This window comes from Harpia harpyja, chromosome 9 (assembly GCF_026419915.1).
Source record: "Harpia harpyja isolate bHarHar1 chromosome 9, bHarHar1 primary haplotype, whole genome shotgun sequence".
Taxonomy (NCBI): domain Eukaryota; kingdom Metazoa; phylum Chordata; class Aves; order Accipitriformes; family Accipitridae; genus Harpia; species Harpia harpyja.
In genome coordinates, this window is record NC_068948.1 from 3,932,334 (window position 1) to 3,993,281 (window position 60,948).

A 60,948-nucleotide genomic window follows, 5' to 3' on the forward strand; every position below is an offset into this window, starting at 1 on the left:
CCTCCATATGGACATAAGCCTCTTTCTAATATGTTTTCCATTTATTCCTTTTTTGACTCAGCGAGGCTGGATATAGCTGGAGGGTGCAGGGGAAAGGGGAGAAGGGAGGAAAAAAAACGAGTTATGTTTAATAAAAATAGTATGAATGTTCAAAGATAGTGCTCTGGGAATGAATCAATATGGTTTCTCATATGTGCTGCAGAGAGGACAGAGGGCAGGCTCTGATGAACACATGGTCCCAATAAGACGACACGCTTATTCCTAGAAATAAAATTCAGATGCTTTGGGGAATGCTTGTTAGATAAGATGAAGTGCAGAAAAGGTAAGAACTCTTTGATTAATTAGGAGAGAACACAAAGTATCGCAAGCAAACCATCAGAAACAACATTTTTTTGGAGAGGTAAGTGGTGGGAGAAGATGTTTGCAAGCTATGGCAGCTGCACATCGATCCCTGGAGGCTGGCTTTTAAAGGAAAGTAACTCTATGCTGCACATAGGGAGAGGTCTCTGAGACTCTAAAACCTAATGAAAGACTTGTTGCTATGCAAAATGATGAGCCAGACTTAAGCCACTGACTGTATTTTTGGCACAGAAGTTTTCTTTTTTTATTCTTGGAAGCACATTTAAAAGCCCTGCCACTGTTTTGAAGATTTTCTCCATCTGAAATGCAGCAACAATTGCACTCTTGCCTGAACTTGCAGGGATCCACCAACGTTCAGGTGGTTCTCAGGTACCAGAAGCAATGGTAGCCATAAAATTACCTACCTGGAGAGGGGGTGTCTGGATAAAAACAATAATTGAAAGACAGAAGCCAGTAAGGCCTTTTTTTCTGGGTAATGTATAATTAGAAACAGTATGCTTCTGAGATTATAAGCAGTGTGAAATCATACCATTAGCATATAATTACAATGGCAGATGTGACAAATTTATCTAGACCAGATGTCTATTAAATCAGTTCCCTCGTTTCATGGGTGCAGTTTCTTATGGTATATATCACTGAATGATATTTATGATACAGTTAGCAGCAAAATCTCTTTACATTTTCAGGTATTTATTACAATGAACCTTACATCTCCACAGTGCTGTGACTTTCACAGTATAGTGAGGAGCTGCTTGTTCTTCCAGCTGTATCTTCCAAAAACATTTTGTCAGTGTAGTGATTATTCATAAAATAAAAACAGTTTAAGAAATTTCTTGGGTAGTGTCTTTCTATTTTTCCAAAAAGCATCAGGCCAATTCATTTACTGCGTTTTAAACTTGCTGTACATTTAAAAAGCAGGACGGTCACGCAGGTACCTATTAGGAGCATCCATGTCATGGCAGCCTAAGCTGAAGGTCACAGGACCGCTCATGGAGGATGCTGATGAGGATTAAGGCTGACATTCAGCATCCTGTGGTGCTGGGCACAGCCATATGGACCACCATCGGTTCCAGCCTCATCCACTCTCTGAATAGGTGGAAACCCAACGAAGGCAAATTACTCCATTAGTGATGTCAAAGCTGAACAATTTATTTCTTCCAGTGCTGTGGAAGAGCTATGTGAACAAGGGAGGGGAAATGAGATGTGGCTCCAGTCTTACCACTTGCTCATTTCTCTACAGTTCCCAAAAGGCCCCTCAATCCCCGGCTAATACCATTCCCATTAAAGCTAATGGCAACTGACCAAGAAACAACATGTCCCCCCCCAAAAAAATTTAGCCAAAACCCTCAACACATGTTGGGTTTGGCTTGGTGGCGGTTTTGCATTAGCTCTCATTTCATCCCCTGCTGGAAACCTATCATCGTCAGTAGCTGTGCCTCAAAGCCCTCCAGGCATGACAGAGATCCTTTAGAGTCCAAACCCACCAAATCTGGGGTTGTTTAGACATACCAAATTTCTGGACTAGTCATGAGTCACACCCTGAGGTGATGAACAAAATCTGAGCAAGGACATAAGCTTTTCTCCACGATGACTTGACAGCATCTCCAGCAGGGATGACATTAACCATACAGACTTCTTCAAGTCCCCATGATGGACATGACATGATGGACAATGATGTGATGGACAAGGGATAACATCACCCGTCATACAGGATGATGGAGAGGAGAAAAGCCAAAGACATGAGGATCAGGACTTTCACCTCCTTTCCCTCCAGACAAACTTATTTTGCTTTACTGCTGCCAAACACGTTCATTTAGCATGTACTCATTTTGCTTTTAGATCAATTAGATTCAATTTTCCATAGCAACTCTTTGGGGAAAATAGAAAGTTAAGCAAGCTCCAATCAGTATGCTGAAAAAATTCCTTTAGGATGATTTTTAAAAAACAAAAAAACAAACAACAAAAGAAACCCACCAAAACACACCAAAAAACTTATTCCAACAGGTTTGAATGATGGATTCTGGTCTTTCCAAATGATCAAGCACAAATTGCACAGAGACCCTACTGCCAGCAGTGATTTCAGGTTGGTTAGTTGATGAAATTCCCAGTTATTTCACTGACTGTTCAGCGCAGATGAAAACTGAATTGGACTTGGGGAATAAATCTAAGAGTTTTCACATTCTTCTGATGACCAAAGGTTAACCTGATGGCTTATTCTTTCTGAGTTCATATAACTTTCATTCTTGGCTACAGTGTGTTTGGCCAAGGCCAGAATTTCAGAAGCGCTAAGTGCTCATTTAGGTTTCTAAAAATGAAACAGCCTGAATTTCAGATCTGTTGAGAAACAGGAGCTCCCACTGGGACTAACAACTGGATTTGCAAAGATACCTTCATGTAGCCACAGGTCACTGGTATTTCAGAAATAAATCCCCTTTTTTTGGACACCTGAGTAAAATCTGAGCAAAACCTCATTTCCCAGTCTACATGGGGTCTCCTGGAGCCTGATGCCCTTTGCAAACCTGTCCCGTGCTGGCAAACACTTCATGGAAAACACCTGATGCCTGCATGCACCAGTTTGAACTTCTCTGTTTTCCATAAGGAGGAGTAAGTTCTCAGAAAGAGGAAATGCCTGCAATATTTTTGAAACGGCGTATTTTTCCTCACATCAACAAATACCTCTATCAGTGGGTATTCCTTGGGGATATTTCAGAGGACTCCTTGGTTTTTTTCCTTTCTGGAAAGAGATCAGTTGATCAACATTTGAAATAATTATGAAAAAAGGGAACAAGCTTCATTAAATACTTTTTGGGGAAAAGAATATTTGTTGGTTTTAAACTGATTTCTCATTTGTAATTGAACTTTGAAATTCACAGAAGAAGAGAGGGAAGTTAAAACATTTAGTAATGAATAAAATGAAAAGTACTAAAAGGACAGAAACAAAACATTTTAGTTCTTATTTCTGTTTGCAAATGTCAGTCATTGTACCAGCTTCTGACTTGAATTTGAGACCCTTAGAAACTTGCTTTCTGCTCAGTGCATATGGCTGAGATTTCAAAAGTCATAATCAGCTTTATTTTACATTCTATAACTAAGAGGAAAGTCATGGCCCAGGTAGCAAAACCGACAAATTTGGGGGAACAACACATTTTGTCTTAAAAGATAAGAAATTCAGAATAGATCGTATCTGACACCATCAACTCATGAAAGCATTAACACGTTTGTCAAACTCAAGCTCACTCACCAAAAATTAACGTGTAACTTATTTCAATGAAGTTATTTTAGTGTCTCACAGGTGAGACTTTTCACAGTGTTTCACACTCTGGCAGGGAAATGCTCTGTTTCCCCTTACTTCCTACGAAGATGATATCCCACTTCTTTTCCATGGGACTCTTTCCTAGGCTGGGCTTACATGAGAAAATCCATACTCGGATAAACGTAGGAGTTTGGGCCGAGCTCTGCTCTGTCTTAGACCAACCCAGCCCAAACTCCTCCAAACTGTCAACGTATTCAACACTGAACAGAAAGCAGAAAACATACATTGGAGCATGCTATCCAGAGAGCAAAAACATATGAAGAAAACCAAAGGAGAAGCACCCAACCTTCCAGTCCTTCCCTCATTCACCCACTTTGCCCTTGGGATGAGCTGTTCCCTACACACTAGTCCAGATTTATGCCAGTCAGAGAAATACGGGGTGGCAGCAGGCCACCTCCTCCAGATCATCGTCTACCACACCGAGCAACTCGGTTCTCCTAATTTTCACCATCCCAGACTAAAGCTTCATATCTGGACTGGAAATATCAGTATCTCTACAGCCACTGAAGAAAAACTGGCATGTCATAGAATCATAGAATCATTTAGGTTGAAAAAGACCTTTAAGATCATGGAGTCCAACCATAAACCTAACACTGCCAAAGTGCCACGTGTACATGTCTTTTTTAATACCTCCAGGGATGGTGACTCAACCGCTTGATAACCCTTTCAGTGAAGAAATTTTTCTGAATATCCAATTTAAACCTCCCCTGGCAAAACTTGAGGCTGTTTCCTCTCGTCCTGTGTCCAGAGGGTGATTCATCCCAGACCAAGACAGGTCTCCAAGGGACCAGGGATGAATTGCATAGCGATGCCAATCTCTCTAAACAGAGCACGTGGAGAACGTAGGTGACTTACACTCAACCTGCAATTGTTTGGGGAAGGTGAAGTCACAGAAGATGAATTCCCCCTGCCAACAGAGAAAACGACATACAGAGCTGTCAGGAATTAGGCTGGATTCCTCAGCTGCAGGTGACATCAACTTCTGACTAAAGCAAATACCCCAGCCTGAACCGGGGCTGGCAGCGGGAGAGGGAAGAGGAGCCAGGGAGAGGGGAGCAGCATTACCTCACCCGCTGCTCCTTGGAGTAGGCATGGGACTCGTCTGGAGCACTCCGCTGCCTGTGGGCAAGTTTTTGGCTTTTCTTGCTGAAGACGACATGCCATTAGTCAGGAGTAACCAACCTTGAAAAGAGTGTTTGCTATGACTCCCATCTCCCCTGCGAACGACATTCCTGCCGCTTCGAGCTTTTTCGGCTGCAGTGTTGACACTTCTTCAGATCTGTCATTAGCTCAGCTGAAGAGAAAACAGTAACGCTATTCAGGACCCAGATCCAATGTGGGAGGTTAGGAGTGCAAATTCTCACTTCACATTGAAATCACGATGAGTGGTTTATGTTGCTGTTGTTCTTTCTATTTTAGGGGATGCCTTTATTATTTTATAAGCCCTTTTCTATCGTATAAAGCACCCTTTTTAAGGTATTCTTCTGTCAAAGTCATGCTTATATATGTTAAAATGTAATCTCCAACGTTCCCCAAAATTAACCCAGGACTTAGGGTTTGGCTTGTATCTTACAAATTCCTAGTTCTGGGTCTAAAAACATTTACCTTGTTCCTTGGTTTTCTTTTGTATTTTAAGACTTCTGTGGTGGAATCTAGGTCCAGCTTTACCACTATGAGGACCAAAATTTCACCAAAGTCCAGCTTTTCCAGTTGTAACCTTTTTGTAAATCATTCTCCTCTGTATCTTCACACTATATTTTTGTTACATGAGAGAAACCAACAGATTTTGGCTCTGTTCCAGAGAAGCATCAAGAATGAGTTGACCTTTGGCTGTGATCATATGAATCGTCATCTGTGTTACAGTAAACAGCGAAGCTGAAAGCAAGGTTCCTAGCAGGGAAATCGTGCAGCATTTTGTTGAGTAGTTTTGGTTTCTGTTCTTGTCCCCTAGGTTTTCAAGCTTTGCCATTCTTCAGATAAATTAATATCTCAGGACAAATATGGAGTTCCTCCAAACTACTCCTTTCAGTGTTGTCCTCTATGTAAACCAAGTGCAAATATAAAAAGCTCAGAAAGGACAAAAGACATACCACTTCAAAAAAAACCCCAAACAGGTCAAGTCCTCTTTAGCTGCAGTAATCCATTATATATTTTCAAGTCTGATCTTGCAGCTCTTGCACACACACAAAGATCTTGTTGGAGCTCGGCATCAGGGTAAGAAGGAAAGATCTTCCACCAACATGTGTTGAGTGCTCTGGAGAAAAAAAACTTCCAGTTATGCAGGGGACTGGAAAGCTGAAGCAGGCACAAACCTAAAGGAATATTAATTTTTTTTTCAATGATGGATTATCTGAAATGGTTATCGCATAGAAATTAATGAGCCTTTGGGGACAATATCTATGAGTCTTAATGGATAACATCAAAGGGATAAGGCAAAAAGAAAAATGAGAAAATCAACAGGAAAAGAGAGTTTAGTCTAGAGAACTGAGGCACAGAGGAGCAGCCCCCATTTTATCTGTTTTTAAAACAGGAGATGAGAAAACCCAGTAGTTCCTAGGAATCACTGCATGTCTCTGTTCTACAGCTATGCATGCAGAAGCAGTCATTATAAAACATCCATCGCAGCTAGACATTGAAAGATAGAAAATAAGAATCATCAGCAAATATTTAATCCAGCACTGTCATTCAGTAGCTTATGTTGTGGTTCCTTCACAAACCAAAGCTCTGAGTAACATTAACGGCACTCCAGTCTCTGTGAATGCGGGAAAGAAATGCTGGTACTGGTTGGGGTGCATATTTGTACCCTTACAGTCTTTATCTATCATCTCTAACAAGCTATTAGTTCTACATCCCATAGGGACTTTTCCTTTTTTCTTATTTCTAGTAGACATATCTTTTAAAAATGCCTTAGTGACCATGAAGAAATCTGATATAACAGAGTTAGTCAACAACATCCATAAACCAAGAAGTGGTGGTTCATCAGAATCAATGCATACCAGATGCCTCTTACTCAACTCCTGGAGTTTCAGGATTACTGCATTCATCTATAGGAGGATATATTCTGCCTTCTTCATCCAAAATGAGAAGCTATTTTAAAAGTATTTGGGGCAAATTCAGACAGATTTTTCTTTCTAAAAGATTCTCCCACAAAAAAGTGGTAAGTAGACATATTGACATGTTGGAAAGATGCTTTTTATGACTTTAAATTGGAGAAATTATTGTAAACATCAAGCTATATTTTCCCCATAATATCCATTTTTGAACACTTCAGTCTCTTCCGGACTGCCTTATTCATAATTGCTGCTCTCTTAGACTAGTGGGTATAGTAAAAGAAAGTGGCTGTTTACTGAGTGACAAATACACACATATACAAAACTCCTAGTTTCACAGATGTTTTCAGGAAGCTATAACCCCTCATAAATCTTTGCAGACCACTGAGATGAATAATATTTGTGGATGCATTTTTGAGGCTACCAGACTGGAGAGGTATTTGTGGCTGCGGGCTTTGCCACTCACATGGAAAAGTATGTTTTCCTTATATCACCATATAGGCTATATTTTGCACATCTGTCTTTAATTAGACCGATTTCATATCTTAAAGAGTACATGACATCAAATGAATCATTTAGAAATTGGAGTTAATCAGCAAATGACACAGTCCTCTTTTTTTCATTCATGAGTAGCCACAGTGTCAAAATTCCCTCAAAGCAGAGTTTTTAGCAAATCTTCTGAACCCAAATATGTAGTACATGTCACAGGCTCAAGGACAGATCTGACATGCATTTTTATGCCATAAACCAATTTACATGACCAGTGATCACACTGAACTAGTCCTTTTATTAGGGAATAGCACTGAAATGAGGAGGGTTTCGCAAATCATAATCTGACCCACTTAGTTCAGTAAGACCATACGGGTGCAAAAAGTATTGGGCTCCAGTCTAAATCTAATCGAAAGGGACACACTAGCTGGCAAATTGCACAAAAATCTTCATTTTATCAAAATGACCTCATGGATCTGAACCAAGTTTCTCCATCATCTACTTCTCAGCCCTGCGCCCAGTCCTGTGACAAGCAAGATCCTTCCTAACCTGGAGAACCGAGCCCGTTCAGAGGTACATCCTTACCGTAACGATACCTTTGGGATGCGGTTTGAGAAAAGTGCGACAGAGGAGGAAGATCATCTCTGTTCTTCACAGAGCTATTTGAAAGGGATTTTTTTATTATTGGAATGAATATGACCACAATGATTTAGGCTGAATGAAATATGGAACATCCCGCAGCACCCTCCAGATGGTTCTCTGACTCAAAAGTGCCCATCTGCAAGCTTCCAGATGCCAAAGTCGTTCTCAACCTGAATCATTGCATGATCATTTGCCTTTGCCTGAGAGTAACAGGGGGGCGAAAAATTACGTCTCACACCAAACTTCAATTTCTGAACGCTAACGATGTTTTGGAAAATGTCTCTGACAAAGCTGAGTCTGTGCTGCTAAACAGTGAAGAGCAGGAAACAAAAAAACCCCAATTTTTCTTCTTTCCTTTTTTCCTCCTCCCCAGCTCGGTTGTGTGCTTGCCCACTTCAACAAAAATTTCCTAGAAAGCTCGGGGCTTGCCTACCTTGACAGTCAGGGCAGTTACACTTTAGCTGTTGGTAGTTCTGCTTGTGCAACAATAATCCCAGGGGAAAAAATCCCACCAGTCTCACAGAAACAGTGTCACTGGTTTACCTACTGCAAATAGAGGAAAAAGGGGAGAGGGGGAAGAAAAAGCACAGTGGTATTTACAACACATATTGAGAGAGAGAATACATACCATGTTACAGAAATAGGATTTTGCAATATTTTGAGAATTAGCTACTAGTTTATATATATGTGTGTGTATATATTGTATATAATATATATAATGTGTATATATAGTGTAGAATATATAACACATGTATATTATATATGTATCTAAGTACATACATGGGATATGAAAGTTATCTGTCCCATCCTTGCTTTGCCTACTGGCTTATCTGATGGCCCAGAGCAGAAGGGACAGAGAAGTCCCTCCTTGCCCTGTCCTGGGTTTACCCTGTGGCTGCCAAACTCAGCGACAAGCTGGCACAGCTCTCGTTTTCTTTTCTGCCTAACCTGCATCGATCCTGCCTCCTCACATTACACAAAATTTTGAAAGAGTGAAGGAAAGATTTAACAGAGGAATAAGTGATGAAAGATAAGTGGAAGGTCTTTACCAGCTCTAATAATAATTACTTTCAGGAGCCCATGCATAGGGAGAAAGAGGGGCAGCATCCGCACTAACGGGATGATCTGGGGGGGGACAGCTAAAGTGCAGTACCAGATAATGCGCTCAAACTCCCAGTACTACAACTATTTTTCCACTGCCGTGTGGAATAACCTCATCCCTGTCCTTCTGTTTGTTTGGGTTTCTTTCCCCCAAATATTTCAGGGGGAGAAGGGGGAAACCAGCCTTAAATCCTGGAGGAGCTCTCAAACCCAAGCTTCATTTCTGATTTCAGTTATGTTTAGAGCATAACATGGGTTTGTTATTTTGTGGTCCCTTGATGAAATAGGTCAGTGTGGCCTCCCCAGTTAAAAGCTGCCTGCCAATTATACTTTGCTCCAGGCCAAAATTCTGCATAAAAACACCAATGAAATATTAGCACAGGGAAAAGGCTTTTTATTGCTTTTATTTATATTCCAGCAGCACTTCGGGGATGGATGCTTCTAGACCAGGTGCTGTTCAGAAATGCAGTAAGAAACAGTCTCTGCTTATAATAAATGAAGTAGATAAGACATGGGAAGGAAAACTGAAGAGTGAAGCAAGTTGTCCAGGCTGAAAACAGAGGCCAGATCTGCTCAGTCCCAGATGCATGTCTTTCCCACTGGAAATTTAAAAAATTTTAAAACTGCAGCATTATGAGATGTACCTGAATCCGGATCTCACAGTGTGGGAGGGAGTTTAATCATGCATCTAATTATTTTAATTTAAAGAGGCACCAAGGAGCTGATCCACAGTAGTGATTCCTTTATGCAAAAGAAGAGAGACCGGGGCAATTACTGAAAATTGTTTAGCAGCGTCTTACGAGCCAAGAGACTATCCATGAACTTTGAGTGAAACACCATCACCGTGGACTGAAATCAGTCCATTTGGGCCAGAATTTAATTGATGTGTATAGAAGTTACCTACAAAAGAAGACAACTATCACTACCAGGACTCTCTTTTCCCAATTTTATAGAACAGGTCATCTCACATTTCTCCAGGACATCTCCAGCACCTCTGCATGCTTCCAGTTAGGACTTTCTAACTTACATTGGCCCTCACGAATAAACAGCCTGACAGTAGTAAGCAATTTACACTCCATACTTGCAATATTCTGTTTATACAAGTAGGTTTTGGGCCCATTTTTCTACTTAGAAGAATATGCAACACTAATTACATTGCTTTTTTTTCCAGGACAGTTGATAGAAACACATCCAAAAGGCATATTTCCCTAGGCAATAGCGTGCTTTAATGAATTCTTATTGCACTGGAAATATTTGTATTTTAATCTGTAAAACAGAGATTAGGCGAAAAGAGTTCTAATGTTGCTTAAGCACTTCACGCTAAGCAACAATTTAACTGTACTTTAAATTAAAGAAAGAGTGCAATTTGTTACTCTTTGTTATACTAAAGGGAGTTGGATACATTTCTTCACCAAATTGAGTTTTTCCAGTTTTATACTGGCATAACTGATAGATGAGTTTAGTTCAAGATACTAAGAAACCAACCAACGTTTGCTGTACACACAGTAGATGACACTCCGATATGCACTGCTAAACCTCACATTTCTGCTCAAGTATATTTAATCTTTTTACAGAAATTTAACCTAATCCCCGCTTGAAAAATAAATCCCAAAGTGTAATAATGATAAGGGGCTTTCAGAGAAAGCAATGCTTACTCAGCCAAGACCACAAGTTGGATAAATTAAAGCACGAAGTCCACACCTTCAAAAATTATTTTTATGTCTATGTTCTGTTAGCAGTCAGATGCCTACGCATTATGATAATCTATAGACAACTAGATTCAGGCTGCTGGCTAACTTACCCCAGTGAGAAATTACCAAAACTAGGGGGAAAACCATTCTCTTAACTATACGCATGTAGATCTACACCAGCGCTATTGAAACCGGCTGGCCTAAAGCAGGGTTATTCTGGATTTACCATAATTTTGAACAGAAAACAACCCAATTAAATCCATTCAGAGCATAAAGAAATCACGCTTGTAATAATTCCTGAGGTGGGCACAAAAAAGCATGCAAAGTGCAGCATTTACATTTCATTTGCTATTAGTTTTCACTAGCAAAAGGACACTCAGCCTCAGCCACGGATACCCTGAAGCACTGCTGAACACGGTAACGTTTCCTGGTGCAGAGACTTCACAACACATTGCACACCGGGTATCAGTTTGGCCTGGCTAATTTAACAAAATCCACTTTAAGCAACTTGATCAAACAGGAAAAGTTTGATCCGATGCTCAGGCTTTCCTCTTACTCAAGATGGCAGCAGAGATATTATGAGACACTTAGCAGAGCCGGCTCCTGGATTTATTTTCTGCACCTCGAATAGGTCTGTTCTCAAGTCGTTGGAAACAGATCTGGTTTGGATTGGAACAAGGCAGAATCCAATAGAAAATAAAACAAGAGAGTCAGGAGATGTTTCCGGATGTTACTTACTGTGTCCTGTTGCTCCTGGCCATCTCCACTTCTTTCCACAGAGGAACACATGATGTTTGCACAGGCTTATTAGAGAAATGACTTGTCTCCAGGTTGCAATATCAGAGAGACAAACTGGAGGAGTATCCTGGAAAAGAAGAAACGGATGATGTGAAACAGATGTTCCCCTTTAATTGCTTATTGCAGATGCAGCCCAGTAAGTAATCCACCTGCTATCTTCCCATAGGGATAATTACTCACCCCATGATCCCCGCCAACTGAATTTATGTTTTCCATGCCTCATTATACCCATCTCCACTTTGCCCAACAATACACACCAAAGTGCTGCACAAGTGCAACACTTTTATAAACAGCTATATCTTTCTGCGCTTCTATGTACAGTTAGGAAGCTTTTCCTAGCTTTCCTCATGTCAAAAGTAAAGCCTCTCATACAGCTCTTCCCCCAAGGCATTGCGCCTGATTGGACCTTCTGGGTTCATGAAGCTTTCAAAAAACCAAAAAGGTCTCTAATCATAAAGGAAGTATCAGTAAATACAGCATTTTCGATGTGGTTACTTATGTGCATAGATTCAGATGGCAAGTAGCGTTTTCCAGAGAACCTAGAGATGTTAATTAAAAATGATAGTTGCATCAGGATGGTATATGTGAGAGCAGAGCTTACATGTCACAGCAGTAAATAGTTCATGTCTAAAATCCCTGTTCCTTCTAAGACCACTTTTGTCATAAGAACTGACCAGGAAGACACAGTGAAGGTTTCTGAATATCCAGGTTAAGTTAAGGCTCGTTTTTAATTTGCTCATATGTTGCTATTCTAAAACACATTTAGCATAGAGCAATGGCCAATGTTTACCTATCACTTTCCCCATACATTTCAAGACTTGCACTTAATGATGCTGGTCAGTGAGGACAGAAGCACTTGGTAGCAAGTTCTGATTGTACTTAACACATAATTAACAGTTAAACCCAGCTAATTGAATCAAGAACAACATAAGCTTCAAGGGATCCCTGCTTGCCACCTATACTAAGCCACCCCTGGAAGCAGGAGCAGCTCATGTCTCTGATGCTCCAACGGTGGGACTGGCTGTCCTCCTCACTGCCAAGGAAATTTGGCTTTGGTGGAGTGGCTGGCGAGCAAGTGATGGGAGCCGAGAAATTGTCATTGACTGAACTTGATAGGACTGGAAAAAGAACGTGACCCGAGGTACAAGCTTTGTTATGGTCCTTGTTAATGCAGCCTTCATCTTTTCTTCTTTTCAATGGAGCTACTTATTTCTGTGCCTCAGGCAAGAGTCAGAGCCAGCTGGAGATAATTTAGTCCTACTTCACTAATGTTGATGTCTCTGGATTTAATATTGGCTTTTCTGGAACCCTACTAGGACTCTTTGGCTTGGCGAGGTGGCTCAGGTAGTTATCCTGAGCATAATATTTTGTTAACCAACTGGCTGCAGATCTATTTCAAATATGAAACAGGAGTCTGGTCGTCCAGGACTAACAAACCTCCTCAAGCTCTTCCACTACTTGATGCTCAGCAGCCCCCAGCTCTGGGGAGCATCTTCAAAAGCCTTTCAGCGAGCAGCTTAACTAATGCCTGCTGGAGAAACACACAAAAGCAAAACCAAGTCTTCAGAGAGAAAATCCAGTGGCTGGAGAGGCGGGTGGATGCTGCTGGGAACGGTGGAGAAGGAGCTGCAGAGAGCAGGGACGTGTGTTGAGCTCCATCAACGGAGGTCACCATGGACTTTGCTCAGCAGAAACAACATCCAGATTCAGCCAGCCCAAACCCCATGGCTGTCCCCATGCCTCATGTTTCCCAGCACCCCTGGGGGCCTGTGAATACCTGATTCAAAGGAGCTAAGCAATGGCCTAAGGAGAAGCTGGCAGAGAGCCCAGATACAGCAAGTTTTAAGAAGAACAGACAACAAAAAGCCGAGGCACGTCACGACAGCCTTTGTTCACGCTGTCGTGCCTGGGGACGGGCATGAAACCATGAGCTGAAATCCCTGCCAAACCAGAAAGCCAGAGTGGGATTAAAAAAATGTCCCATGCAAGACTACTCAGGTAATATTTACCTGTGCTGTTGCTTATCGGCACTATCCGGGGATGGTATCAGCCTTGTGTTGCCCGTTGTTGTTCCTCACGTGCAGGATAATTTGGTACAGAAGGACATCAGTGATGGAAAAGAGATACAAAGTGTGTCCTCATCAGTGTTACTCAGACCACTGGTGTTATCAGAGGAGCATACAGAGACATGGTGATTTAGACCCTGTAGAAACCAAGTCCCTGTAAGCTTACAGTAACTTTAGCTTGACCTAACAGCATCTAGACTTCCCTCAAATGTGTTCAGCAGAAGAACAAAGCCAAATTTAAAACATCTTTTTGATTTCATTTCAAAGAGTTCAGCTCCAGTTTCGTGCCTGACTTACATACAGGTCTGGTGAGAAATGTTGGTGTGGTATATATCACAAATGGAGATTTTTTTATTCAAGCTCCTCAAAATCTCATCTGTTGTATCAATGGCTATTATTACACCCACTTACTTACGCAGTTAACTGTGGTCCCATTACTTGCCAGTTGTGTGGAAATGCCCTGGACATAACCCAGCAGTTTTGATGTCTTCAGTAACTGTACTCTACCTTCTCTTTCACGATGAAAAATTAGCTACAATGCTTAAGATAAAAGAAATAAAACCGATATGAAAACCTATCTAATTGAATGAAATGAAAGTAGCTTTTCAGACTGCCCGTTCTGTGAATAACCTTATCTTCATGTTTACTGATTACTTGACAGAAGTCTAAATTTTCCCAAATTTTATCAGAATAAATCAACTAAACAAAAAAAATCCCTTCTAAAAAGGACAGATATTTTTAATAGCCATCTGGAATACATTATTCCTTTCCAAGTAGCATTGTTGATACTGAAAGTGTTGTAACAATATCCATTTCTAATGTGGCTCTGCTGTGGCTCTGTCCATAATAAAACTCATTGATGCCAAAGAATCCATTTAGCATGACAAGATCCCCAAAACCTGGATTATTTGTGTAAGACTCTAATTTAACCTTCTGAGTTTCATGGTCTGATGAAATTTCTTATAATATTTTTAAAGGAGACCAAAAAATGAGCATCATCTAATCTGGGGAAATGCTTTTGCTGAACCATGCACCCTCCAAATTCTTGTAAATCCTAAACCCCACTAAGGAGAGATGGAGATTGAAAACTGAGTATTTGGTCAGCTCTGCAGTATGGCTGCATTCAAAGTTTACCTGGATACTGCAGAAAAAGCATAATATACATTACTCTCATGGATGAGTGCCACCCAAAGCACACCACCTTTACACCAAGATACTCAGAAAAGTCTAATAATTCAAAGGCTCAAACAGAGGCAGCAGAAACAAAACTACCCAGCAGAAAGAACTGAACTTTCATCATTTTTTAGCTCAAGTAAATCAGAGTGGCCTGCCAGGTTCCCAAATAAAGGTATTTCTACCATACTAATGGTGGGCAGTGCTGGGAAGGTGGCTTTTTTCCTAAAAAACATCTCTACTTCTGCCACCCTGCAGATATTTATTTGTAGCTATGTCTCATTTCCCAACATTGTTCCATCTCAATCCTTAAAGAAGTGATCAGGGCTAGAGAGATGGGTACTGTAAAACTAATTTCCCTAGGAAATTAGACTTAAAATTATAGAAGTTCCATGGACTTTGTTGCAGCCAGGTTTTTACCTTATGTTTTCACTCTCCCTTTGCCCACTTGGTGATGCACTATCTGATTCTATCCTACTTATATAACCTCAGTTTATCTAGCTGTACGCATTCACAATTATACAAAAAATAGTTATTCTTTATACAGGCTTTTCAGAGCTTCATGGGGAAAAACAAGGAGTGATTGCAAAAAAAAAAAAAAGATCATCATAACAGAGCCTGTTAGATGCTGGAGATTACCAGTTCCAGCTGTTCTATCAGCCAAATACTTCCAAGCAATTTAGCCCACAGCAGCAAATCTCAATGAAAAGCTGCTCAAAAAAGAGGATGAGAAGAGTCAGAGCCATTTCAGAACCTCTTTGAAGTCTCAGTCTTTACCATCAGTCTTCTCTTCCCTGAGGTCCCTTTGCTGTGCTTCAGCCCAAATGCCATCCCCTCGCAGAGAATTAAAGAGCCCTGGGTGCAACTTTGCATTGTTGTTTGCCCACACTGAGAAACGAAGCCCGTGATTTGCAAGAAGACACAATACCAGAAAGAAAATTTTGTCCGTGTGGTTGTTGGCAACCACTGGGACAAAATATGGCTTGAAGTCATAACAGGACCTGGGGTCCCCTTCCTCCACCCCTGCCACCCTTGCTGAGATCCAGCTGTGAGCCTTTCTTCTTGTTCTCTTTATTCTTTGCATTGCCCGATAGTAGAGGTCCTGCCAATCTACAATTAGAAACAAGAGAACTGAGGCTTTGTGCGCTGACTGCCCAGAGATAGGGCAGTAATTTATATAGCCGACACGCCAAGGACTTGCCAACAACGTCAAAAGCAAGTACGTAATAAATGATTCTTCTTGGGATATTTCCTTCACTTGCCGATGGAGGAAAAGCAAAGAAAAATGACAAAGAGCCCTGCTCCTTTTCTTCAGACAACTGTGATTTATTATAGGCGAACCGAGGAGGATTCTAAAAACATTACTCCTATAAGGGAAGGTAACTCAATCTCCAGCAAAAATAAACAGCCATGTTTAAATAAACCTTCTGAGAACTGTTACTGCTCTTTTCCCCAGAAGTTAGGGGAGCATTTCTTTCCTCTGATATTGCGGTACTGCGCAAGATGCTGCTAAGTGACTGGTCTGAAGACCCAGGGATCTCCTCTGGTTTGGGTGGCCTGGTAAGTCATCAAAGGATAAAAGGCAGAGAACAAAGGGAAAAATTAAAGTATTATGAGCTGCAGTTGAAGTGCCTGACAGATGTTGGTTTGCTGCTTATGGGAACTGCCTTTCTGCATCGGAGCAGAGGTTCACCCAGCTCGGTGCCCAGGCTCCTACCCCGGCTAACAGTGGGGTAGGGAAGGGTAGATGTGCAAGGTCTTTCCCCGATATACCCTCCTAGAGGCCAATGGTCAGTGGTTTAGGGACTTCCCACAGCTCTTCCATGAGTAGTGAAGTCAATAAATCGCAGTAACATTGAGGCCACGCACCCTGCCAGCATCTGAGGACTTCACAGCAGTGAATGACATCCCTCATGGAAGCCTTGGGAGAAAAGCTCAAGGCAGTGAAATAGAAATGGCAATACAAGTCTCTCACTTCACTGATGCAGAGGACTTAGACCCACTTTCAAATTGCACATAACAGAGGTAACAGCAAGCCCTACACAATAACCCTCCTGACTCGCTTAGGAAGCTGGGCACTTTCTTTTAGCTCTCTCCACAACCAAGAGGCAAGCACTTCTTTCTGCCCACGGCAGCATCACATCATTTTCTGGGCTCTGGGCTCTTCTGGTTGGCACCACGAAGGAAAAAAATCAAGCTTCACTAGGCCAGAAAAAGAGCATTAACAAGAGCACAACAGCATATTATTAACTGAGGCACTCACTGGGGGGATAGGTGCCCTAATTTCAGGCACCACCCCCCATACTATGTGTTTCATATAGCTCCTGAGTCAAAATTCACCAAAGGAAAGGAAATATCCACATTTTCCTTTCTCTATAGAAGGATAGTACTTCAAGCACTGCTGCAGAGACACATCTCACAGTTTGGGCCCCAGTACCCTTAATGTCAGTCCCTTCAAAGACCCTTTTCAGGGTCCACACAGACTTTAAAGCTTTCAGCAATGCTAAGAAACCTGGAGGGGGACAACCTTCCCGTGGCTCAGAGGACAGGATCCAACCCCTCTGCCCTAAGGCCTCCAGACCTTCTTCTCTCCCCTGTGAGAAACTGAGAGGGAGAAAGTTACATGCCACCTTCTTTCTTCCTCCTCTCCTGCTTTGGCACCACGGGGACAAATTGCTCAACATGACCAATAGCAAATGGATTAATAAGAGTTTGAAAATAAATGCAGACGTTCAAGAAAAGTCAGGGCATGGGCATCCAGCCCAGTGAAGCATACAGAGAAATGGCATCTACCTGTCAGTAAGGACTGCCCACTGGTATGTAGGTCACGCTTTTCCTTCTTATCACACACACATAACCCCAACCTCTGATCCCATGAGGTGTGGACAGCCCCAGCAAATTGCCATGTTCCTCAATGCCCCTTGAACAGCCCACTGTGATTTATTGCCTTGACTGAGTGTGATCTGCTTTGCAAGGCATGCCTTGTGAATACTCTCTTACTGGGCTCGCTCTTTGCTTGGCTTTCTTTTTTCTGAACTGTTTTTTCATTAGCGAGCGATTAGGAAAACACACTGCAGTGATGTGAATCCCATTCTCCCCGCCAAGATAAGACATAATTAATGACACGGGGAAAATTAGTCATATAGTTGCTTGGGATTGTCATTGTTCTTTTACATGATAAGAACACATCACCTAGGCTCAGGGCAGATTTTTTCTCATTAAGCTTATGGTGCTTTATGAAGCTTATTCCTTCACAGTTCATCAGCAAGAGAAAGGTAATTACAGCAGCCCTTTTTACTGCACTTAAAAAACTAATAGGATAAAGGAGCGGGGAGAAAAACAAGTCCTCTTGTTACGGATTTCTGTGACGACGAAAAGGTTGGCAAGAATAATTTACTCATGAATTAATAGTGAGCTGAGCTCCTCTAGTCAGCTGAGAACCAGGCTAAAGACCAGAGCTCACACATAGCTTCAGGCAAATCAGGCAGGGTTAAATCCCCTGACGAGCTGAGGCAGTCAGGACATCCTATGGTGCAAAGCAGACTGCTGCTGCCAAGGCTCCTTTTCCAGTCTGTGGAGACAGCAAGACACCTTGGCCCAGGCTCCGAAATAGCTGGCATGGGAAGCAGGGAGCTGCTGGCCAAGGGAAAATGCCGAGGGAAGAAGTACGCCTTCAGCCACAGCCCTCGCGGGGAATTGGGTGCTCCAGTTGCTGGCTCCCAGTCTCACTGTGACAACCTCCATGGCTGGATAAATGCCCCGAGGCAGACTCCTCACCCGCGTAACCGCCCTCACCTACGCATTCACTGAGCTACGTTGTTAGAGGACGCACCTTTGAGGCATGAGACATCTCTCTCATCCCTGGGCCAAGAATTACTTCAGTATCTTACATCAACTGTGTGCTGGATCCCAGACGACAGCCCTTGTCTCCACATTGGCAGGGCAGTGCAGTCATGCTGACGGTCATTCTCTGGCTCAGCACACAATAAACTTTCCACGACTGAGCTTGATGACTGGAAAAGCCTTGGGAACACCCTCCCCTCGTAGCCAGATCCCTCTGGAGGAGAGAGTCAAATGGAGGAGGACCCAAATGCGTCATGGAGGAATGTCCATGGCTCGAGGAGGGGAATGAGGAGAGACAGACATCTGTATCTCTGGACAGGCTGGATCGATGGGCTGAGGCCAGTTGTATGAGGTTCAACAAGGCCAAGTGCCAGGTCCTGCACTTGGGTCACAACAACCCCACACAGCGCTACAGGCTTGGGGAAGAGGGGCTGGAAAGCTGCCCGGCAGAGAAAGACCTGGGGGTGCTGGTCGACAGCCGGCTGAATATGAGCCAGCAGTGTGCCCAGGTGGCCAAGAAGGCCAACGGCATCCTGGCCTGTATCAGAAATAGCGTGGCGAGCAGGGCAGTGGCTGTCCCCCTGTACTTGGCACTGCTGAGGCCGCACCTCAAATACCATGTTCAGTTTTGGGCCCCTCACTACAAGAAAGACATTGAGGTTCTGGGGCATGTCCAGAGAAGGGCAACGAAGCTGGTGAAGGGCCTGGAGAACAAGGAGAAGGGTCTAGAGAACTTGTGAGGAGCAGCTGAGGGAACTGAGGTTGTTTAGTCTGGAAAAGAGGAGGCTGAGGGGAGACCTTATCGCTCTCTACAACTACCTGAAAGGAGGTTGTAGCGAGGTGGGTGCTGGTCTCTTCTGTCAAGTAACTAGTGATAGGACGAGAGGAAACGGCCTCAAGTTGCACCAGAGGAGGTTTAGATTGGATATTAAGAAAAATTTCTTCACCAGAAGGGTTGTCAGGCATTGGAACAGTCTGCCCAGGGAAGTGGTGGAGTCACCATCCCTGGAGGTGTTCAAAAAACACGTAGATGTGGCACTTCAGGACATGGTTTAGTGGGCATGGTGGTGTTGGGTTGACGGTTGGACTCAATGATCTTAAAGGTCTTTTCCGACCTAAACGATTCTATGATTCTATGATTTCTGCTTCCACGTTTCTTGAGGCCAGTGACAGTCAGTTTTTCCAGAGACTTCAACAGCCAGGGTCCCAGAAGGGGATATCCTGATACCTCAAGGCCTTCACTGAGGAAATAGAGGTGCCAATGGGCTTTCAGGGGCTTTCTAACTGGGCAGAGGCCAAACAGGGGGAGATTAAGGATCTATACTGTGGACTGAGACATGCTGAGCTAAGCCATAATCAAGCAACCATTTCCTTTTGTGGCTTCAGCCCTAAGCGCTTAAATTGTCTGCTTAGGTGATTCAGCCTATCACCCCAAGCCTCTGTGAGGCAGGGAGGTAACACCTGAAACCCTCTGCAGTGCTCCTAAACCACACAGGCTGGATAAATAACTCTGCAGGAAAGCTCCGTTTCAAAATATTTTGCAGTGAAAGTAAAATACTTCAGCATGAAAGTACAACGTGTTCTTCGAAGTACGTTCTTGTAAGCACATGTTGTAATCTTTTTGTATCATTTTCCAGATTGATTAAGAACGTATTTATTTTTTAAAAAATAAGATCTGCACAGTGTGTAGAAAAGCCCCTTCTGAGTTATGTCCTCTTGCTTCTCAGTCTGGGCTCACTTGGTGGCTTCTAAGACCCATGTGAATTGTCTCATACTATCTAATACAGCTTCAAAAAAACCACTTGAAAGAACTCAGAAATCATCACCATAAACTGACTAAGGGAGTCTTTTAAGAACTCAACTCAAATATCTTTCAGAGACAGATATATCATTGAGCTACAGGGCTTTTTTTTTTTTTTCCGGAGGATAGGTAGCTTTATTTCCCCAAAAATGGAATGCTAATGCTTTTGATCCCAGTTCTCTCTGGCAGTCTTTCAAGTTTCCATCATTTGGCAACCTAGCAAGGACTAAGAGACTTCCTCATGTCCTCCTCCTCTCTGAAAAGGAACACATGGCTGATGTACCCTTTTTTGCTTGTAATATCTGAGCACACAATCAATGGGGATGTCTTACCTGCTTTCCAGTTGGTGTTACTTCTTGCACTTCGCCTGCTGCACTAATCTGATAAAATACAGTGCCAATGGAACAGATTAATATCAGGGAGGACTTTAGCCTGGCAATTAGTGTCCTCTCCCCATATCAATTCCCTTCTCCTAAGCCATTCTTAGCCTGTGAACATACAGCATGGAGCTCCTAGTACGGAAAAAAAAGCAGAGGAAAGAAAACAAACATCTACATGGTAAGAGATTTATGACTTTGCTGGATTGGTTAAAACATGGAGCACATCCAGATTATTGTGAAGAGTCGGAACCTCCTTAACAGTTCTGGTTCAGAAAGTACCACTTAGCCTGGGCCTTTTTGGACAGATCACCCCAGAAAAAGTGAATGGAAATCCACTGAGTAAAGAGTGTACGTCTGCAACAGTAGAAGATACCAGCCAGCCATAAAACTGCTGTAAATCATCATTTCATACCTGATCACCCTAGTAGCCGTAATCTGTTTGTGGCACTCTCGCACCTCTGATCCTTGGCATCTTTTATGACTTTATCTGCAGTTATTCCCAGTATCTGAATAAACAGGGAGTTTTCCAATGACGTCAGGAAACCTAGGCCCAACACCATTTTGCCTGAAGCAACCTGCACCTCCCACCAGCCAGGCTTTGCAGCATCACGGTAAAAGCACCCACCATGGGAAAGACAGAGGTGTGGGTTTCATCCCCCTGCCAATAAATGTGTCATACAAAGTATCTGAGCGCTAATTTGAGCCAAGACTCAAATGGGGTCTTCCTCCACAAGTGCCCTTACCTCTATGTTCCCACCTCCTATAGGTCATCCTTTGGGACTCTTCTGAGGTGGTCTACCGAGTAATCCCTGCAGATGAGACAGCCTTCTTTTATGATCCTATTACTAAGTTTAAAACTTCCAGCTCCTCAACACTGCCATATTTTAAGCAATTTTAAGGTCCCAAGCACAGGTATTTAGCTGTTTAAGAACTTTTACTGGTAGAAAGTTAGACTTCTTTGGCAGCTGAGCATGGGGTTTGAAGCTGTAAAGTTCAATTAAGCCACTTTAGGAGTGGTAAGATAGGACTAATTCTTCTGCCCCAGCTTAAAGTAACTTGGCTGACATCACCCGGGCAGCGGACAGAAAAACAGGGATCTCGACGTACCTCCCACACGTGGCTGAAGACGTTGATGCAAGGAAAGACAAACTCCCCATTGACCTCATTGAGTCTGTGCACTCTCCACATCATCAACAAGAACATTAAAGTCTCTCAGAAAACTACAGACCTACCTGCCCTCGAGGATGATTTTTCCTGTTTAATTTGACTGCCCTAGAAGTTGGAAGTATAATTGCAGTTTCAAACTGGTAATTACTTGGCAACTAAATAAACTACAGCGCTGCTGGACCCTGAAAAGCTAGACTACCATGTAAGCTTTCATTATATACTTTATTCCTACTTACTTTCTAGAGAAAGCCCCCAAACTTGAAATAAAACAGAAGGGAGAGTCAGCATGAGGAGAAAGTGCAAGCTAAGTGCATGCTATTTTTTCCTTTTAGTTGCTGCATTATGGGCAAGAAGCCAGGAGCAAATTATTCAATAAACATTAAGCAATGTTATGCTTTTGGTGTCTCACTACAATGGTTTTCAGATGGATAGACGTAAAATAATCCCACATCAAACTATAATCAGGAAACGTGACATGCTGGTTTTAACCGTTTATGACATGCCTGCCATCAGGTATGGTCCAAGAGAGGCAGATATGGAGGAAGTGGTGGAAAGGAGGAGAAGTCATCTAGCCAAAACCCACTCCCGATTCATCCAGTTCATTCCAGTGAGCAGGGAAGGTTATTAACATCTACACCTTGCCACTCAGTGATACTTTTCAGGATAGTCTTCAAGCAATATTCCTGAAAGGTCGCTACTGACAGAAGCATCCTGTTGTAAAGCCTGCCATCAAAGAGCTGTGAAACAAACTGGTTTTCCAACCAGATCAGAAGCTGTGTTGGGCAGGAAGATGCTGCAGATGAGACCTGCTGTGCTGAAGATAAGACCCCCAGAAGGAATTGCTCTTGCTCAGAAGCACAGGGAGGTAAACTGCACTTAGATGCAACTAACAGAGATTGACGCTGCCATTGCTCCTCTCGTTGAAGGAACATCAGACAAGAGTATTCCTGCAGGTCCCATCAGGCCTTTGGCCAATCCAAAATTCAGGTAGCCAGGGTCTGACAGAGTGGCAACAGGGAGAGAACAACACTTAATTGCAAGACAAGCCTCTATCCACTTCACGGTGAAAAAGCAACAGACACTTTAAGCTCTTAGGTGGTCATGACTAACACTTTGTGAAGTTAAAAATCAGCTTTCATGCTCCCCATTACAGAGACACCAGTGGTCTTCTGTTTGTACTAGCTTTTTCTGTAATGATATAAACAAGAAAGACTGGCTGGAAGTGCTAGGCCCCAGAACACTATGTTTAGAAACAACAACAAAAATGACTCACCCCCAAAATACTGTGGAGTCTCTTTTTCTCTTGTTGGATTTCCAAACATATTGTGGACAATGAACATGGCTGATGGAATTGCTACATCTGCTTCTTGACCTGTTTTTACTGAAAGGCTACTTAAAAAAAATCTGAGTCTCTTTAATCCCACTCATTCTTTCCCAATATTAACAAAGACATATAAATTACAGATGACCAATTTTCAGCTGGAGCACAGAATATGAAAAGAACATCTTCATCCAATGGCATGTTGCAGGTCAGATCTTTAGGGCGGGGTAAATGTCTCCAAATCCCTCCACTTCCAAAGTCAGATTTCTGTATTTGCAAAGGATTTTTTTGTCCCTTTAGCCATGACGAGTAAAGTGACCTGGACCTGGACCTCCTGACCTGGAGGTACTGAATCAGAAGAGGGGTGTGAATTCCAGTAAATATCAATGGAAAAGAAAAATTCCTGTCCCTCCCAGCTGCAGGAGGCAAAAGCCAAGCTCTGTCTATTCCAGATCATCCTTTTCAACACTTCTAGGAAACAAGTTACCCATAAAGTTAGGCAGGACACTCAGACACTCACTTCCATCCTGAAAAACAAACAGTAAGGAGAAGGAATTTCTTGCCTTGCCTTTCCTGAAATCTGAATCACTGTTAACAGACCCTGTTGAACAACAAAACCATGGTCACATCGCACACAATATCTCTGGCTTCAGCACAAGGGAGAAGGAAACCTGTGATTTCTGCCTTCAGAGAGGTGCCCACTTCTGACATTCTTGCCAGCCACAGGATACACCATAATTCATGTTCTCCACCACGGTCATTTTAGGAGCAAAGGAAGATGTTTCTCTAAGACTTTTGTCTTCTAGGAATGAAAACAGGAGATCAGATTCATTCAGGAGTTTCTTCCAGGGATGGCAAAAAGAAGGAGAGTTGGAAAGGAGTGAGCATTCCCAGTAGGTGAGGTCCCTTCCAAAAGGTCCAGCATAACACATGTCAGTATTATACTAGTAGCATAGCTTGCATTGAATATTTCCTTCTAGCAATGAAATTGAAGGCTCAAATCTGAGCTTTTACATCCCTGCTAGCTTGAATGCCAGAATAAAAACTCAGCTCTGTACCTGCTCTTTATTTTTTCAGATATGAATATAAAATATGAAAATTTGAAATCGCAACCAAAATGCCGCCCTTGCTCTGTAGGTAGTCTTTCCTTTTTGGGGTGCAGAAGATAAAAAGTCTCCCTGAAAACCTTCCATTGTCTTAAGTGTGCTTGAAGATTATCTAGTGGACCACTTAATCCCTTATTCTGGAATTTTGTCCTATGCGGTTGTTGAGCATGTCCTAGGGCATGTCTAAGGGTTGTTCTGCTCCAGCTGACGTGGAGGACAGCTGGAGCTGGTCTCATTGTAGTTTCATCCCTTGCATGCTGCATAGGGAACCGTGCCCTCCTTGGTTAGTCCCATGTCCTCTGGCTGGTGGGTCTCCACCTCGTGACACAAGATAGAGTCATCAGCGGCAGGGGGGGCATCTTCTAGCCTGAGCATTTCTCTACCGGGAAAAACCACTTAGTAGAGGTGCTCCTTTGGGTTAAGGAGCTTTTGGAGCACATAACTGCCTCTTCTTACTGTCCTATGGACAAAATGAGTCCTAGGTCTCAGCAATCTTCTGGCCACTACAGGCATGCAACACGGTACATCCTTCATGTTTATTTAACCTCCTCTGTGAATGGCAGGAGGCAGGGAACAGGAAGACCACAGTGGGTGTGCAGGAAGAACGAAGTGACCTCCAGCTCTTCTAATATGGGTGTTTATTACTTTCCCAATCCGATAAAGCTGAGATCAGTCCCTTTCATGCCAGCACTACTGAACTATTATTGTTTCCTGCGTGTGGAGGTGGAAATGTCATATTTTAGCCCTGATTTGGTTTTTTCTTATTTTGTGGTTTCCATGTGCTAAAACTGACTAAGAGGAGCAATGTGTCCTCTGTAATGGTGAGCAGCAGCTGCTTTCATGTGATCTCACAGCCCATTAAGCAATGCCAGTCTTGAAGGTGTTATTGGAGGAAGCATTTTTATTGCCAGGATTTCTTGTGTCTCTGAGGTTGAGGCACCACAGCAGACTTTTACCACTGCTAAGAGCAACAGCAAAAACCTCCTCACAGCTATTTAGGCCAAAACTGGCAGCGTTTCATGTTAAAATGGATTTGTGCACATTTATGAGCTGCATGGGATTTTATCACAGCATGCAAGTCTTGGTTTTCTGCCTTGGTGCAGAGAATTCAAACCCAAACACACATCTCTTTCTGTCTACTTCATCGTTCTGGAGCCAACATTGGCACAAACAACTCTCTTCCAGTACTTTCCTTACCACACCAGCAACTTATACCCTTTTTCTTGAAACCAACTGGCTTTGGTTTTCATTACAGTAAGGGCTGATTAACCTGGCACTCACTGCTCTTCACTTCATAAGGGCATGAGGCCAGCAATGACATACAGTAATAGCGAGAGTCACCAAAGAAGGTCCATGCAGAAACCACCTGCCCAAGATAAGATTTTAAGTCTCAGTTATTCTCCTGTAACACATGGGAGTAGTTTAACGAATCTGAGAAATACCGTGTAAGGGAGAGATGGAAGACAAGGGCCCTGATCCAGTAAAAAAACTTGAGCAAGTGTGACATTATAATGACATTAGTAGTTACTTGTCATGGTTTAACCCCAGCCAACAACTAGGCACCATACAGCCACTCTATCACTCCTCCCCTCAACTGGACATGGGGGAGAAAATATAACAAAAGGCTCGTGGGTCAAGATAAGGACAGGGAGAGATCACTCAACCAATTATCGTCACAGGAAAAACAGACTCGACTTGGGGAAAATTAACTTAATTTATTGCCAATCACACTAGAGTAGGGTAATGAGAAATAAAACCAAATCTTAAAAAAACTTCCCCCAACCCCTCCCTTCTTCCCAGGCACAGCTTCACTCCTGAATTCCCTACATACCCCCCCCCCCAGCAGCACAGGGGGACAGGGAATGGGGATTGGGGTCAGTTCATCACACCTTGTCTCTGCTGCTCCTTCCTTCTCAGGGGGAAGAATCCTCACACTCTTCCCCTGCTCCAGCATGGGGTCCCTCCCACGGGTGACAGTCCTCCATGAACTTCTCCACCGTGGGTCCTTCCCACGGGCTGCAGTTCTTCATGAACTGCTCCAGCGTGGGTCCCTTCCACGGGCTGCAGTCCTTCAGGCACAGACTGCTCCAGCGTGGGTCCCCCACGGGGTCACAAGTCCTGCCAGAAAACCTGCTCCAGCGTGGGCATCCCACAGGGTCACAGCCTCCTTCAGGCACCCACCTGCTCCAGCGTGGGGTCCTCCGTGGGCTGCAGGTGGATATCTGCTCCACCGTGGACCTCCCTGGGCTGCAGGGGGACAGCCTGCCTCACCATGGTCTTCCCCACTGGCTGCAGGGGAATCTCTGCTCCAGTGCCTGGAGCACCTCCTCCCCCTCCTTCTTCACTGACCTGGGGGTCTGCAGGGCTGTTTCTCTTACATGTTCTCACTCCTCTCTCTGGCTGCAGTTTCTGTGCCCCAGCAAGGTTTTTTTCCCTTCTTAAATCTGTTATCCCAGCGGCACTACCACCATCACTGATGGGCTTGGCCTTGGCCAGCGGCAGGTCCACCTTGGAGCCGGCTGGCATTGGCTCCGTCAGACGTAGGAGAAGCTCCTAGCAGCTTCTCACAGAAGCCACCCCTGTAGCCCACCCCGCTACCAAAACCTTGCCACGCAAACCCAATACAGTGATATAATGACATCAGTAATTTTACTTAGGGAGACAATTTCTACTTATCATGGCAGATGGAAGAAGTAGACTTCAATTCTTCCGCTTTTAGTTACAAACATCTCTAAAATGGCAACAACTTCAAGGATGCAATAGATACCCTATTTACACATATAATTTGCCTAGAGAATGATCTACATAAGCAATTACACAGTATCTGGCCAGCCATACATCAGCTAGCCTGTTATCAGCACACCTTTACTCTCGGTGAATCCCCTGTGAGCCTAATGGTGCTATGGAAAGAATGAATTGGCCCAAATAATTTCACTCTTTCTTAACTGAGGCCATGTTTGACAAAACAATTGTCATAATGACTTCAGATTTCCTAAAAACGAAACAACTCATTGAACTACTGGGTTGAGAAAAGATCGGATAAAAAAAGATGAGTCTGACAGTATGATTTAAGATGCCAGTTAAACTTGAACTGGGGACCAGCCTGCACAGCAACAACAGGAGAAGAACCAAGGGCTCCACAATGCAGCCGCTGTTGCCCTGATATAAAGTGAAATCATCTGATGGAGCAGAAAAACTTGAGCGGCTAAAGTCCTTTCTTGCAAACTTACAGCCCTGTTAGAGGAACTCCAGGGAGACGAGACAGCTCTTCTTGACAGAAAACCTAGGAACTAGTAAACTCCCAGCAGAAATTACCAGACTTTCAAAGTCATATCATGTAATTTAAAACATCTGTTCAGATGCTGAATGGGGGGAAATCTTCCATAAAAAATAGATCAGGAATTTCTTTTTATTCCCTGCTTTTTAGAACTTTCCAAGGAAGGGATTTTCCTATTATTCTTAATTTTTAAAGTATGATATCCTCATCAAAAGCTAGAGTATTTTATCTAGAAGCTTATTTTTCTCCAAATAATTATAAAAAAAAAATTAAGGGAAAAATTTTATATACCTGATTTCTGGCTTCTTTAGTTCCTTTAGTCTTCCTGGGATGATATTGCAGAGTGGTTTATGTGTCCTTTAGCGTCTTCTTCTAGAAATACAAGAAAATAAATAAATAAATTGCCTTTCAGGGTTTTTTTTAAACAAAACCAGAAATAACTTCACTTTTCCCTCTACTTTTGCCAAAGTACTTCAAAAACGTAAGGCTTCCTACAAACTGAGATGAGGTGCTAACAGCAGAAATAAATAGAGGTGCGTTTATTACATCGTAAACATAAATCAAATAACGACTCAGCGGTTGCCAAAGTGGCATTAGTGATGGGCAAACCTCATGACAGCAGCAGCATCAATCGGTTGATGTACAGCACTCAGCACGGCATACATGGCACGACACGAGGGCCTGAAGCTGTGACCAGCGTGGTGTTGCATGGTGTAGCCTTGAGCTGTGGCACGAGCATTTTGAAGAACACTCATGCAACCCTTCCAGGAGGCTCTAAAAAGTCTTAGTGCAATGGATGCATCCCCCATCCCTTCTTAAACTGGGCCTTCTGCCAGCACATAGCTGAAGTCTAACCGTTTAAACCACAAGGAATTTCTCTCGGTCCAGTCAGGAGAACTCAAATGTTCCTTTTTTTTTTTATTTTTGGTCTGGAATTTCTCAAGAAAACCTTTGCAATGACAGAATGTCTATGGGAAAAAAAGTTGTGCCTGTCCCTGCCAGGACTGAGGGAGACCTGAGCAGCTACCATGGTTCTGAGGTTTTCTGCATCTTCTCACTCCCCTATATCTCTGTACATCCCCGTTTGGGTCCCCTCCTGCCACAGGGGGGACATATGTAATTCCTTTCCCCCTGGGCTGGAATTGCCTATGGCAACTGTCCATCACTTTCCAGAACCAGCAGGTTTAGGGGGGTATGGATGCCATTTTTTCAGGAGCCAGAGGTCAGGGATACAAAAATCTAAGATCACTTTTAATCAAAGGAGTTTTAAATGAAAGTCTCATTTCTGCAACTAGATAAATCAGAAGTTCTTAGGGAACAGGAGAAGGCATCGCTACGGTCCCTTTTGGAAGCCAGGCTAGAGACATTATGGCTGTTTGCTGAGGCACAGCCTCTTCCCATCCTCTGCAGTTTCCCTGAAATAACTCCAACCAAGCAGTAATTCATGGTTCTTGCCTAAGCTATAGAAAATCTCATGGGAATCTAGGAGATAAAGGGCCTTTGGTTTTCCATAAATAGAAGCGATGGAAACAGAGCATTTATGTTGCCTTAGACACTGCCAGAAGGCTTTGCAGCTTCTCTGCAAATCTGTAGGATTATATTGCTCTGTGCCTAAAAACATATTTACACTGGGAACAACAGCCTGTGTGGAAATGGCATCTTTTTATACTGACAAACCACTGGAAAATTAAGCCACAGTCCTTGATAGACTTTTGGACCACACTAAAAAACAGAATTTAGGAAAACATGAAGAAACTTGAATTGACATCAGTAACGGTGAAAATCTCTGGCTTCGTTAGCAAGTGTCTTTCAAAAGCAGCTCCTAATTGTGTCCACCCTCCTGCAGCCCATCGCTTCGGTCTCCTCCATTTGCTCCCTGTGGCAATCTGGTGCTGAAAGGACAGATATCAGCTATGACCCACCTCTTCTCTGGTCATTTTTATCTTTCTGGGTAGCATTCAGATTCTTCCAGCTAGGTAGGCTGTTGAAGCAAGGTTAAGTCTATTAAATACAACTGCCTCTGTAGTCGCTTGCAAGATGAAACTGCTATTGCATGAGCAACACTTTGGCCTTGTTGCTACAGCCTTATGCTTCCTTTTAAATCCCCTATTTGGGTTAGACATAAAGGGTGGTTTTCCTTGAATTGCAACATAATTTCTGTGTGCAGAGTAAGTATTGGGGTGTGATTAATATTTGGTCTTGCAGACCGTGGGAAGGTGAAGGTGTGTACGCCGTAACAGTAGCAATACTCCCTTTTGATTTGGTCCTCATGCTGTTTCATAGTCCAACCACACTAGATGAGCGAATGCTGCATCAGACTGAAAACTGACTTCAGGTGACACCTTCTATGGCTTCTGGTGGTGACATGCAAAGGAGAACCCTGTGTAGGCAGCAGCAGACCTATGGTTGAGCCTTTCTCAGCAGTTGCAGTAATGCAAAGGATACGAGAGGTAACAAATCGGGTCCTTCCAGTCCAGAAGCTAAAATAGAGAGCTCTAGAAGTAAAAAGTGAAGAGTTGCAGTTTGTTGATTCTCAGCACTGATTCATGCATGCAGCCTGGATGTACATCAAATACTCCACTGAAAAAGCTGTATTACTCATTGTTTCCAGAAAAACAGATCTTGCAGCAGACACCACAATGTACCTCCTTCCTTCTGCAGTTACTCATGCAATCATGACTTACAGTCTTCATTGGCTGATTTGAAAAATTCAAACATGAGATTAATTATATCAGTCATTAATTACCCTGATCCTGGACAAAACTCCCATATACAAAGCAAAGGCTACAGAATCTCATCTGACATGACTGAGGGGTCTATTGCTTCTTTATGGGGTTGCACAGCTCTCCCCAAGGAAAGGGGTCAATCTTTCTCCGGGAGAGAAAAAAAAAACTTGGCATGAGGGCAGGAAACACTCTGGGTTTTCTTTTTATGTCATATCCCTCTCCCTGAGAACATTTCCCCTCTTCCAAGGGCAGGGCTGACAGTGTTTTCCTTCCAGGTTTCAGCTGTAATCCCTCTTTGAACAAGCTGCCATTGCCCTTCACCAGGACTAATCTTCCTGACACTGGTAACATTTATTTGTCATGGCTGAGGAAAAGAAGTGAACTGAATCACACATATATCCATTTCTAAGAAAGGCTTTTAAAACACTCCAAGATGCTTTCCTCTAAGTGTTCCTATGTATCATCTGAACAGCTGCCAGACCACCAGCCATGAGGCACTATCAAGTGTAACAACTCTTTTGTTATTTTATATATTCCTCCAGTTGGAAATAATCAAATATTGCTAGCTTTCTGTGGAAAAGCAGTCTTGAAACATTAGTGATGTTTTAAGAAAAAAATAGGCCTTTCATCACATAATAATAGGCAAGATCTTCTTTACATCTGTCATTTCTGCCACTTTTCCTGGAACACCACTGAAAGGAAACAAATTCAAATTTATCTTAGCTGAACTAGATATCAACACCACCTTAGCTTCCATTACTGCTGGACTTGAGTAACTGTTTTTCTGTAAGTATAGCTAACAGAAAAGCTGAAAAATGTAAAGATTTTCACAAATTCTAAATGTTTTTGATCATGTGAGCTCTTGGACCTTGATAAATGTGCACAGAGCTACTATTACCATGACAAAAGCATGACCAAACCTCCATCTCTGCAGGGAAGTAGTCACTGCAAAGACCATTATTTTATAAATACCTGCCTATTTCCGTAACTCTTGATTTGCTTCCACTTGCACACATTTTGCACACATACTTTACCATTTCCTCCGCATACTTCAGAGGCTGCAGTCATAACAGCTCTTTCTAGAGCATCTGCTTTCAGATAACAAGCTGTGACAGGCTCAGTGAAATCAGTAGAAAAAGAGGTAAGTCTGTTATGAAGATCTCGTCCTTGTCCAGTGGAGGTGACTGCCAATTCAACACTGCAATTGCATTTTCAAGTCCCTCAAGTGCTCTGGAAAGACTTCTCGAATAAGGGACAAACCACAGGAGTCTCAATACATTCAAGCATTTAATTGGTTCTAGCCAGTTGGGGAGATGACCATTATTTATTGCAAAGGAATGATGCCAAGAAAACATCTGACAGTGATGGACAGCTGCATAACAGAGGGCTGAGGAATGTCAGATTCTTCTGTCCTTAAGCCATCTTCTTCTATAAAATGCAAAATATTAAAAGCCACAATTTCTCTAAATGTGAACTTGCATTGAGTGGACAGTACCACCTGCTGCTTTCATTGTTGGTGATCTAACCCAGAATAAGTCAATGATATCAAAGACAGACTGCCAAAATGTAGCCCTCTTCTTCACCCTGAAGAATTTACAGCTTAAACTAGATTAGGCAAAAAAATACAAGAAAATGAACAAGACAGATAGGATATGCAACCCTTCCCAGGGAGAACATGAGAAGGAAGATTTCTAGAGATAGTATTAAGAGAGGATTTGAAGGAAAAGAGAACGTACAAGGTGTAACAGCTGTTAGTGAAATGAACTGAAAGCATTTCTTCCTGCTGTGGAAAAGGTTGGACCTTTGTTGAAAAAAAAAAAAGAAATGAGAACAAAGAACCTTTTGTTTTCAAGCCGTGTCAAAAGCACTTTCACTGGTTTTGACAACCTTTTGAGAAAAGGTTTTGACAAATCCCATGCTCAGCCTTATGAAGAGAGATGAGAGGGCAAAGGAGAGCAGAGGTGCTGGGGTCCAGCAAAGCCATTGCTGGGGGGGCAACAGCAGAGAGACACACCAGGAGAAGCGAGGTCAATGATATTTGTGACCCACAGTCTGGTTTTCCCCAAGATTTTTTTCTTTGGAGTTTGGAACTCAGCTTAAAACCTCTCTTTTTTGCATTTTCATAGGTGAGTGGTAGAAGGGTCCCCACAGCAACTTTTCCAGCCACTCCAACAACCTGCAGAGCAAAAAAAGCCCCTTTGGTACAACGGCTTAAACTCGCACACACAAAGATGCAACGTGCCACAGGAAAACAAAAAGCAGAAAGGGAATGGCCAAGTGCTTGGTTCTTTGCAACATGGAGCCATGAAGGTCCCCCCCCAGTTTTGAGGGAAGCTGACCGGGCTTCTCTTTGCTGCTGAAAGCCCCCTCACCAAAGCAACATCAGGATCACAGGAGACAATAACTGGTCCTAACTGCAGTGATTCTCACGAGTTTGATGCAAAGTAGTGAGAGGATGGACAGGCAGCGTTTTGCCTGCTATAAAGAACACTTTGGAAAGACCAGGTTTAAAAAAATAAAAACCAGAAGATAGACTGTTTCTGGGTGTGGACGGTAGGTGCGAGCTAAATCAGTGCTGCCTGAAGAAAATCCGTAAGCTGCTCCGTGTGCTGCTTTTCAGGTCATAAAAAGAAAGATGCTGCACATGAGGAATGTGTTCTTAGCTCTGCTTCATGAATGGGCAGAAAACAGCCTTAAAGAAGTCACTGTCATTTTTACAGAAAGAAAATATTTTAACAAGATGTTCTGTCCTTGAACAGGGGTTATTCCCTGCGTCCCTGGGCACCTGATCCCCAGAGCCAAACCAAAGCGTGTGGGACTGGAAAACAAGCAGACAAACGGCTGCCTCCTCCCTGCAGCATGCCAGCTGCGAACAGGAGCTGCTGAAATGGACTTTCTTCTTGTCAAACACAGCGTAAATCTCTGCTCCTGAAACAGCTCCCTGAAAACCGGCCGTTCCTGCCCCTGCCTGCCGGGCTCTGCAGCGAGGCGGGCTGGCGAGCGGCTCCGTGGGAGCAGGGAGCATCACCGCTATGAACCAGGGCTGCCAGTTTCAGGCGTGCTGGGCATTTGATGCATCTGCCAACCCATTTACAACGTCCCTCCAATGCCGCGACCTCCAAGCACGCTGTCGGCTTGGAAAACAAGAACAGCCCCTAGGATAAACTAGGTGCTTTCCCATGCCAGGAACATTTTCTGACTCACTGACCACATCAGGTAAAATTTTGCCGGAGTCTAGGCAGTCTCCCTCGGCCACCATCTTCTGAAGGGTTGATGGACCCATCAGGGGATTAATTATCCCAACGGGTCTCAGCAATATGCCTGTCTCTCCCCTTGCGTGAAGGACGGGAGATGGAATATTCTGCTACCGGGCTATAACACATCCCTGCCTGGATGATCCAGGCATCATCCCTTCCTCCCTCTGCTTCAGCCACTCATTTCCTTGTGCTGTGGGTACAGCCACCAGCCTTGCAACACCCCACAGAGATGTTTATTCCCCTTTAGGGATTAATAGCCTAAATTTCCACACTCAAGGGCAAGCTGGCAAAAAAAGCCACATCCTGCGTGAGTCAGGTGCAACAGTGCATGTAAAACGTACAGTGGCCTTGTGGTTACATCAAGCTGTGATGTGATATCCTGGGCAGATTCCTCCTGCTTCTGCGTGTCCCGTGTTTATGAATATGCCAAAGGGTAACCCTGCCCTAGCAGCCTTAGTCAGGCCATGTAAGCTCCTAAGGGGTTTGGAAATGAATATAAATACACTTGTGTTTATTCAGAAATAAATATAAATAAACATGGTGTTTTGCTTGCTGTTTCTGGCTTTGACATGTGTAAGACTTTTGGGTGGTACAGTGTGATGCAGGGATGGTGATGGGACCATCCTATGGGACCTATCAAGGGCAAAGCATCAGCCAGAACATTGGGGCAAAATCTGTACTTGTCTCCAAGCTGCAGCATTTATTCAAAGCCCAGTGTAAAGGTATTTTTCTTTCCAACAGCTCATGATTTGTGCTAGGTTGTTGTCGGCTACCTGTATTTGTAGATATTTTCACATCTGTTAGCCTGTAAAGAGTGTCATTGTTGTCTCCTCTCTCTGTTTCTGTAGATGAGATTATTTTGGAAAGGACACCTTGTAGATTAGATAGGCTTCACCTTGCGCTTTAATCATGTCAAAACTCAGGTGGTCAACACAACTTATATACATATAAAAGAAAGACCCAGTTTCAGTTTTGGAATTTCTAGGGATACCAGCCCCTGTTTATTGCCATCCACCTGTAGAGTCAAAACACTCTTGGCCATTTTCACCAAATTCTCTGGCATGACCAAGAGCAGTTCAAAAATGACAAGAGCCAATGCGCTTTGACTGCAATATGGCTTAATTTTAACCAGCAGGAGTTTCAGGATAAAAAAGAAAAAGAACTTGTTGACATGAAGCATGTGGAGTCACTCATCTAGCGTTGTGTAAGGGCTATAAATCTGCCTGGAAATGAGGCATGAAATGCATCATAAAAAGTATATAATCAAAACTATAAGATCAGTTTAAAATTTATGGTAGGTAATTTATGAAGAGCATTACATGTCTGAACTTTAAATCAAATGCTCTTCAGCTGTGTATTTCTGCAAGCTTTCGTATAAAACTCCTTTCTCTTATTTCCCTTTACTTGAAAAAAGTCTAAGCATTAAAAAACCCATACTATTTTCTATAAATTCAGCAGTGAAAACTATGTAATCTGAAAGACAATACAAACCTGCCACAGAAAGTGAGTTACAGTAGAAAGCATCGCTGGTTTAAACTTTGGGGGAAAATGTTGTCCAATAACGTAAAAGAGAATTCAACCTTCCCGCAAAGATTTTGTAGACTCAACTAATGCATCTCTCCGTTTTACTTATTACTTTAGGGTGTTCTTCTGACCTCCATACCCCCACTATAATTATCTTGTTGGTGTTAGTTTCTCTCTCTTCCTTTCCGAAAAGATTACTATTGTCTTTCTGTGAACAGATGAAAACCAGATGGGGAGGGTAAGGAGAAGACACCAAGATTTGGGCTATCTACCTGAATTTTGCTGTGCCTGGTGAGTATGGGTAAACATTATCAAAATTAAATCATTAAATTACTCTCTAAAACTAACGGAAATCTTTCTTTTGGTGTTAATATGGTGCCAAGAGAGTGGGAGTCGTGATCCTTCCAAATTCCATGGGGCCAGAGTTTCATCTCATCCAAATTTCTCTGCACCACAAACCAGCCAACAAATTGCCCAGCACAAAAATACAGGAGCTCTGTTAGTCTGCAATGATTTGTCAAGAAAAGGCTACAGCAAGCAACGCAGGAAAGATTCTCCCACCCATAGAAGAAACACAATATAAGAGCAATTTCTAAAACAAACCAAGGGCTCATCTTTTTCTGCTGATATGTCAAGAAGCTGGACTTCTTGACATTTGTCTAGTAATTCTTGAAAGATTGAAGTGAACCACAGTCCTTACACCCAGTACATGGAGACATTCATGGCAGGTGTATATATATATATATTTATATAGTTATGAAACTGTTTCATCTAAATGCTAGTTGTAAACTATCTGGGATGCTCTTTGCCTTTTCCCTGTTGTTTGGCACACTGGGAGACAGCATTGTGCAATCTTTCATGTGCAGTTACAGTTCTGCCAGTTATAGTGGAAAAGATTTAGAAAGGAAAAGTTCCAGAAAGGAAAAGTTCCTTGGCTAGACACGAAACACACACTTAAAAATTAATTTCAGGGTTTTGCTAAGGCTCAGCATTCGTGGCTAGAAAGAGCTGATGTGCCCTAGATTTCAGTGCACCGAAGCAGACTGCTGACACCTTCATCCGTTCTTCCTGGGACTGTCTCACCGTGTTTCTTTGCAGGGCTTACCCTCCGTTTGCCTCTGTTCCCCTGGTTTTGGTTGAGTATGAGTATTTCCTTACTTTGACAGCTAATTTGTAGCTTGCAGCCTGATGTTATCTTAGCAATGAGTTTATGGTCCCATTAGCATCATAAGGTAGCATCTTCGAAGCAAACAAAGTGCTTTCTGTCATCTAATCTTCATGTCAAAGTCAGGTTTGCAAGCCAAAGAGCAATACAGAAACCTCCACCAGAAAACATAAAAACTTTGTGACCAAGCTAATTCTTTGGCCGAAAATAAATAGCTGTGTTTGAGTTAGACAACCCCAAAACTGCTAAAGCCTGACCTGTTATGAACATGTGACATCACATGAAATAAATTCTGCTGAGTATCTCCAGATTTAGCCGGACACTGCTGCCACTGGACAGTCCAGATGACACTTAGGATTAATGAGCGATCCAATAACTAGATAAAAAATTTGGAATTTATAGATGGGTAGTAAGTCCTTTGCAACCCCTGAGTAAGCAGGTAGTGTGTAGTTGTGGTGGCTCAGGAACTGTGTGACCCCAAGACTCACAGGCTGGTGCTGAAGGTCTCTCCTGGACAAGGGGAAGAGGACCAGATGCTACCTTCATCCCTTGCTCAGCTGCACTCATGGGCTTCTCAGTCTGGATACAGAGGCAAAGACTTGCCAGCCTTCATCCACCTCCAGCTACACATGGGAGAAAGCAAAGCAGTTTCCCAGCGACTCTTCTTCCCACAGCAATGGAAAAACCTGGGTAGAGGAGAGACAAACAACGGCCCCGTGACCCCTTGCTTCGTACAAAAGGTTACCCTCAGCCAGGCCCTAGAAAGAAGCTGGCATGATCACCCAGAGCGATAACAACTTTTCCTTGCAAGGACTAGGAAATACGAGCATAAAGTGAGGGTGAAACATGGAAGAAAAGCACAGGAGCACAGACAGAAGGCAGAGTCGGGGCGGGGAAATATCCAGCCACCAAATAGCCAAGTATATGGTCTATTTATCTTCTTTTACAGGCTTAATACATTATCCCCTGCTATCTGCACATCACACCCTACCGCTCACCCTCCACAAATTTACACAATGGATTTTCTCCCCCTTGGTGACACAGTGTTTTGGCACTTGGACCGGCCGGGCAACAAATATTGATCTCTCTGGAGTGACTCCTGATTCCAGCACACAATGTCCCGCGCTGCAGTCCAAGGCTCCGGCTGTCTCTTCTGCTCCACTTTATCACTGATGTCTTGGCTACATCTTCTGCTTTTTTTTTTTTGTACTTTTGCCTATTTCTTTTTTTTTCCGTCAAGCTTTCCTCTAGAAATCTATGAAATGAATAACCGCTCTGCCGTACGTCAGCTGGAATAGCGTTGAACATGGAGCTGAGATTTATATGAGCTGAATGTTCAGACAGTTGTTCGGGACGGAAAATATTAACCTTCAGAGCCTGACCGTTGATTTTAAGCAAACCTCTCTATCTAATCTATTTATATGAACCTCCTCACTGCAACACTTTTACATGTAAATCTTGTAGGTACATTCACCAGCAGATAGAGCACTAGGAGCTGCAGGGACTAGCAGCTAGAGTAGGGAGCTAGGGCTTGAGCCCTTTGCTCTTCTGGCATCACTGCCCATACCCTCCCAATGCCTCAGTTTCCCTACAAGGTCCCTGAATGCGCTTGAGGCTGGATTTGGCTGGATTCAGGACTGCCCACCACTTCTACAAGCATTTGATCTGCTCAGGAGGAAACCTAGCTAAAAGGTGTGAGGTATTTCAGCACTTTACATCCAGATCTTGAAATGGCTCAAGATCCAAAATATTTTTGAAGTGCCCCAATGAAAGCAAAGTCTTTTCAGTCCAGCCCATCCTCACCCTTCACATTATATGTGACCCAATGGCTGTGGCACAGGGACTGTTCCCCAGGCCCTTCATCTGCAGGGAAGACAAGGGCAAAAACCCACTGGACAAAAAGGGGTGGAAGAGCCTCCCACTGGCATCACTTCTCATGTCATTTCCAGGTACTTTGGGACCTCTGGCATGTCAGTGTAGTCCCAGGTTCTGGGAACAAATTAGCTGACACTTGGTGTTTTGATTTTTTTTTTTTTTTTTAATTTACAAAGGATCTTCCTTGGCTTTAAAAGGAAAGTGTGAAAGAAGGGGAACTAGTAGTTCCCCAGGGAGGAGATACTGTCTAGTAAGAACATAAAAGTTATTGGATTTTAAAAATGCATTACTTTTTAAACCATTCATTTGGGGACTGGTACTGTTCTTGTTACCCTTAAAGGTGGAAACGGCAGGTTCAGAAAATTCAGAGTAGAGGCAGGAGGATTAATGATTTCAGCTCCCTTCTCCCAGAGGGGCATTGCAAAGCTTGGTTACCTTTTTCCTCCTTCTTTCTCAACCCAGAGCACCTGAGGTCACTTCAGCAAGTCTGAGTCAGGTCGGATAGGAGGACATTTGCAGGGGAAGAGCCCTGCACCGGTCACAGAGGAGAAAAGTTTAAGTAAACAGAAGTTACGGCTTTGCTGGGGCTGCAACGATGTGGCCCAAGGTCTGGAGGGGCTGTCACTGAGTGCTGCAGAGCACCGGGAACAGGAGGCATCCCAATTTCGGGTGAGGAATGCCTCAGGGGAGCTCGTTGAGCGGCTTTGAAGTAAAGTCTCATGTTTGTGATTCCCTTTGCATGAAATAAAAGGCATCAAGACTGACTCTGGCCCGAGCTTGGCTCTTTGCCTGTGGAAAACATAACAGTATGTAATGTTCCTCATGCCAGTGGATAGCCCAATAACTATTTTAATTACTGTTTATGGTAACTGAATCGCAATAGAGAATTCAATAGCATATTTTTAGGTTCTTAACTCACAGTCAATACATTCCTCCTCTATATCCTGGGCAGGATGCTGTATTCAGGACTGTACTGGTTCAGAGGCACTTTAAAGAGTTATATCTAAGGGTAGTCATGGCACACTTGCCCAGTCCCAAGCAAATTCTGCCCAAGATTCTCCCAAACAGTTTTGGTTAGTTTGAAGGGCTGATGGGACCAAAAGTACCTTGCAGCTCTGAGCTTGTTTGACGAGCCCACAAAAAGCAACCACAATGTTCTAACAACCAGTTGAAGAGCAGCATAAAAATGATTTTAGAAGGATCACGGAAAGCATGACAGCTCTACAAAACTAAGGCAATTATGTGAAGCTCTGGTGGAGCTGGTGAAAAGGAGCTGTGAGGCAGAACTACTGCACTGTCCTACTGCAATCGACTGCCAAAGCCTGCACAGACATAACCATGATTGACAGGTTGGTGTTTGACATGCAGCAAACAGAGGACTCAGGATTAACCCACTCATCCTACTGACTGTATTCACGCTTTCTGGTTTTAATGTTGTCACTTCATTTTAATTAATCAGAGCCAGCTATAGTGGAAGCTGTCCACCTGTTCCCCTCAAACCGCAGTAGAAGTCCATTAATAACCAAAACCCAGGACACACGTAAGCTTTCCAGTAATGAAACGAAAGCCTAGGAAATACCTTGACACCGTTGTCCCAGGGAACGCTGACTTTCATTTCTGTTAATGTCTCTAACATCTGGTACGAGTTGCTGGGCAGTGATGCTCCGTTCAGCCTTGGACTCCTTCCACCCTGCGGCTTCAGTAACAGAGTCAAGACACCTGTACCTAAAAGCAAAGCCATCCAAGTCTGATCGGATATGCTGCCTGAGCGATATTATTCTTTTCAGATGAGAGGTAACTCTTAGGCCCTGGCTATACTGGAAAGACAACACTGTAGTTCTTGCAAGAACTGGGATATTCATTTCTGGCACAATTCAGAGTCAGGACATTTTTGCTCTCCTAAAATTCCCCCGCCCTGAGTTTACAGTTGGTGGTATTAATCTTTATTCCCCCACCAAAAAACACAAACTCAACTTCTGTTGCCTTGCCAGTATCGTCTGGCTGTACAGCCCCAACCCAGAGTTACAATGGCAAAGGAATGTGCTGCAATGCCATGTCTCGCCAAGCCCGAGGTAGGATTATTCTGGCCTCTCCAGGCCTTTAAAAATGGCCATAATTTGCTATCTACCCCGCTTTCCTGAGGAAAAACAGCTCTGCAGCAGGCAGGAGACCACAAGCCCCCTCAGCTGCGTTGCCACTGATATACGCTGCACTTCAGCTGCTGGGGTGATAGCACTGATCTCCGGAGAAGGCAGGATGGCACTGATGGATCGGTCTGTGATTTGGCACAGCTAAAACAAAAGGCATCTTTTTGCAGTCACCATTCTGGGAGTCACGCCGGGCTGTCTGCTCGCTGTAGCCCCAAGGGTGGCTGTTGCTGTGATGTAAAGGCTAAAGAAGAGACACAGCAGTGACAGCTCAGGTCACGGAGCATCTGTGGTGGAGGAGCTTTGGCCACGGTCCTAGACAGGTGGGATCACGAGGTGGTACTGCCAAAGTGGTATATTTTACTGATGCAATATTATCACGGCATAAATAATGGTGCAAATAGAAAACAGCTTCATTTATAACAGTCAAAAGCGACACTCTACATCTCAATCTGTCTCCAAATAAAACCTCTCGATGCCATTGCTAAGATATGCGCTCTCCACCGCAGGCTTTGTCTAAGGAGCAAGAGGGCAGACTCAAATAAATACCGCTTATGCCAAGTTCACAAAGCATGTCTTTCCAGTCTGGGGGTTGGACCACCCGGGCCAAAAGGCAAAAAGCATCTCAGGTAGATCTGAACGCCTACAGGCATTGAGCAAGCAGCTTTGCAAGAGCCGAGTGCAGTAGACGCAGCTATTTATCATAGGCAGGGGCCAGAAACAAATGAAGTGACCTGTAAAACCAAACACTTCTGTGGCTCTGATTGAAAGCGCGCAGGATATTCCTGTTCCAGGATCCGACACAATGGCTGTGTCTAGCCGGACATGCCTTTAAGTGATTGAACTCAAGCTCTGTCTGGGCAAGGCGTCAAACTCCACAAATCTCTATCCAAGCCTCACACCTGATGGCACTTTGAGCCAGTCCAGACAATAATCTGGAGTTTACGTTTCACTTCTTCAACCCCCTCCATCCCCACTGCCAGCTGCCAGCCAGCCTGCCTTCGTTCAGAGAGAGCAGGGGAGATCAAATGCCAGCGGAGCATTTCAAAAAGCAAAGAAGCCCTGTGAAAAAATCAGACTTCTGGCATCGGTGCAGACCTTAAACTGAGGAGGTGTGAAACCATGCGGCAGGCAAGCACCTCCAAGCGCTGGCTGCGAGCAATACAGCATCACAGAGCAATGTGGGTTCAAAGGGGCCTCTGGTAGGACCAACGCCCTGCTGAAAACGGGGTTAACTTCGACGTTACATCAGGTTGCTCATGGCCTTGTCCAGCCAAGCTTTGAAAATCTCCAAAAATGGGGATTTCGCAGCCTCTCTAAGACTTTGTTCCAGTATTTGAGCACACTCGTTGAGTGGCCGCCTCTCGTTGCCGATTCTCGTACGGACACAGCATCATCAGTTCCTGCTGATTCTTATTCCCACTAGACATTGCATTACATAGAAGCATCAGCACTGTCCTAGGGGGGCAGAATTAACTAAAATTTGAAATGAGGCCTTTATTGATATACTCAAACTGTTCAGAAGTCAAGAATATGCTAGTTTTTTCATGGTGACTCTTTTGGGGGTTCCTTCTCCAATGTTACTGAAGTGTCAGCGCTGCCGTCATCTTAGCAATAATGCATAAAGTCTGCAAATCAGCTGAACCGTCACTGCATTTGACACAGACACAGGACTTCCAGATGAAAGGGGGAAAACACAATTTCCCTGTTGTCCCATTCACCTCAGAGATATAAAAGAAAAACTGAAGTCCTGATTCAGAAAAAAAATATTAAATAAAATCAGCACCTAAGTCGCTCCTGAGCAATCTGCTCTTGTTGACCTCGCTTTGAGCAGAGATTCCCTCCAACCTCAAATATTCTGTGTGATTTTAGTGGAACTTAAAATAATTTTTCACATTGTTTTGAATTTAACTATATTTAAAAATGCATTTATGTGCATTCCTGAAATGCAGTATTAGTGGGTAACTTGTTGATAAACCTGTGGACTAAAACCAAGAAATTTTTTACAATCAGATTTTATGTAATTCCAAGCCTGGTCTGGAAATGAATTTAGTTGTTTTAGCACTTTTCTGCTCCCCAACTCCTACTTTTACCAGTGTGGCTGTATGGATTTCATGGGAGCAATGATGATTTACACTCTTTGAGGCACTGACCCCACTTCGTTATGCCCATACTCGCGTTGCCTCCCTATCAAAGCCACAATCCTTCTGTACTTAATTTATTGCACCAACCCCTGAAACTGTGTAACTTCTCTGGATTCTTTCTAAAGCCTTCAGACAGATGACATTCAACAGGAAAACAAAAAAGCCAAAGAAAAGGAAGAACACCCTTCTCACAGAGGAAGAATAGCCTGCAATCTTATATACGTAGCTTCCAATTTTTGGCAACAGCAAGCCCACAATCTGCATATTCTAATATGCATCATTTTGATAGTAATTATACTACCTGAGGTGCACTGTGAATGAGCCATCCTTGGTGCCCTGACACAGTGAGTTTCCAGAGGGAAATATTGCCTGTTGTATCCTTAGCAAAAGGCGGCCCTTAAAATGTTTAAAATGTTGAGTCTAGACATGAAGAGCTGGGAAGGGATGCAGGCTGAGGGAAAGGTAAGATGGACATGGATATGGATTAAAAAAGGGAGAGAGGACCAGAGGGTGGGAAGCTGGGGGGGGGTCTGGGCATAAATGCACGTGCTGCACGGGCAGTGTTATTGCACCGGGCGACATCAACTGCCCCATCTTCTGCTCCAAATGTCCCATCAGTCCCACATTTACTTAAATTGCAGACAGCAAATGCAAACATTTCCAAAAGACAAATCCTTCTGCAGCTCAGCTCATGCTAGAGAACAATTCGGTTAGAGAAGAGACGGGAAGGAGATGGCTCGCAACCTGAAGGTCGTCTCAGTCTTCTGAAAACTGTTAGAGGGACCACAAGGCAACAGCCTATCCCTGAAGATAATCAAGTCCTATAACTGTGACAAAAAACTGGGAATAACGCTGGCAACAGAACAGACAGTCTCTTCCTGGGGACAAAAGACAGAACACACTGATTTATGGCAAGAGGAGGAGGGATTTTTTTATTTTAACCAAGCCAATCTGAATCATTGTAGAGGCGAGAACTTAAAAATAAAGACCAGATCCCATATCCTTTCTCAGTTTAACTGCAGTCACTTTAACAGGATTTTGTTTGAACAAGGATGCCTGATGTTATGTCTACTCTGAAAAGAAAAAAATGTTTTTATTTCAGTTTGGTCAACCCCGATGAGCTAGCCTGGGTTAAAATAGAGGTGAAAAAACTACACGAACACACGAACATATGGCCTGGTTCAGATCAAAGGTCCGTATATGGTCAGGGAGAAACATACAGGCATGGGAAGCAGTGACTAATTCCCATACTATATTCAGCCCTTAGAAACCCACAGCTTTAGAAATGTTTGAAGTCAGAGGTCCCAACCAATGGACATGTTTAAGAGCCTCTCATGGGCCTATGCTTCATATGTCAGCTCAGCCTTCACAATATCCCACAGAAATGAGCTCCTCAGTCGGATAATGGATTGCGGGACAAATTACTGCTTCTCAGTTGATTTAAACCTGCTGTGTGGGCACCCCAGCTTCTTCAGTTATGAGTAACAGCCAAGAGGTGATTTGGGTTTTAGGTTGGGGTTGAATTCAAATTGCTAAATTGAGTGAGAGCCTATGCTATTTTTCCTTCTTTTTCTTCATCCTTATTTTCATTAGCATGAATTAATAGGAATTGGTTAACTGGCACTAAAACCATTTTTTTCTGTTGCTTTATGCGTATAAACATACCTTAAGTTAAAACAGAATCAGGATGTAGATAGGAACCAAGACCAGGATCCAAGCACACTCTAGGCTTAAGGCAAGCCCGTGCTCCAATCTAAAGTATGTGCTTGAAATCAAGAAAAAAAATATTTGGGGCTGGTGAGAACAGTTTGTCTACAGAATATTAACCTACCTGCTTTTTTTTGTTAGCTGAGCCTACATGATTGCAACAAGGATGAATGACTAATTTTTTTTTTTCTAAGGCTCCGATCCCAGTAGCATACATCCCTTCATTTTTCTTTCTTTTTCTTAAATATTTTTGGCAGATAATTTCCTTCTCTGGCTTCCTACACCATATTTTGTATAGGAAGGCTAAGGACATGCCTGGCTACACCAAGGGGTCACCATCCAGTTTACAGATTAGGAAATAGTACAGTTTGTCAACATTTGGCCCTGACAAACTTTTAAAATATAAATACAGATGGTTTTGTTTAAAAGAGAAAAAGTCCAAATTCTACTAAAGGTTGAAGCTTGTTTTCTTTCCAATCTCATTTTTTCCCTGGATGTTTGGTACATTTTGTTCCATTGTTATCAAGCTTAATCGCATTTATATAATAAAATGTAATTAGGAAATGGAAATAGAAATTGAGAGTCCTTTGGTTTTGTGGTTTATTCAAGAAATTCCTAGCCCAAACTGAGTAGAATTCATATATATCAAGTATTTCTGGGAGTATATTCCCATGTTAGGAGGGAATACAAGCCCAAATAAAGTAGAATAAAGAGGATAACTCATCTAATTGCTACATCTGTGGACCAGACAATTAATTCCCTTCATTCAGAGTTTGACTCTGAACCGCTGTGGCTGAACCACTATTTGTGTGAGCCCTGATCCTGTATAAGCTGCACAATACCTTGAATGCAGTTCACATTTTAGCACTTGTTGCTCAGGTAGAGATTTCTACCCCAGAAATATAAATTGAAGCCTTTACAGTCCAGCTCTGCAACATGTCTCTCTGCATCAAAGTTCACAGGCTGGCAATGGGGTGGTGAATTACCAAAGAAAATTGCACAACAAATTTTGCATAACAAAAACAAACTCTCCACCAAATGCCTATAATTCAGGCCAATATAATTCATGTTGATAACCTAACATACGGCTTTCAATAAACCATGTGATGCAGCACTTGAACTTCAAGAAATCAGTCTAACATGTATCTCAGACCTGACACTTTCAGTGACCTTTGGATGCTACTACTTTAAAAATACCATATCATGCAAACTTCATGTCCCAGGGCTAATAATGCAATAAACCCACATCTTGTCATTGCTTCCTGTTTTGCTGAAGCTTTTCATCTGTCTCTCCCCTAACAAAAGCAAAGGGATTCATTTGCTGTGTGAAGCATAGAGAAGACGATAGCCCTCTGTCGAATAAAGTAAAAACAGTGCTATTGCTCAAAAAAGGGACACATTGAGAAGTACAGAATCAACATTGCGAAGAAAAGGTCTGGGTTAAGACCACTGTTTTTATCAAGAGAGGTGAAAAAATATGGCATTCCTTAGCTAAGAGCTAGATAATGTTCATAGCAGGACACCAGCGAGCGTGGAGCAGAAACAAAGCTTTTGAGATTTATTTCCCTGGGAATCTTACTGCCACTCTGCATGACATTTGGATAAGCTAACATGGGTAAATATGGTGGAGACAAAAACCCCTTTAATAAGAATGTGGAACTAATTGAAACATCCTGCTCAATTTTATCAGTTCAGAGTCAGGTCTTTGGGGTAGACCCATGAATCTGCTCTAGGTAGTATTTGTGCTCAGGACTTGGATAAAGAAACAAAGAGCAAGCTTGCAAAGGTTGAGACTGTATCACAGTAGGAAGGTTGGCAAGAGATTTACCAGCCAAGATTAAATTCCAAATATTCTTGGAAAACTGGTGAAATGGGCTGAAATGAAAATCATCGAATTGCACAACGAAGAGCAAAGAATTGTACTTAGAAAGGAGAAACCAAGTGTGAATGGGGAACGGGTGGGGCTGTACTTGGGTGTGAAGACCCCAGGAGCAAGATGGAGCCACAGACTGAATGAGTCAGTGGGAAGAAGCTGCTTGAGATAAAGCCAACCTCATGCAGGGTTGCAGTAACGTGAGTGCTCCAGGGTTACTCCATCCTGCTCGGTGCTGCTGGCTCTCGAACTCAACCATCGCCTTCGTTCGGGGATGGGAAAGATGATGAGAATAAACTCAAAAGAAGGCAGAAGAGAACAGCTGGGGAAAAAAAAAGACTTTGGGAAACACGGTGCCTGAACAAGAATTTAATTTGTCTAAACTAGAAAAGCAGCAACAGGAGATGGGAAAATGTGTGTTCACAGCTAAGCACATAAAGATCGTTATCAAGGAAACAGCAACCAGCAGCTCTCCAAGACTGCTGGGAGGAGCACATGAAGCAGTTGGCTTTATTTGCAACAAATACCCTGAACACATCTTCAGGCTTAAGCACTGTAAGTAATCTTTACTTTGTTAGGATTTTTTTCCCTCCTTTACATGAAATATCCTGACGGTAGCTGTAAACATATATATTAACAACATGCTAGCCTAGTCATCCCCCCCATAGAAACACTGCAAAAACTTCAGTTTGGCACAAATGCAAAGACACTCCAACCTCAAGAAAAACGTGGTCCATTTTGCCATGAGGACATTGTTTGTTTTCAGTGCAATTTCTGTACTGAGCCCATAATAACTATGATACCTGGGACCGGTAGCTGAAGGAGCAATGAGTTACACATCGAGTTTTCTGTCATCAACATGCAAGGCCGGTTGGTGTTATGCAGAATGCATAGTCTGAATGCATCAAGCAGCGCAAAGCATGAGCAATACTTCATGGTCAGCTTTTTATTAAAATATGACTTTGATTCTCTTTAGGATTTTGAGACATTCATCTCTAAGAAAATTAAAAGAAAACTGGATCAGAAGGGGGAGGCGACAGCACTTACTGCCCTACAATTTGGAGCTGGAATGTCAAAAGCAAAAACTCGTCTTTGTGTTTGCTGTTAATGCATGAAGAAATGTCAGGGTTTGTGGTTCAGCTGCGATCGTGCGACCCAGTCGGGAAAGAGTTATTTATTTTTAAAAAAGTTTACAGAACTAGAAGCCACGTCTGCTGCAACAAATGCTAAAAGGCAGCGTGCCAGCCCTGCTGTACCCAATGGGGAGAGTGTGGGCAGCAATGCCAGATGGAAAAGCCAAGTCACTCTCCCAACCAACGGTGGGCACTGCCTTTTCCTTCCCACACTACCCTGCAGCACATCCTGCTAATGCACTTGAGGAGCACAGCATCATCAGGGTGACATTTGCACCCTTGCTAACTCAATGGAGACAAAATACATCACTGAGGCTAGAGCTGAAACTCCCCTGAAGCCCCACTAGTGACCTTGACAACTTTCAAAGCGGCCTTTGCATAAGGTGCAAATCTCACCCCAAAATGCTGATTTTTGGCCCCTGCTGTGCCTGTGCTTCGCAGAAGCAAAATTCTTGCAACACCTGCGCTCCTGCAGTGCCAGGCAAGCCTCGGGGGACCTACCGATTTCCCAGCATAGGAAAAGCTCTGTTTTCCTAAATAGAATGCAAATAATCAAGGTTTGACTCTATGACATATAACTGCATTGGGCAATGTTTCCTGAAGCAATCTATCCCCCGACCCAGATGGGAGGTGCTGTAAAAGTTGACAGGGGCTGCAGCTAGCAAATTATGCCAGAGACTTAGGAGACTGTAGAAAATATTCCCAAAGCTTTCAACTCCATGTGCAGCTGCAGCACAGAAGGCAAACAGGATGTTGGTTGCACTGATAGAGGAATGTAATATAACTGAAAAGATTTGGTTATTATTGTACGAGGAAATGATAAACTCTTGTGCAGAGTATGATCTGGTCAAGAAATGATACGGAAATAAACTATATCAGTTCTCCAGGATTAAGACAGGAGAAACGTGCAGGACAACGGGCTTATTCTCACTTCTAAGAGCCTCTGGTAGATGGACCAGCTATAACGTCCAAGAGAATAATGTTTTGTGTCCGTTTGCTTTGTCCAGCTGCCAAATGTGAAAAACACTTTCAAGCAAAGTCTCAAAAAGTTTCCCGTTCTCTGTCAGCACAGCTCTGCAGCCACACACCCAGCCTCACCAGTGCTGCCAGAGCCAGCTCCGCATCCAGCGCTGCAAAGAACCTCTACTCTGAGAAGACTTCGATGCAATGCCACCGAAACAGTCCCAAGGAGAACCTCAAAAAAATAAATAAAAGGAAGAAGCTGCCTCTTAGAATAAGGTAACGCTCAGGGTCACCTCTGGTGACGTGACCTCAGACAACTCTGGTTTTCATTTGCAGATGTCATGCAAGAGACTGTACTCCAAAGAACTCTGAAGCAGCAAACAATTGCCAGCTTGGGCTTCACCCTGAGCAACATTTCACGCTTTGCCACACGTAACCCAAATATTTTGCAAACATTGCTTCAGCAACTCACCGATGAAAGACAGAAAAAGAACAAAACAAAACTGTTACTAAATCAAGCAAATGACGTAGGGTTGGTTAATGAAAGAGATGACTGCTACACCGTTGGCCTTCTGTGAGGTCAAAAACAGAATGCGTTTGTTGATATACCTTCAAAATTAGATGGAGCAGCAAGAACAGATGTACTCACCTTCATGAAAGTACAGGTTTGGACAGATATTAGCTTTGCTGGGTCAGCCACACATGATGATTTGTCAACCACGGCTCTGAAAAATAAGGACACATACTTAAACCCATACATCTATAATAAAGGCAGGACAGCTATTGGATTTGGTTACTGAGAGAGAGAGCAGCAATGATGACACCTGGAGATATCGAATCCCACTTTTCAGATGGGATGACAAGACCGTAAAGGGCTTGCGGGATTTCTGCAAACCCTGTATCTCCCTTGGTGTTTCTCACACAGCCAAGTCCAATAGCATAACCTCACTGGTGGCTGCCCTTAACACCAGTTTAAACTGGCTTAGCCTCCTTGTTCCTCCCATAACACAGACTTTCCTTACCCCAATTAAGAGCCGACCTCTTTAGAACAAGCCTTCAAGTGGCTTGTAAAAAATGAGAGATCCTATCTAAGGCAATGAGCTATGCTCCTTCTCTGGTCTCTCAGCCATCAATAGAAGACCCTTGGGGTCCCCAGGGATGTCTCTCTTTCTCCAGGGATGCAGAGGCAGCCCAGATGCTCAACATAGACCACTTGACTCTCATTAGGTGCTAGAAGGTACGTATGATCTCATGGATCCTCACCCAGGCCACCAAGCCATAGCAAGCCCAGTTACAACACTGTCCTGGAAGCTTTGGTAATAAATGCTTCTGCTATTGAGTTTGCTTCAGGGAGGAGAGTAAGGCACCAAACTGTGCTCTTCTCACTGTTAATAGGCATCGTTTTAAAAGGTTGGGAGGTTCGGTGAATCCCCTGAAGTTCGAGCAGTTGTCTAAAACTTTGTGTCTACCAAAGCTTGAATGGGTGACGGGTGCCAGGTTTTAGATCCCTTGTTTCACCAGGGAACACCTGACAATATTCCATGGAAACCAGTGGAAATTATCACGGTGTTGTCTAGTGCTTAGCAGTGTTGTAATCCAGTCAAGAGTAAGAGCAAGCTTCATCCTTCTCCATTTCACCTAAGCACAACTACCTCTTTTTCTTTCTCTTCTGTATTTCAGTATCTGTTTAGAAGATAAAAATGGAAAAACAAAACAAAACAAAAACAACAACAACCACCAAAAAAACCCCAAACCAAAAAACAAAGCTCCAGAGGTATATATAGAGACACAGGGGTTTCTCAAAGCCACAGTAGGGGGTTTTTTTCTTACTTTTACCTGTTCTGAGTTTTACGTACTAGCTCTGGTTCTTCTGGAGTATACCATTATTGCTTTATACAGTTTCACAGTAGCAGAGATTTCACACAAACAGCTTGTGTTTTCTAATATCAAGAAAAGAACAAAGAGAAGACTATGTTTGTGATTTTTGAAAACATCCCTTTTGCTCTAGTTTGCAAAAGACCAGGCCAGATTCCTGCCAGAGAAAAATTCAGCAAAATGGGAGAGATTTGAAGGAAACTTAAAAGTGGTAGAACAGAGAAGGAAAATAAATCAAGGAGATCTATTTTAGTGTATTTTTTCATCTCTTAAGTCTTATAATTGAGCATTATCCGACTATAGACATCGTCACAGGCCATTTTTGCTAAAGCATTTAGCTGTTTATCTTTTCTGCTCTGTACGCCGTGATATTTCTGGCCAGAAAAAGGCTATATATCAAATTCATACCCTTCTACTCATTTCTTAATAAAAATCAGCTAATTGCATCATTTCTTCTCCCTGCCAAACGGAGACTGTCGTTTTATTTGGCCTACTCCAACTTGTTTTCTGTAGAAGTCATGATATTTCTGGATTTTTTTTCTCATTTGAGAAAATAAACTTTGCAAAATGGCATAAAACTTCCACAAACACAAGCTGATTTGGACCTGAAAAATGCTGTGTTCAGACTAGGACATTTCTACTGAGGCCAGTGGAATTATTACTCAGTGTTTGCCAGTGATACATTGGGAAAAAAAAAAAAAAGGCACTTTTAAATTTTGGCTAAATCTCTTCAAATTGTATTACATCGGGCTTCAATGTAGTGCTTCAATACTTCAATGAAGAAGTTGAGTGAAGTAAATGGAAGTGTTTGCTGACTCAGTAGATCTTATCTTGCAGCCCCACCAAAGGAATCGGTGCAATCACAATCATACTTTAGAACAGCACGTCCAAACTTGGCTATATGGCTTCTCAGATTATACAATTTGTTTACCTCTTCCACACGAAGAACACATGAAGTATTTTGTGTTATCACTATTAATTTTACCCTTCCAACTAGCAGAAAGCTATGTTCCTTTCTGCATCTCAAGGCTTTTGGAAAAACATTCATTAGAAGATCAAGTAGTCTTAGAGGATGGGGTTTGCCTTGTACTGCCTTATGAACGACAGCTCAGCTACCCCTGAAATGTTGCTGCTTGAAGGAGCACAAAGCGCTGCTGAAATACAAGGTCTTGCATGGACCTCCAGAAGCACACACACATGCTACCTGCATGTGCAGCTTCTCCTCCTGGCTTTGCAGTGCCTGAAATCACTACCAGAAATACAATCATTGCGACCCAGTGGTATATTTCCCTACGGGCAACCATCAACCCTGACAGACACGTTTTCAATTTGTTGTGCTTGACCATGTTGGGTTTTTTTCTTCTAACGACTATCATCTCGAATGCTGGCACCTCACATGAAACATGACAGACATGGGGACTCAAAAGCCTTTAAAAACCTCCAAGGAGGTAAATGAAGTCAGGTTTGTGGGGAGACATCTCAGCTTCACATAAGTATCTCCATACAGGATCTACATACAGTATCTCCAACCCCCTTTGTGATTAAAGCATTAGTGGCCTTATATATAACATTAATGGAGTATAATTATTTCTCACCAGACTTTCAAGTGCTACTGCACATTTGTATTTAATGAGTATTTATTCTGGGAGGCCTTCTCATGACCTAAGTCTTCTGCAACTTCTATGTGAAATGACAAGACATGAAATGCTGGCCATACCTCCCCTGCAAGGCACCGAGCTTCTTTATTCAATTACACACAACTACTTTGAATAATGCGGTCCTGCTTTTTCCTTCGGGAAAGTCTGGTCTGCCCATATCCAAACAGGAACCCTTTGATGCTCACGGGTTGCAATGGCTCGGAGGCTGCCAAAGCCAACTGTCGAAGTGCAAACAAGAAGAGACTCATCTGTCCCACCGCAGTGCCCCATCTGCAGACATTGCCTTCAAAGACACTTTCTTTGAGCTATGCTCTTCCATCTGTTATGCAGCCTGGAAGAGAAGCTGGGTTACTCACACAAGGGCTGGGCAGCAGAGGAAGGCACCATCTCCCTCTCCTACTCCAGGGCTGATGGCAGCCCTATAGGAACCTCGCTATACTTAAATGGGGTAGCTGCTGGGATAAAGATAACAGTGAATTCATCAGTGAATTCTGTGGGATCCTTTCTCTTATCACCTCCCACTGTGTTAGCTGCTTCTCTGCACTTGCATCCCACTGAAAGGGGGCAGGATGAGCAAATCCTCAGCACAGGCTGAGTGGGGGTTAGGCTACCTTTTCCTTCGGTATTGCCCTCGGGACCTCCACGCGGACACGGAGGGCTCCCACCAGGCACAGAGCTGGAGTCCGTGCTGATGCATCCTCTCTGTGTCTATCCCTTTGGTTCCCAGCCCTCTCGGTTGCATCCTGCATCCTCACGAGCAAACCGGAGGACACCTCATTAACACTTCAGCAGTAGGAGCCAAACGTATGAGCCCTGCTCCCGGCACAGGCTTTCTCCTCCAGAAAGATAAGAAGAAAGAATAACAAGAATGCAAACACCACTCAGCGCTTCCAGTGACACCAGAAGTATCCAGTTTGGGGATAAAGTCTTTCCTTTCTAACTCAGACACTGAGAGGTTGAAAACAATCTGCTGCTGGGAGTTTAGCCTGGTTTTCTAAGGAAACAATAAATCAAGTACTGCAAAGGCAGTGAAGGTTGGTGCTGGGGTGGAGTGGGTGTTTGGCTGCTTCTGTATCTCCCGCTCCAACTCCAACTTCAGCTAACTCCAACAACGCGAACCAGGCTATCTGCCCGGGTTGCTCTTCCAAATTACATTCTGCTTGCAGATATGCTTAAATTCAACTCATTGATTGGCAGTGTCCAAAAGCTTCTTCTGAGCTGGAGGAGCCAAACGCCCCTGCAGCTTGACATGGTCAGTTCACCTCCATGGGCACCTCCACCAGTTCCAGCCAGTGGAGGGTCCCAGCACCAGCCTCAGCCCTCCCCTTGCAACCTCTTTACGCTGCATGCTAGAGAGAGGATTTGACCCGAAAGTTTAAAGCAAAGCAAAACTGTGCAGATGCCCGGAGTCAGGAAAAGCACAAATCGTTTGCATTGGCCTGCTGAAATGTTGGCCGTGTTGTATAATTGTACCTTTGCACACCAGTTTCCAAGAAGGAAAAAAAAAAAGTAACTATGTGCATTTTATTGCTGAGGTCAGGTTCCTGTCTTCCCAGTCCTGTTTCTCATTCTCTAATCAAATCATTACTCTTAATATGACTGGTTCCTAGGAGCATGTTTTGCCATGAAGTGCTTTAACCGTAGAATCTTATTTACTGTGACCTCAATTGAAGGGTTTATTCAGACTTAATCTATAAACTGTTTTGTGTAATCAGCCAACAACTCGGGATCAGCGGCAAGTCCCGGGCCCAGAAATCAGCTGTGCTAAGCCCAGCCGCTCTCAAGGTGACTTAAAACTGGGTTGAAATAACACTCTCTGGAAGTCTAGAACAATATAGTGGAGTACAGCACATTTAGGGGAATCCATCCCACCTACAGCAAGACCAAAAAGCCTTTCATGAGGATATGAGGCTAACCTAGAACAAATTGGGTCTGGGCCACCTCACTTTCGGACCTAATTTGTCAAGTTCTCTCATGGTGAAGCCGAGGAGAATCCCACCTCTGTGCCCCGCTTGGGAATAGGGACCAAGTATCAGGCATGCACTCAGAAATTCTCCCAGGGAAAAGTCATGAGCTGGTAAATAAGATATTTTTGCGATCATTCCGTGTTTCTGGGAGCAACGTAGCAGGGGCACTGAAATGCCATGGTCTGGTCATTCATTGCCGAGAAACGAGCATCACGAGAACTTCTTACTCCAGGCCACTGATGTGTCTGAAGGTACCATTCTTCCCTATACATCTCAAGCTATTGGTTTGTTATACAAGATGCTTTTTGCTGAATTTAATAAGAAAGAAACCAAGTGAAGTCTCTCATGCCAGTGGCGTTATAGGGTTGCTGTGTCTTTTTACAGATCACACATTGGTTCCCATACTGAAAGCTATTCTACTCGGCACGAAGCATTCAGCATCGTGAACAGTCATGTCTTTATAGTCACAGCTTGAACTTTGCATGGCTTTAAAAAAAAAAGTGCACCCAAAATATGTTTTCTGGAAACATTTTGATTTTCAAACTATTTGGGTATCCTAAAACAAGAAAAATACTTACAAAGAAGAACTGCTTGTTGAAAGCATTACTTGTTTCGTATTTCAAAGAGAAAATTGAAAACACTTATAAAGGGTGTAGCTATTTACCAGTCAAGAGTGTTCTTATAAACAAAATAATATAAAACATATCCTCTTTGCTCTTTTGTTGTTTAATATCTTCCAGTGTATCACCATGTAGAGAGCAGAACAGAAGAGAAAATAGACTGTGTTTCCAAGAAGCCTTGCAATAGATATAAAAGGTAAAGGACAATAGCATGGCAGCAAGGTTTTTTAGCTTTATATGCACAGGCATCATAAGTCAGGTACCAATTTTCCATCAGAAAAGCTGAAGAGTCTCTCATGACATCTACCTGCAATTGCAGTTGGGCACATCAGGAAAAGCGAAGAAACCTGAAGGCCAGGAGAAGAGTTGAGTTCATCCAATGGACAAGTGCATGTAGGAAATCCTTGAACTTCTTTGACAACCTCTTCATAGAAATTCAGCTCGAGAAAAAAGATTAGTAACAACAAAGTCAAGTTCACCGCTAAATTATTCTTATTAAAAAGTGTTTCCCATTTTATTTACAACTGTTACGCTCATTGTAATTGCTTTACTTGCACCATTTTACCCACAAAGAGCCCTGAGACTATGAAAAATATATTCATGTACAAAGCCTAAAACACAACTCTTGCAGATGGGTTTCCAACAGTGAAAGCATGGGGGAGGATATTTGTTCTTTTTACTGGGGTGGAGAGACTGCGAGAGTGCTTAAGAGACTGCATGCTGAAGAAGTGAAGGAGCTGGTTTGTTTTAAAAAGCGACAGAACCAAATGGCTTTCTACCACTTCACATCTGTAGAACAGCTGAATTTACCCTGTGCTTCATCCAACCATTTTACCAGGTTTCTGTTCTCTGTAAACCAAGCAAACTTCTAGAAATAACATTATAGTAAGTGAAGAGTGATGCATTTGCTGATGCTGGTCTCTCGATACACCATATACCTCAGAGGAGCAAGCAGTCAGTTAGAAGAAACGCCATGTGAAGTTTATTTCTGTTTCCAGGCTCATGCGATTCCCTGGGAGAGGGCAGCTCTGCCTGAATCCACGCAGCCTTTCCAACCGTAACAGGAAACCACCATCAGCAATGGCATAATTCACAGCTAAGATTTGCAAGCCCCACCAGGTCATGTTCTGAACCTTGGACAGTGATGAGATTGCTTTTAGTCTAACTGGCCCTGAATATGGGGCTGGGTTTAGCATGCGTGACTTTATATATCTTACTCTGTTAACAGCAACAGTGTGTGCTTTTTTAGGCTGTAAACACCTGCAGCCAAAATGCGAAGTACGTCTGTCAACTGCAGTGAGGTTGTGCCAATTTACACCACCTCAGATACTGCTGGTGAGGGTTTACCGTGCCTTGAAAAACTGAGTGTCCCATTCAAACCCCGAACAAGTCATTTACAGTTTCAGACTCAGATCTAACTTATGGGCAAGAACACAGTCTGAGCCACGTATTCAAGTGCTGCAAATCCAAAGCAGGATATCAGTTTTCTTTCATTAGGGAAAAAGAAATTTCTGAAATGAAACTTTCCTTTAAGATTCTCATTCATTTGGCTAAGAAGTTGAAGTAAGATTACAAATTGTATTTCCCAGATACCTGGGAGCAGTTATACAGATTCTCCAAGATATCAAAACAGTTAAAAAAGTTTTATCACAAGGCAGAGAAATTGTGTCTAATAAGGACATGCTCCTATCAAAATCAGAAGTAATCCAATACAGTAATGTTCAGAGTATAATGCAAGACCAACCTCTCCTACTGTCCAAATCCATACCATGCAATGTCAGGAGTCAGGGTGACACACGTACAGGACAGGTTGGAGGGTTTTTCTGTAAAGGAAAAGAACAACACACAGTAATTGCCCACCAGCTTCCTGGAGCATGGAAGAAGTGTTTCAAGCAGTATGTGACTTGTTTCAGTATTTAGATTGGGCATGCTCTCATCTTCCCATGAGAGTACTAAAATTTTCCAGGGAAAAAGTCCACGCCTTGCTTAAAATGCCACAAAATTCAGATGTCAGAAGTTCAACTTTCCCACCAAAAAAGTTTTGATGAGAAAATGGCCATGCCTTAAACCACCTTTGCTAAACCAGGCACCAAAGCTCTCCAAATGACTTGTGCATCTCTGTTCCCTGCTATACAAAGAGTTACTGCATGCTCTGCTATACATTGACAAAAACTCAGTTGCTTTCTCGGGGCAAATAATTCATAAAGGAGAGTGCAGACTTATGTTTATCTGCTCTATGATCAAAAGAATGTCCTGAGATAACATGTTTTTTGGATACGTACCAAGCCATCTTATCTTCATTCCAAAAATAAATCTCAGATTGATCCTAGTGGACGTTGTGTCAAAGAGGACAAGACAGGGGTAAAGGAGAGTGGTAGGGTGAAACGTGCAATGTGGAACTGGTTGTTGTCTGTACCCTTTGATGACTACTGACGGGAAGTTTTAGTTGGAAATCATCCACACAAGGAACTCGAGGGTCCAACATGGTGGTTTGGGTGTATTGCTAGCAGTTGGCTTTCTGAGCAGGCAATACCTATTTCTCTCTTTCCCGAAGCCATGAGACAGGCTGTGTACAGGGATCCAACATGAGTGAAAGCACAATGAAGGAAAATCTAGTAAGTTTAAAAATGTGGCTGCCTTTTCTATGTCTCGGGACATTGCCCTAGTTTCTTTGGCTCAAAAAGCTCATGGTTAAGATTGGTTCCTCTGGGTGAACAAGGATGTGAGCAGCTCTTGCTTTTATTTTGGTGAAGTACAAACACTGGCAATCTTGAATCAGCCAAACAGGGCTACAAACAATGTAATAACATCTTTGATGTTATTGGAAAGATGTTTCACATCTGCCTTCCCTGCTTCTGGACGGGAATAATTAGCCTTATTAATAAGGAGACAAGCAATCTTTCTTTTTCCCGGCCCTCCTGTCCAGAATCCATATCTCACTGACCCAGAGCAATATGGGCTGCTGTTGACAGGCAGGACTTGGAGGCTGATTTCACCTCATGGCCCATTTCCCTCGGCACATCATGAAGACCCCCATGACTGTATCCCCTTGGTACAGTCAAGAACTGCAATAGTTATGTCACACTCTCTTGAGCCTTTCTTGCTTTTCTCATATATATTTAATCAAAATATAGTCTCTCTTCTTAAAAGTTCATTTTATTCCCTCCTGTCTTGTTATTAGCTACCCGGTACAAAGAAAAATATACCCATGTCCTTAGAGCACTAACTAAGCCCCACAACAATGACAAGTTCGTGGACAACTGTCCCAGCTGGTGTGAGGAGGAAGAGTGACCGAACATCTAAGAGGATGCAACCAACTGTTAGACTCATCACCGTAATATCCTTTTCCCTGAAGTCAAGACATACTTGGAAACATCCTTCACCACAGGTCATCTCTCACAATGCCTTGATTCTGGATTTGAAACAGTAAACGTCCTTCCCATTCCATAACTCCTGCTCCTGCCATAAAACAGGTTAAGACACCAAAAGCTCACGTTGCACCGTGTGATGGGGTTGCAGCGTAAAGCGTGATGCCATCTTGTCATCCGCTGCCTCGCTTGCGTGAGGGTTGGTGTCCAACCAACCGCGCTGCCAGCAGGCTAATGGGGCTTAACGAGGGGTGATTATGTTCAGGAAGAGGTACGACTGCGCCCAGAGGGAACCGTCCCTGCAAGACACTCTATTCAAATACCAAATGATGCAACACCCTGACATTGCTCCACATCAGCCCACCAACACTCTGCAGTTATTTTAACAATGGGCCTAAAGCAGACCTCAATAAAATAAGCGAGGAAATGAGCGTCAAGATAGCTGCAATTTAGTAAGCGGCTCTTACCAAACAGTGCATCACATACTCGTGAATCAGAGCAGCGCAGTTTGCAGACTAGGACTTACGCAGCTGCGGTTCAAGTCTGTGGGCTTCCTATGGTGCCTGATTGCCTCTTTTTTTGCCATGCAATATCCTCCAACATATTGGGAGGACCACTCATAACCCTTTAATTAGAAAATTCGTTGGTAAGCCTGTGTTACAGACCCCCTCCTACAGCCCTGTGGGTACCCACACGAGACATTGCCCATACATTTTTCTTAATGCCAGCTGTAACAGCACAGCCACCAACAACCAGAGACATGGTTTGATGCCATCTCCTGTCCTACTTCTTCCATGGTGGAAACAATTTGTCCTGTAAAGACACCCTCACCAAGATGCCACCACTCCAGAAAATCTGCATTTTTCTGCCTGGCTGGTTTAGAGCCTCTAATTTGTACAGAACTGGGGTTCATGTGCAAATGCTGAGCAGGCAAACTTGGGGCAGACATGTAGTGCTCAGGCCCTGGCTTAATGATAAAGGAGATCCTGACAGCATTTTGTGAGCCTTCCTTTTAGAAAGAGGATCTGTGACTTTACACCCTTTGCAATACTGGGTTCCTCTCCCAGTCAAAACAACTTTTGAAATCTACAGTAATTTTCAGTACACTCATTAAAAATGTTCAGTAGTTCTCTTTTGCTTCCTCTTCTAATAGTTTTCTTGCCACCCTGCTCTCCCAGGAAAAACTTGGCTCCCTTTTAACGTGATGGTGTACCCTGAGCACAGCCTATGCCTACAAATTGCTGCCACAGCTGCCCTCCATGCTCAACACCACCCTGCCTGCCCCTCTGCCATGGGAAGGGAGAAGGAATGCCAAGGTGGGGCAGCGTGTGCAAGTCCCAGGGGTCTCCGATCTCCTTTTAATTAAAGCTAGAGATTACAGAAGACTAGACCGGTCAGCAAGCGATAATAAGAAGGGACGGGAGAGCTCAGCACAAAGTGGGGCTTTGATGAGAAATTCACATCTGCCAAAATTCCTGTGCCCAGAGGGCTGGTAGGTAGAAGGTGTTGGTGGGAGTAGGATTTCCCTCTGGTTTGCATGCCCCCAGCTGTGGGAATGACTCCTTTACCCATCTACCAAAACTGAGATGCTCCCATGGATGGGATGCAGCTTATCAAGACAAAAAGCCTTGCTGCACCCCAGCGAGGGAGCAGCCTGGCGTGTCTCAACACATGGGTGGTTAAACCAGGTCTACAAATGGAGTAGTTACAAGGGACCGTCCACTTGTCAGTGATCAAGCACAAAACTAATGATACCTGAAAACTAATGATACTTGTCATTGGTGTAACAACAGAAGTTGGGCTTTTGTCCAGGCTTGTAATCCTCGGCAGTTTTCCAGGTTGTGTGTGCTATTTGACCAGCTGAGTTAGCTGTTCCACTTCATTTTCTCTGAGGAAGGTGCACTGCAAAGCCATCGATATGAAGAGGTAGAAACAACGGCCGTGTTGTCTGCCCACCTGCCGAGCTGGAAAGCCACCCATTAATTTCCAGAAAGCCCAAAGGCTGCTTGTGGCTGTCCTTTCCTAGTGAGAAATTTCCTTTACATTGCATTTAGCTGGAAGAGTATCACGATCTGGTATCTCACGGAAGATGGTTTTCCTGGAAGAAGACAGAGCCGATAGTAGTCCTCTTATAGAATCATAGAATCATTTAGGTTGGAAAAGACCTTCAAGATCATCGAGTCCAACCATGAACCATGCCCACTAAACCATGTCCTGAAGACCTGCCTTGTCTACACGCTTTTAAATACCTCCAGGGATGGTGACTCAACCACTTCCCTGGGCAGCCTGTTCCAATACCTGAAACCCTTTCAGTAAAGAAATTTTTCCTAATATCCAACCTAAACCTCCCCTGCCGCAACCTGAGGCCATTTCCACGTGCTTTCAGGGGAAGGGTGAAACGTGTCCTCAGCGTTTTGGGGCAACTTCAGCATCATGTGAGATCTTTCAGTAGAAACTGTCCAGAGCAGGTTTGGAAGACACAGACTTATCTCCTACACCCCTGAGACCCTCAGACTAAGAGGAAAGACAAAATTGGCTCCATGTGTACTTGCTGGCATCTCCGTACCAATACAGCTCTCAGCTCAGTAACAAGTATTTTCCCTAGAGCCATAGTGTGCCTTTTCTCTTTGCGTTGGATCAAATCCAGGGTCAAAAAGCAAAGTGTGAAGAGGAACATCCATTCCCCGTTCCTGGAAAGGGACCTCCACCTGCACTGCCATGTGGGACCAAAAAGCGACCACCGAGAGGTGCAGACCTTCAAGCTAAGGTGTCTGCTAATTAATGAATCAACTGCTCAGAGTGAAAAGCTTTCACAGAGTCCTTGCAAAGCTCGGGTTTGACTTAAAGGAGCTGAGGAACAAGAAGCAAGAAGTAATTTGGGACCACCTAAGTGGCAGCAGTCTCCCCACTGCTGCGCTGGACAAGCCTTGGCAGGATGGGCCAGGGCACATCATCCTGAAATTAGGCATCAATGATGAAACTGAGTCTTTCATAACTGGCAGAATGGAACACTTTTCTTTTGGGGAGGAAGAGGAAAATGTGGTGGTTTGTGGTGGTTCAAAGCATTGGGATCACCTCACATACTGACTTCCACTCACCCCTCTGGTTTTTGGGGACTGGCTTTCGTTCAACGTCCAAGGCAAAACTGCCCTCAGATTTGACAAAAATAAGGCGTTAGACTCCAGTTTGAGTCTTCATCATAGCCCCTTGCTCTTCACTCCTCCTTTTGCTCCATTCCTCCAAGAAAAGCCTTTCTCCCGCACAGTTCTGCCTGGAATCTCTTTTTTTTTTTTTTTCAATGGACACTTTTTTTCAATTTCAAGAAAAAAAATTACTCCCCTCTTCACCCAGAGAATACCTCAGTCTCC

At 43.3% G+C, this 60,948-nt stretch overlaps 1 long non-coding RNA gene across 1 annotated transcript; it reads right to left on the minus strand.

Annotated features, from left to right (window-relative positions):
• Positions 1–32,326: 32,326 nt before the first annotated feature.
• Positions 32,327–52,078, minus strand: LOC128146130 (uncharacterized). Its single transcript, XR_008236685.1, has 5 exons — positions 51,982–52,078; positions 49,115–49,775; positions 48,742–48,817; positions 36,739–36,936; positions 32,327–32,480 (listed from the first exon to the last, which is right to left on the minus strand). It is a non-coding gene; the product is annotated as an uncharacterized LOC128146130 (long non-coding RNA).
• Between the last annotated feature and the right edge of the window lie 8,870 nt (positions 52,079–60,948).